Source organism: Benincasa hispida, chromosome 3, assembly GCF_009727055.1.
Source record: "Benincasa hispida cultivar B227 chromosome 3, ASM972705v1, whole genome shotgun sequence".
Taxonomy (NCBI): domain Eukaryota; kingdom Viridiplantae; phylum Streptophyta; class Magnoliopsida; order Cucurbitales; family Cucurbitaceae; genus Benincasa; species Benincasa hispida.
In genome coordinates this window covers 24,593,854-24,665,942 of record NC_052351.1, presented here as the reverse complement: position 1 = coordinate 24,665,942, position 72,089 = coordinate 24,593,854, and the positions used below count along the sequence as shown (strand labels likewise).

The following is a 72,089-nucleotide window of genomic DNA, read 5'->3' as shown; positions in this document are numbered from 1 at the left end:
TATTCTGACTTATAGTGGCCAAATCCTTCACATTCTCTACAACAAAACGTGTTATCTTTATTTGCACCATTCCTCCTTGGTTTGTTAGAGTCCTTAAAATGTTGAGATCTTTGAATGTTTTATCCATAATTGTTGCCATTATTAGCCACTCTTGAGAATCAAAACAAATTTCTTTTCAAATTTTTTCATCACACGGGAGAAATGTTTTGATAATAAAGAGATTGCACCAGCAAGATTTTCTCCAGGTTTCTCTCCTGATTCAAATGAATGTTTGTCGATTGAAGATTACAGAGCAATTCCTTTATTTCTCTTCTCAGGTCTGTCACTAAGAGAAATTTCAAAAGTGAGTAATGATCTAAGAAGATAACCAACTTTGACAATGGAGATATCTTAGGCTTCTTTTATAGTAGTGGTCTTCATATCAAATCTCTTTGGTAAAGATCTGAGAATTTTACATATAAGTTTTTCTTCAGAAATCTTGTCTCATAGAGCAAATAATTCATTCGCAATGTCAAGTAGTCTGACATTGAACTCTGTAATAGTCTCATCATCTTGCAGTTTTAGAGTTTCGAATTTTGTAGCCAACAATTACAATTTAGACATCTTAACTTTGGATGTTCCTTTATGAGGAACAACAAGAATGTTCCCGGGTTTTTCGGCAAACACACAAGTGTTGATCAAACGGAAGATGTTTTGGTCAACGCCTTTAAATATGGCATTTAAAGTCTTGGAGTTTCCAAGGGAAGTTTCATCTTCCTCCTTAGTCCACTCGACTTCAAGCTTGGCTTCAGTTCACCTTTCTCATAAAAAACTTGAGGATGTAACCAGCCGATGATAATAGACTTCCAGGATTTACTATCTAAAGACTTCAAGAAGGCAGCCATCCTTACTTTTCAATATGTTGGTTCCATCCAACACAGGTGGAAGTGAGGTAGAGCCTCCTTCTTTTACTGGATCATGAGAACAAGTCAAGATCACAACACCAGAGATAATAGTGACCCGTTCTGATACCAATTGAAAAAAAAAGAGTAAGGAGGTATCTTCTGCAAGTTATCAATGTTACAGACAAAGTTATAGCATTCCATAGGACAATTATCAAATATGAAAAATAAATAAAATAATGCTAAAAATTGGTAACTCAGTTCGATGTAAATCACCCATGTTTAGAAGGCAGTATGCCCAAGAAAGATAATTTCACTAATATCAATGATAAGCAATAACGACATAATACTTATTTGTAATGATGACATAATTACAACGACTCTTGGATAGCTTTATCACTCAACCGTATACCTAGGCTCCCCTTAGGTTTGAGACTTCCTCTCATGGAGACATAGTCCCCCCTCCCCCCAAGTAGTAGTATTTTCTTCATAGGCTCCCCTTAAAAATCAATACTCCCTCTCTGTAAGACTCAAGCTTCCCTCAAGTTATGAGACTCCTTTTCCCTTGAATTGTATCTTTCCTTCTAGGAGCAAAGTCCCCTTTGCTCAAATGGCTTAGGCTTCTCTTAAGCTTTGAGAATCCCCTCTCAAATGAATCATGCTACATAGAAAGTAAATAGATCGAAGTATATCAATAATGTAACTCTCTCATTCTTACACGACCAATATGTTTTTAATGTTGTTCTCGTAAAGACAGAACGACCAACTCGAACCAGAGTAGTTATCCCATAATTATGCACAGCGGAAACACATACGAGCAACCCTAACTTTCATAGCAGTCATACACTAAAAAATGAAAAGAATTGGCAAATAATGATGCAGAAGGAAAACCCCGATAAGGAAAGTATTTTGTAGAATTTGCATTTCTATAGAACATCCTTTTGCTAGAAAACCACAAATGCAGAGGTTACTCAGATAACATATGTAATTCTTAAACAAATATTACTAACCACATAATATCTGACCGTTTTTTGTTTTTGTTTTTGAAAATTAAGCCTATTGAAATTACTTCCACCTCCAAATTTCTTTCTTAGTAATTTACTTTTTATCAATGGTTTAAAAAATCAAGCCAAAATTTGAAAACTAAAAAAAGTAGTTTTTAAAATTTGTTTTTATTTTTAAAATTTGGCTAAGAATTCAATCATTGTACTTGATAAAGTGCAAATCATTGTAAGAAATAGGAAAGAAATAAACTTAATTTAAAAAAAAAAAACAAAAAAAACAAAAACAAAAAATGGTTACCAAACGAGGCTATAGTTAATGATATTAATGGTACATTCTAAATTTCTACTATTTATCTAATTTACCTCGCGGTAATGTCAATTGAGCTATGCTTGATTTTACTTGTTAAAAGAATTCTTATATGGTATCGATCATGTAGTTGCATCACTATTATATTAAACTGTTGGTTGAGGATACTGGTTTTTGGACAATTTTACCTAAAGTATTCAATTGATAATTTTAATAGTGACATTAATATAATTTTAAAAAGTTCTATTAATCAATTATATGGTATATTTATTTTTATTGTTTTAAAGGTGGTACGAATGAAAATTATTTCTTTTGTCAAAAAACAAAAGGTTAAAATTATTTGACAAAAATTACTATTTTAGTTCCTGGTTTTTGAATAATATGTGTTTGGTCCTTGAGTTTTCAAAACATAAATTTATAGTCTTTGAGTTTTCAAGAATAGGTGCATTTTAGTCTATGAGTTTTCAATATGTACTATTTTAGTCCCCAAGTTTTCAACAATAAGTTTGAAAGGTTCCTAAAGTATTTTTAAATTTCTATATAATTATATGACATTTTGAATTACAAAATTAAAGTTTAAAAAAATTGAGAGAGAAGAATTCATTTTTAATTTAAATAATAATAAATAATTATTGCATAAAACTCTTAAACATATTTTTAAAAATTTAGAGATAAAAAATTTACATTTTAAAAACTTAGGGACCAAATGCACATATTCTAAAAAACTCGAGGACTAGAAGGGTATGTTTTGAAAACTCAAGGACCGAACGCACATATTCTTCAAAACTTGGGGACTAAAAAAGTAATTTTTCCACATTAATTATATACACATTTATTTAATATAAGGTTAAAATTAGGATTGACAAAAATCCCCGCGGGGTCGGGGCGAGGAATCCTCAGTTTGATCGAGGATAAAAATGGGTCCTGGATCGGGGATGGGGTGGGAACGGGATGGTATCCCCGCCCCGTCCCCATCCTCGACCCCACCCCGAATATTTTTTTAATAATGTTTAATATTAATAATAATAGTGTGTGTATATATATATATATTGTTGGGTTTTATGTCCTAAAAACTCACAGTTTGTAAAATGATAAATATTTTCTATAATCAATATACTTATTATTGATTTCATAAATTGTATGAAAGTTTAAATCCAATAAATTAAGACCCATGACTATTGTATGAGTACTTGAACTTTATGTGGATATATAAGAGTGGATCAAGTTCGAGTAAATAGTCAAAATGATCTATGGTAAATGAATAAGATTGGGTACCTTATTATGGTAACACCATTGGATGTGGCCTACTCTGTAGTTGTTACAAAGAGTTGTAAAGTGCTACATACAATGTGATCCTAATTCGTACATGTTATGACATGAAGAGTGGGGGCGTCCTATGTAATGAGTTTGCATAAGATCATGACCAAGAAATAAGTCACTTTTACTTTATAACGTTGTTTACTGTTTAAGACTGACTATTTCACCTAGATGGCCTAGGTAACTCGATCTTAATCCTGAGCTAACTATGAACTCTTGTTTTAAATTCGGATTGCCCTTAGATTTTACATAGGTGAGGGTTGGCTCAACAGCGCCTGCTCAATAAGACTCCCATTTCAGGGGTAAGATCGGATAGATAGCTGGAGACATAGAGTGCAAGACGGAGTTCATTGCCTACCCAATTTAGGGATAGAAGAAAGGTTGTTCTCTCAAGTACTGAATCCAGGTCTTGAATAAGGGGGCCCCACCCTCTCACTGAGCTGAGGGAGTTTGGTTTAGTGATTGGATCACAAACCAGTTGTTCATTAGAGGATCAGTAGGGACTTGAGGAATAAGACGTAATCTCGGGGGTAAAACAGATATTTGACCTAGCCGTTATTACGAACAACCTATTAAATCATGTGGACATAATATATCTACAGTGAGGGAGTGCAACTATGGGCTTTAGTGGATTGACCCATTAGTTAACGAATGGGGATTAATCTTGGTCTAATGAGTTTTAGCCGATTAATCTCGGATCGTTAGAGCCTATGATCTGTAGGTCCGCGAGGTTCCCCTACTAGCTCATAACGGACTAGCTCTAGAATAGCGTGATAAGTTAATTTGAATTGTTCAAATTAGAATTAAGGAAATTAGTTAATTATATGAGATATAATTACATTTTTTAATTTGAGAATTAAAACGGAATAGGATAATTTATATATTTAAATATGATTTAAATATATAAAAGATGAATACATGTTAAAATTAATTTAATATTTGATATATAAACTAATTAATTTTTATTTAATAATTAATTTTTTCCATTTTTTAATTCAAAAATAGATTTTTATAAAATCAAAATTTGATTTTTGAGATTAAAGTTGAAAAGGAAAAAACAAAATACACAAAATAGAAAAACAAGATTTTCCATTATCTACATCTTCAAGTAGCTCACACAAAATGCATTCAACCTTGCTTTGTCTTCTCCAAGCATGAGCTGCAACTCATTGCAAGTCTCTCCTTTGCATGTTTGATCTGCAATATAGTGAAAGAAACGAGTGAATATCGGGCATGCAATCTATAGAGAATTTTAGAGAAAATTCAGTTTGAAGAAAGGTTTTTCAACAAGGTTGCTGCAGTGAGCTTTTCTCTTTCATCCCTTGATTCAAGCTTGTTTTGAGTCTCACAACTCAATCTAGAGCACCAAGAGAATTAGTGAAGAAGATTTTGAGGTAGTCTGCAATAAGATTTAAGAAGAAGATAGCAGTTGGAGAAGGAACTTTGAAGAATTTCTACAAGAGGTATATTTTGAAACTCACTTATTTTCTACAAGAACATGCTTTATATTTTGCTAAAATTTAGTGAATTTGAGTGCTTAAATGATCCTTGTGCTTCCGTTTGTTGCTGATACAATCCTATATATATATATATATTATAATATATATATATATATATATATATATATATATATATATATTATATATAATAACAGTAGCTTAGCTACTGTTTTATTCTTTAACTTTTTCTTTTTAACTTTTTTCTTAATTTATTTCATAATATAATTATCATAAACTTTTTATTAAATCTAAAATATTTTTAATTACTAATATATAATAATAAAATAGTAATAATACTACTCTGTTATATTAAATAATTAAAATTTTAATATATATACTAAAATTTAATTAATTTTAAATAAATAAATAATTAAAAATATAAATATAAATGAGAAAATTTTTTTACCACGGGGACCCGATCCTCGAACGGGGATTCCCGACCTCAACCCCAACCCCGACTCCCTAAAATGGGGAATGGGCAGGGACAGGGATTAAAAATCCTCACGGGGATGGGGACGGGGAGTGCATCCCCAACCTCGTCTCGTCCCGTTGCCAAACCCTAGTTAAAATCATAGATTTACACCTAGAGTATTAAATTTCTATCGACATGTTGACATTTCCATCTATATTTCCACATTCCATAGGTTTGATATATTGACATGAGGAGTGAATCGATATTTCCATAATATCGTAGAAAAATCCACAAAACACAAAAAATAAGCATCAAAATGCTACTATATAATTGTAATATAAATAATCAACATGCTTACTTATTTTAAAAATAAAAAAAATTATTTACTAATTTAAATTTATCTTTTTAAATTTTTTGTTTTTATAATTTTTCTAAAAAATCCATTTTATCGATATTTTCATCAAAATCTCCATAAAGTTAAGACTTCAATATTTTCGTCTACATCAATAATGTAAACCTTTACACCTAATAGCATCTTTATATATGAGTGCTTCCTCGTTTTATATTAAAACAAAAATCATATTTGTTCTATAAAATCTAAAACGAAATATACTAAATTTAATAGGTTCCTCAATCTTTAATCAAGAATTAAAAAATTTAGAAAATAATTTTAAAATGCTCATTTTGCAAAAGGTTACTTTTAAATATAACAAAATGAACCAAAATATTTAGAAATATAGTAAAATTATTGATAGACACTGATATACTACTATCTTCTATTATTGATAGACATTGATAGATGTCTATTAATATTTATCACTCATAGACTGTAACATTTTGCTATAATTAAAAATATTTTCAGTAATTTTACCATTTAAAATAATTATCTTTTTACAAATTGGTTAAGATTTTAAATAATAACTAAAGAAAGCATGAAAATGTTATCAAAATAGCACCTAAAAATTTTCAACATGGCTTTGAATAAAGAGTAAGGGCAATGGGCAAATGATGCTACAAAATTATTTCCCAAACTTTTTTCAACCTACGTTATTGGATGGAAAGCATTTTATGCACTCTCCTTAAATGTCTATTGTGTTTTAGAAAAAAAAAATTAATAGCCAGCAAAACTATTAGGGAGGAATGATTGAGAAATTTTGTTCAATCACAAATAAATTTGAGACAAATTACAAACTTACATGCTCCCTCAAATTAAATCATAAGACATGAAAGTTATCAAACTGTCACTCATCTAAGCATTAATCTATCTTATATAAATAAAACCTAATAAAAAAGATTAAATTAAGCTTAAAGCTCAAAAGTTAGGCGTAATGTCAAGTCCAAACCTATATAATGTCTCCAAAAACTAACTAAATAGATGAAGTCACCCTTTATTTAGGATGCAGTGAGATATCCATTGAGTCATTATCATTGAAATCAAAAGCCATAGTCTTCAAGAGGCAGAAGCAATCTAACAGAGAAGATTAAACTTACAAGTAGATCGAAGTTGATCCAAGCGGATCAACAGGTCAGAGGTCGATCCAAACTAATCAACAAGCTTATGGTCGATCATTGATCATAAAATCCAAAGACCAATCATCCAATAATTACACATCAATAAAATCAAATTTCATTTCCACAAATTAACTATTATTTTCCAAATCTCGTAGGAACGGAAACAATAATACTTGATTTTTTTTTCAATAGAAAGACACTTCAAATTGTTTATGGTATGTTAAAGAAAGAAACATATTTTCTAAAATCAGTTTAACTAATTTTTGAAATTGGACTAAAGTTCTAAAAAAACAAACTTTTCTCAAATATAAAAGATATGTATTAAAAAAAAAATAACAAATCTTCCAAGAAATATGGTCTCACAGATTTAGATTTTAATGAGAGAGAAATGATAGGTAATGGGGATTGTTATGTAAAGGGCTCTATTATGAAATAGCTCTGCCCTATCTTTTTCATTTTTAAGTAAAACAACCAATAATAGGCAATCTCTTCATTTACTGGTGCACATGGAGAGGTAACCCACCTTCAATCATATTTATGATCCACATTAAAGTGCCTCCCAAAAGTAACCCTCTTTTCCCTTTCCACCTTTTCCTCCCTTTCACATTCATATTACCTTTTGCTCCTCCAATCTAAAATGTAGCCATGAGTGAAATGGACTTATAACTAATTGGAAAAATGACCATCTTTTTATTCCTTAAGTTTTATGTAATAGAATGGGTTTAAATGGTCCCTTCCACTAAAAAAATTATTGCATGAAAATGAAAAGATGACCGAACATGTTTATTGCTTACATGACATGATAAATGTGCTACAAAAATTGATGCTGGCTGAGATTTTATTTTTGTTAAAAAAAATCAAGTTTCCCTCACATTTGAACTACCTACTTCCCTAAAATTTGCACCATCAGATTGATGGTTGGAGGAAAGCCACGAAACTGAGACCCAATCTATTTGCTTGCGGCAAGTGATACTATACCAAAGTTTCATGAGGAAAGAAAAAACACACACACTAATTGAAAGGTTGCAACAAAAATGAGAAATTCAAAAGGATAAGAATGCAATCAGAACAAAGCAAAAGAACAAAAAAGTTTTAAAAAAACCCACCAACATTTTGGTTGATTCCTTCAACGGTAGCCACCTATATACTCCAATCCCATCCAAAAATGTTAATTAGGTCAGAAAATTGCTAATTCAGCAAACTCAAAATCAAACTTTAGAAATCTGTTCAAAGTGAAGACCCTAGAGAAGGGGAAAAAGTGTAGAAAGAACCAACAAGGTGGTCCGATTACAGCTTCGATCTCACCCAAAATATAAAGTATGGAGAAAGGAACGTCTAATTTTTCCTAGTCGAATTATGTTTAAGATGAAAATAAATGAGTTATGATTATATAAATTAACTAGCAGCTAATTCTTCACCTATAAATGGTTGAGTTTATATTTGTTGTCATTTAATTGGTAATACACATTTCTGTAAATAAGTGGGAGATGTCAAAATAAGCGTAAGTACTCAATAATATTTGTTATGTACATAAGATCAGAGGTTCCAACCTTTATATCTCAACTTGTTGTATTATGAAATATTGGGGGGAGATGGGAAATGGAATACATAGAAAGAGAGTTTCCATGAATGTTTAATAGCAAAAATGATCAAATAGAGAGGTTTAGGTTTGTCACATGGAAAGAAAAACCAGAGGCCTAAATTTGAATGTGGTTGTTTGGTCCCTTCCTTTGTCGTTTTGGACATCTAATCAATGGAGTCATAAATATAATAATCACTCATCAGATCCCTTCTTTCTTTACCCAAAAAAAAATGGATCTCTTCACTGTAGATGGGTCCCAAGATGATCAGACGGTGAAAAGTTTCCATGGTTGTATTTAGTATTTCTTCTCACTTTCTCAAGGAACGAGCGTCCGCGGAGTACCCAGTCCCACGTGGGGCCCATAACCTAGGATTCTCGTTTGAATCCCCGATTTGCAGGCTATCCGTAAGTCTGGTGGGCCCGCCTCAAAAAAAAAAAAAAAAAAACAGTGGAAAACCCTAGTCGAAATCGACACAAATAACACATTTAATCCTTAATACGGTTTTTGAAAATTCATTAAAATAGTTTTTTTTTATCTATGGACAATGTCGTCCATCAAGAATTAGTTAATAATTAATTTTTCTAACCAATTGTTTTGGACCTTATCAGTACATCTGACCTAGTTAGAGGTTGAGATTTGTTAATTTTGTAGGTAACATTCTCAACTCTTATATAATTTTCAAATTTTCTCTAAATTCTATTATATTTACTAAATATTATATCAAATTATTACGTAATTTTTCAAATCTTTAGTATAATTTATGTTTTGATAATTATATGGATTTCCAAAATTCCAAATGGGTTTTCCAATTATCAAAATAGATTTAATATTTTTTAATTTTGGGAAGATCAAATTTTGCAAAAAAATAGGTATAGTTCAGGATATATATAGAATTTCGGTGTTAATCTTGTTAGAGATTTCATCAAGAAAGCTCAAATATATGAATTTCGGTATTAATTATGCCTCGAGTTTCACCGAAAAAGTTTAAATATATACAATCTCGATGTTATTTTGACCGAGATTAATATGGAGATGCACATAATCTAGGTGTATAATCCGACGAGATGTATCGAGAAAGTTCTAAACAATCGATAAGTTGGAAAAAAAAAATTGATTTTCTAACTAAAATCTCATGGTCGATCTTGCTCAAGATGGGCCGAAAAAAACTATTTTTATGAGTTTGAAAAAAAAATGCTAGTTTTGTAAGATAAAAACTTAAATGTGTTATTTCTGACAATTCTCCAAATACTTAAGGCATCTTAAAACTATATCCATGTTTTTGTAGCATTTAAATATTTAATCATAAGTTGTTACACGTGAAATTTACTTTTTAATAAAAGTATTTTAAAAGAAAACTCCCTCTTTTATGAAAGAAAATGCATGAAGATGAGTGCAGTTATGAAACCTTTTATTTTAATATCGTACTTTGACAAAATTATTAGGAAAATATAGTGGTTTTGAAAATATTGAGAAAAATGTGGTAATGTTGCAGAGATTTTCAGAAGGTCAAGAGTTGAAGACTTGATCAACTAATGAAAAAAAAAAACAAACGAAAATCAACTAAAATAGGTCGAGAGTTGACCACTCGACCAAGCTAGGTCGAGAGTTCAACACTCGATCAACTGCGTCATTAACTACACATTGATCAAAGTCGACTATATATTGATCGAAACCGTTGCCACACGCCACTTGCGTCGACACATCTAGTGTCTTGTTTCGTCAGCAGTAGGCCGAGATTTCAACTGTCGATCCTCACCTTCTTTTTAACAGCCCTCTCCCACTTCACTTTCTTTTTACTTACTTCTCTTTCGATTTTTCTCTCCTCCGAATGCTAACCTCTTCTCCCCACAAGTCTTCTCTTCCAGCATATTAGTCGATTTCTTCCCAAAATTGTTACTACTTTTCTCCTCTACTCCCCCATTCAATCATAATCTCTTTTAGTTGGGTCGCTCAAGTCGTAAGGTTTGTACATTTACTCTACTAAATTCATATTTTTGTAAAATATTATAAATTTTGTCCTTATTCTCGTACTATTCTATTTCTTTTAATAGTTTATGTTGCTATTTGGGAAAGAAATAACCAAAAAGGTGTACACTTTCACTCAATTAAATTCCTATTTTTTATTTAAAAAATAAGTTATAAATCCATATTCTCATGTTATTATTATTATTTTTTTTTTGTAGTTTTTGTTTCTGTTTGGATAACAAATAACAAAAAAGGAGGGATTGTTGTCACTTTGAGAAAAGAAAAGTAGGATCGTTGTTGAATTTCTGAGTTTACTTTTTATTTATTACTAGTTTTTTAATATCTTTTGATATTTATATTATGTTAGACATACTATTTTAATGTTCTTATTTATTTTTTCAATGGTTATTGAATTCAAGAATATTTATATATTGACGTTAGGAGTTTTTTTTTCTATAGTTTAATGTTTTTATTTATATTATGCTAGATCTATCATGTTAATGTTATCTTTTACATTTTAGATAATAATGGATTTTGTTAATATTAAAGTTTTTAATGTTTAGGCTTTTCTTAAAAAATGTTTACTATTAGAGTATTTTTTTAGTACAGTATTAGTTATTTGAATTATTTTTTTTATTGCATTTTAAATAATATTAGATTTTATTAATATTAGCGTTTTCAAGATGTAGGATTCTTTTGAAAAAAGTTTAGTATTAAAGTTTTCTTTGCATTAGAATTTGCTAATATAATATTTTTGTAATTTGAGTTTTCTTTGCATTTTTTCTTTATGGTTTTTATATACAAAAAGAAGTACCCTTGTTTGGTTTTTTTTTTTATAATATTCGACTTTTTTAGGATTATTTTTAATTTAAAAAGTTCAGGGTTTTTGTTTGCTTATAATAAAAAATTACTAATTTGAGTGAAGTTTTTATATTTTTTATACTATTCGATTTTTTTAGTATTTAATATTTTTATTATAATTTATTATTTATGTTCTAATCTATTTGTATATTTTACTCAAGAAATAAATATTTTTTTTTTCCTTTTAGATCATGACTTAAAACTTATGACTGATTGATCCTGATGTTTTATACGATCAAACTATTCATCGATCATCAATTGTATGACAAGATCATACTATAGGCAAGATGTACTTTAGACATTGAGAGACAGTTGCTCATCACACGCACTATCCCACTCCATCATAAAATATTACCACTATTTCATACATGGCCAGATTTGGATTCATTAAGTTAGATTGACATCTCATCACTGCACTGATTGAGGGATGGAGACCAGAAACACATACGTTTTATGTGTCTACTAGAGAGTACACTATCACATTATAGGACATAGAAGTTTTATTTGGATTACTTGTTGACAGTGAGTCTGTTACTAGAGTAATGCATGATGATTGGCTGAATACTTGTCAAATGCTAATATGTTTGAACCCACCTGCTAATAAAATCAGAGGATCAAGATTAAGTTTAACATGACTAGGGACACAATTTCAAGGGCTTGATGATGATGCAGACGAGGAAGCTATCATGAGATATACGCGAGCATACATACTACAGATGATGGGTGAAAGTCTATTTTTTGACAAATCAAGTCACTTCGTGCTCTTGATGTTCCTGCCATTGTTAGCCAATCTCCATGAAGTGGGACGATATTCTTGGGGTGGAGCGCATTTGATATGGTTGTATAGACAGCTATACAAAGCAATAAAACCTGACGTTTGTGAAATTGCTGGGCCTCTGATACTTCTGCAATTATGGGTTTGGGAACAATTTCCAACAATGGCTCCACATCTCCGACATGTCAATGATCATCAATTAGTTGGACGAGCCTACGGTTCTCAGTATGTTATTTTATTTTAATTTAACTAATATTTTTTTATATGACTGATATGGTTAATTTAAAATCTAAAATATTAATTTAATAATATAGGCGGAGATATCAATTTTGTGTAACTAGGTCAATTACACATGTAGTGAGTCAGTATAGATACATGTTTGATCTGCTTCAACCTCATCAGGTATGTGAATACTGAACTCAATTGAATTTATTATACATATTTTTTTATGTACTTGTCTTTAATATTTTTAACATAATATGTTATGTTTCAAATTATATGGGAAGCCTTACGGTCACATCCTTCCCCAGATTACCCTCTTAATCCGAGAAGAGATGTGAAGACAGTAATTCCAACCCTCTTATGATGACCATTATCCAACATACTCCTGAAAACCTGTATTCTTAACGCCTGTTAAATCTATTTAGCAATTTATAATTCTCTAGAACTTTAACATATAATTCCAGCAACAACTTTAAATACATAATTTACTGCTAACCAGAAATATCAACATTAATATACATAACAGATTCAGGAACCAAAATTAAATACAATATAAACTTTACTCTTTTCCCCCTTGACATGGACATAAAATCAATAACAAAACATTATGAGCCACCTAAACTGCAATCATCCTGAGGGTCTGAGAAGTGACTGACTGGCATAATTGCTAGGCCTCGGAATATCGGCTGCTACTTAGGGAGGAAAATATTTTTAAAGAGTGAGTTGGAAAACCCAATGAGTGACTATCTTAAGTAAAAGATACTTTAAATCATAGTTAACATAAACATGCTTATCAAAGAAACAATTATTAAATCATAATCAGGGTTTTTTTTTTAATGGAACTAAAATCATAAGAGTACATCATGTAAAAACCCTGAAATAATTTATTAACATCTTTCTGAAACTAATCTACTCTGTTGACTGAGCATGTGGGAGAATCCTTTTGCTCCATCCCTACTAACCTTAGTTAAGAGAGAGCCCTTTTACTCGATCTCATCAATGTCGATAACATAGTCATACGTGCACGTAGAGCTGGATTTGGTCCTGACCACCTTACCTTACCTTCGGTGCCAAGGATCCCTAACATCATTGTTGCACAAACATCTAAACATTTAAGAACATATACATAATATGCATATTTGAAATCTCATGGTTTCATATCAACGCATAGTGCCTTGTAAAAGATGGAATATACTTAATTAATTTCATAATGCAATAAGACATGACATTGGCTTAATGGTAAACACATGTTAAACTCTTACATAACTTCATCATTTAAAAATATGGATTATGCGATCAACATTCATTTTAAGGCATGCGTGGGAGACAATCATGATATAATAACTTCATATGAAATGCCTATGCGTTGGGAATCATTCACAAAACTTGCGTTAGAAAACATTTATTAAAACTTGTCAATCACTGTCTTAAGCTCCTTATCTAAGGGGTTGTACACGTCTTCTATTTATGTTTGCCCTAAAAAGGAAAGGTCCTTTGGTCAATATACTTAGCTCCCTTTTGAGCTTAATGCATACCTTATTTTTACTGCATACTAAAAGTCATCACATCATAACTAAGTTCGACACATCAAAACCATTCTTAATGTATCGACTATCCTTAGCCATCTTACCTTATAACTTGACTAACAATTGGGAATCCTTTCTCAAGGTGCTCGGGTAAACACTAAAACACTTTCCAGCTTATGCGATGAACACTTACTATGCGACGTACTTCAAATGTCTTTGTTATGAACTAGCTATGTTGTATGCATTAACGCATAACATCACTAGCTGCTTGTTCTTCGTATGTAGCTGCTTGCTTATTCATCTATAACATCATTCCAAATTCAAACTTCCAGATTTCATAAATTTAATTCTAGCATTCGTTTAACTAAACTCCTTTCAAAGAAAATGCTCACAAACATCTTAACTTTTGCTTACCTTAGAATTTAAGAATTATTTCCTCTAGAATCGATCGAAAATCACTCAACTTCTCCTTTAGTTGGCCGATAGTTCTTCAACTTTCAAAATCTTCAGATGGCAACAACACTCCCTCACTTAGGCGTTATTATTATTATTATTATTATTATTATTATTATTATTTTGGGCAAAACAGTCACCTTCTTGGTTAAGCCTATTTATACTTGGGTTTGTATGAAGAGTTTGCTTAATGAATTGCCACCTGGAAAGCTTATTTCTTTATTGAAGTCTGCAAGGCTGCTACCTGGCTTACTTACTCATTTATTAAGCTGAATTCCTCAGCTTAAGCTTAATCGCATGGCCTTGTAGTCATTTAAGACTTCTCCCTTTAACGCACGATTGTCTATCGTATCCTTCATCAGCTTAGCCCTCAACAATGGTATACAAAGTTGGTCGCATAAACCCTACATACCACTTGCTATACTTAGACACAATGCCCCCTCCTTAGGCCTCTGGCCGCATCATTTAATCAAGTTTGTTGCATGACGCCTACTAATTCCAACACATGGACCCTCTCCTCACTCTAGGTGTTAAATTGTACCTACTACACCTGAGAAACCAGTGCTCCATACTTAACATATTTTCTTGACCTTTTCTGGCTTACCATCAATAGATTTCTCCAACTCTCTACGCATCAACCGTGTTACTATTGGGGTTGATGCCCTAAATTTCATAGGGTTCTATAGTTTGTAAACCTTGTATGAAAAAACTTTTATGTGATTAATAATATTTGATATTTTATTCACTGTCTATGAAATATGTAATATTTTAGTTGCATTAATCACAAAATAATAAACTAACATCCAAGATTATCGTTGTAACTTAAACATGTATGTGGAGATGTACAGGTGGATCATGTTTAAGTGATAACTGATAACTGGTAGAAATACAAGTTATTACAACTCAAATAAGTAAAACAATGAGAGAATGTGATGGTAAAATAGATAATATCATGTCTGAAAGCGCCAACTAAAAGGAATTGCGATCACGAGTGCTCATCGCATAAAAGCAGTTAATTTATCTATTTTGTGCAGGTACAATGCGATGGCGCACATGAAATTATGATCCAAAGGCACAATGCGTCAGCACGCTTGAAGTTACAATCGCGAGAAGTTTCTTAAAAAGGTGATCGCATAAAGACATCGCATCAAGGTGACAGCATAATAATCACGATGGGACGTAAAGCTGATAACGGTTGATTTTGCATTCAGTTGACAAGCCGTTAAAAGCCACACTGTAGCAAGTATATTGAACTTTCGATGACTTTTAAACAGCGCAACGGGGTAGGGAAATTAATGCCGCCCATCATTGCAATCATTAGCAAGAAAAGCTGCTTCACCTTGAAATCTATAAATACCGAATGCCACCAGAGAGAAAAGAGGGCTGATCCGCACATGCACATACATATACATATACATAGAGGACGGAGAGAGCAAGAAGACAAGGCAAAGTTGAGAGAAATCGCTACCAGACAGATCGAGAGACTGTCGGAAAGCAATATAAAGAAGAGAGGGCCAACCCTTGCGAGAGAAAGAATCCACATTTATAATATAGTTGAAGTGATAAGGAGCAATGTAAAAGGCCACGGGAAGCAAGACATTGCTTACCAGGCTTCTTATCTCTCAAATTCATTTGTTATTTTGTATTCAGTACTTTAATTGCAGAAAATGGAAACTTCATTTCAGTTCATGTTCAATCTCTTCGCACCATGCATGAGTAGCTAAATTTCTGAATGAGTTGAGAAGTACTTAGCTAGCATAACATAAGATTTACATTTTATACGATCATCTTGTCTTATGTATGCATCATTCACCCTTTGGACATACTTGAGAGAGAGATCTAAAAATAGAATCTAGGCTTGAGAGAGTTAGATTAGAATCTAGGCTTGAGAGAGTCGGATTAGAATCGCATAAGCAAGAATAGAAACTTAGACATAAGTTCTATTGCTATTTACACATCGCATACGCCCTAGAAATAGGTATGATGGTATGCGGTCACCTTGTCTTATGTGTGCGTCATTCATCATTTGGACATACTTGAGAGAGTAGTCTAAAGATAGAATCTAGGTTTGAGAGAGTCGGATTAGATCGCATAAGCAAGAATAGATACTTAGACATAAGTTCTATCGACAGTTTTCGCATATACATCGCATGCGTCCTAGAAATAGGAATTATAGCATTCTGTATTGAGAGTACTGTTATTTGTGTATAGCTTGATCGCATAACTTCTGCACAATCTTGGGAAATGTTAGCTAAACCCCTTCTCAACCCCTTCATCGCATACTTATTGTAACTCTATACTTTCATCACTCCGCGCTCAACTTCGTCGCATAGGAAAATCTAAATCAAAATACTATCCACTTCTTTTTCACCACCGCAATAGAATCAAAGAGTCCGTCGCATATCTACTTAGTAGTCCCTGTGTTCGACCCTAGACTTACCAGGAAACCTAAGAAGGCTTATACTTAGGCTTTGTTAGGAAAACTTGCATGATCACCGCAGAACACACATCATCGCATACTCATACCATCGCATCATAATTTTACGCATCAATAACCTAAATGGTCTGTAGTATATGGATAAGGTTAGGTACCTTATCTTGGTAACACTACGAGTATGGCCTGCTTTGTAGATGTTACAAATATTGTAAAGTGCTATAAATGATCTGATCCTGATCATTCATGTATTAGACATGCAAGCGGGGATATTCTATACAAAGGAATTTGTATAAGACCGGACCACGAAATGCTTAGTCCTATTATATAACGCCGTTCACAATAGATACTTTCATTTCACTAGGATGACCATAGGTAACATGACCTTAATCCTAAGTGAGTTGTGAACTCATACATATGAGGGTGGTTCTTTGATTTGTATATGTGAGAGTGGCCAGATCGTTGTCTCAATAAGCCTACCATTTTGGGGATTCGTCTGATTGGGGAGCCGGAAACTTAGCTACACAAGATAGAATTCACTCCTTCCTCGAAGCAGGGGTAAGTAGATAAATTTCTTCCTTAAGGGCTAATTTTGGGTTTTGAACAATGTGGTGCCACACCTTTTCCTAGCCTGAGAGAGGTTTAGTCATAGTAGGACTATGATCTATTTCATTAGAGGGATCAAGTATACTTAAGGAGTTAGATGTAACTACAGGGGTAAAACGATAATTTGGCCTAGCTGTACTTACAAGCAATTTGTGAAGGTCATTGTACTGTTGATTGGTTATATCCAATGGACATAGAAATATATCTGTAGTGCGAAGAGTGTAGCTATCGGTCTTTAGTGGAGTGTCCAACAGTTAACAGGTGGTGGATAATGTAATTAAAGAGTTTAATTAATTATTCACATACTATTGGAACTTCAAGCTACAGGTCCATAAGGTCCCCTTAGTAGCTCAAAAAGATTTAGTTGAGAATAACTTTTTGGGTTAATTTGAATTGTTCAAATTAATAAGAGGAAACTTAATTATATATGATATAATTAAATCAATTCAATTATACATGATATAGTTGACATAATGTATTTGATACATTTTAGTTTAATTGGAAGAATAAATATTTGAATGTGATTCAGATATATTTTCTATGAATGAGGTTCATAGTTGCTAAATTTAATATAAATATGATTTATATTAAATTCCATAAAATAGTGAAAAAAAACTATAGTTTATATTGTGTATGATGCAATATTAAAACTATAGGTTATAAATATAATATGATATGTTGGTTATCATATTTATTTATATTATTTATTATTTTGGATCATTAATCCATTTTTTCTCTCAAACCACCTTAGTGGGTAGTTAAGTAGTTTTTTATGGCAAATGGAATAAATAAAATATGATTTTGTTTTTCCATTACTAAACTACACGAAAAAGAACAAAGCCTATACGATAGATTACATGATTAAGAAAACTTGTTATATGATAGTCATCTTCCTCAATCTTCTTCCTCCTTCAAACTCACAAAATCCCTCCTAACCAAAATAGTCAGAGCCCACAACTCCTAGGTTCTCACCCCGAGTATATCGAAGGTTCAAAGTGGTAGTGTCTGTGTTTTTGGTTCGTGATTTTCTTGAAGAGGGTCTTCAAGTTTGCTATTTGAAAAGTTCTTGATAGTTCGAGGGTTGTATGAGAAGAAGTGTTCTTCAAAGGTATAATAACTTGATCTCTATTTCTTGTTTAAAAAATATGCTGTTATTTTACTTAGAATGCAAAATCTGTTTGTTTACTGTAAATTTATGTTTTCAATATAAATGGAATTTGACGATTTGCTTCTGCTCATGGATCTCTTTAAAATCGAGTTCCTTCAATTGGTATCAGAGATAGGTTAGCATTCTGATTCCAAATTCTATTTTAGTATTTAAATCTTTTTATAATTTTTGGTGGGTTTTAAGTTCTGCATTGCGTTTAAATGTTAAATGTATGTGGATGATTGTTGATGGATGTTTGGAGGTAGTTGTCTTTGTTTATGGCTTTTTGTTTAAATTACAAAAGTTAATTTGTAAGGCCCCTATGTTTTTGGGCATTAAACTTGCAATTGAGTCTGTATTCATTTGATCTTAAGTTGTTCGTTAAGCTTTAGCAGAAAGGTTGTAGTGCGTTTTGATGGAGAAGACGAAGCGGTGGTCGCATCGTGTAGCTAGAGCTAAACGATCTTTTAGATTTTGCTATGCGTTCGTGTAGAATTTTCTATATGATCGTGTAGCATCTTCTAAATGATCGCATAGCTAATGCTACGTGATCGTGTAGAGTTATCTACACGTTCGTATTGCATTGGTTGCATGATCGCGTAGGCACTTGATGGATAGACGATCGCGCGGTATATGATACTCGACGCAATACATGCATTGCTATAAACAATCGTGTAGACTATCATGCTCATCGCATAGTCAATAGCTACACGATCGCATAGTATATGATACTTGACGCTCGCTATACTATCGGGTAGACTATCATGCTTATCACATAGTAATTAGCTACACAATCGCATGGTATGTGATACTTGATGCATGTTGCACGATCGTGTGGACTTTCATGCTCATTGCATAGTCTAAAGCTACGCGATCGCTTTTATATGATCGTCTATACTCGACGCACGTTACTCGACGATTAGGAGATTTGCTACATGATCAAGTTGCAAGGGTTCTTGGTGGAGCAGTTCGAGGCAAGCGGTTTAAGACTCGGTTCACTTGTTCCAAACCAGTGGGCTCAACTTTTGTAATAGTTTTGCCATTTTTTTCTGGTCTTGAGATTAACTATCCCGGTCCATCAACTTTAATTAAATATGCATGTGATGTATGTTTATTATACATGCCATAATGTATGTCATATAGTTTTAAAACCCACCATATGTTATGCATTTATTTTCATACATCATTTTATATTATGAGTGTTATAATATATCAGTATGTATTTTTAAATTACATAAAGCATGCTCATGCATCATATAATATAAATGTTATAGTATATGTATGCATGCATTATAGCATATCCATGCATCATTTATATTATAAATGTTATAATATGAGGTTGTATTGGAGGAACTCTTATTCAAGAGTACCTACGAGCGAAAACGGATCTTTCCAATTCATTCTGACAGAATTTCCACATATACATTCAAACATACTAAAATGCATTCATAATGCTAAAATGTTGACATGCTCAAAAGAACAGTAAATAAGAGATCGAGAGATCATACTAGTTGAAGATTTCTTCTTCACAGCAAATCTTGCTTTTGCTGAGACAGTAAGCTATTGCTTAGCAAAACCAAATCATCTACCTTGAACAGTTTCCACACAAATATAAGGAAACGGAGATGACACCACCACTTAGAGCCCTCAGTACTCTTGGAGTGAGAATCCAAAGAGTGGGCTTTGTTTAGATTTGGTAGAGGGAAGGAGGAAGAGAGATTGTATACAACAATCAAGCAAGTGGGAGATAGGCTCGCCTATCATATAGACAAAATGCTTGATCATTTAGGTGAAGTACACGATTGTGTAGGAAAAAAGTTAAGCGATCGTCTAAACGATCGTGTAGGAAAAGGTAAGCGATCATGTAGAAAAAACTAAGCGATCGTCTATACGATCGTTTAGTAAATATCGGACATTAAACAATCGCTTAGGAAAAGGTAAACGATCGTTTAGTAAATAGTACGTGCGGTGTAATCATTAAGCGATTGCTTAGCACTATCGTATAGGCACAAATTTTTTAAGCGATGACACACTTCAACACAATGTCCGCGCATACCATATTTAACACACTGAGCTATTTATGCGTCTCAAAGTGATCTTTCAACTTACTCATCCGTTATTAAAACAGAAGAGACGTCGTCCCATTACCCTTTTAACCATCCAATTAATAGACAATGAATATGATCACATTATATTCATAACTTATGAATTAATATCATATATTAATCATAGTATTTTTCCTCCATTAAATATAAATCATATTCATATCCAGTTTCCTCCAAATTAATGTATCTCATACATAAATTTAATTCTATCATATATAATAATCTGGTTCAATTATATCATATATAATCGAACTCCCTCTTGTCAATTTGAACATTTCAAATTGACCCAAAAACTGACTCTCAACTTGTATCCAAGCTACCAAAGGGACCTTGTGGACCTATGGCTTGAAGCTCCAACGATACGTGAATAGCTGACTAAACTCTTTAGTCATGATATCCACCATCTGTTAACTGCCAGACATTCCACTAAAGACCTACAGCTGAGTTCCTGATAACGAGCAGAAATGCACGTTATTACAGTACTAAGTTATTAAATAATGCAGGTTTGCATTGATAAAATATATAAGATTGCGTCTAAAAAGCATTAAGTTCACAATATTGCGGTCGCATGCATTCATCGCATTAAAACAGTTAACTTATGTATTTTTATGCAGAATATGCATTGACGCGAGGCGAAAAATGCGATCCAAAGAAATCAACGGCCGAGCGCATCAAAAGATTGCGTTACCGCAAGGATATATGGTGATTTGCGCTCGCAAACATCTGCTGAAAAGGATTACCGCATAGAGCCAGCGTAACTTGGTGGGTGCATCTGGGTGAAAAGTGTAATAAATCACGATGGGACAGAAAACTAATGACGGTTGATTCCGAATTAAGTTGACAAACCGTTAACGAACTACTGTAGCAATTACACTCAACTTTTTGGTGACAAATATTCGGCATATCAGACAGAGAATTAATGTCATCCCATCAGTGCAATCATAAGAGAGAAGAAGCCTTTCACCCCGAAGCTCTATAAATACCGAAGGCAACCTTCAGAGAAGAAGTTTGGATAGTTAGATAATTTTCCCTTAGATAGAAGTAGCTTTGTTCATAGTTTTCCTTTTACTTAGAAGGCGGAGTGAGAAAAGGGAAGAGATGCCGGAAGATCGCTCTGGTCAGCTCGAGAGAGAACCTTGAGGCGTGGAAAAGCAGAGAGAGGGCCGACTCTCGCGAGAGTGAGATTATCTTTTGAGCAGAGTAGAGAAGAACAGTGTAAAAGTCTTGGGAAGCAAGAGATTGCTACCAGGCTCTTTATTCTCATTTCGCATTGCTATTCTGTATTTCAATTCTATATATATAAAATGGAACTTGCTTATCTACATTTGTTCACTCTCTTAAAAGAACGCATGAGTAGCTAAATCTAGTGAATAGGTTGAGAAGAACTAAACTAACATGACCTAGGATCTTCATTGCATACGATCATTTTGTCTTATGTTGTGCCCAATACCTCTTTAGAGCTACTTGAGAAAGAGTCTAAAGAAAGAACCTAAGACTTGAGAGAGCTAGGTTAGAATCTAGACTCGAAAGAGCAAGATTAAATCTGCATAACCAAGAGATAGGGACTTAGAGATAAGCTCTGTTTGCCAACATGCATCGCATGCACCCTAGAGATAGGTTATGATATTATGCGGTCGCCTTGTATGTGTGTATGTCAGTTGTCATCGCATAAACAAGAATAGAGGCTTATGTGTAGGTCCTATAGACTTCATCGCATATATCGCGATATCGAGATAGGTTAACTTGTATAACTTGTAGAAACTGCAGCCAAAAGTTAGTAATTAGGCACCAATTATATGAAAATTAACTTAGTATGACAATAATTATAAATGTTTGCAATTACACCCACTAACGCCAAAAAGATGGAGGACAAGCCAAACTTTACTTTGTTTTGTAGGAGACCAAGTCACCGCTTGTGCTCAAGGCTCATGAGAAACTAATCAACGCATCTCTATCACATTGCGCCCGTCTATCAACATTGAAGAGACAATTACCAAAGTAATGACGCAATGTGATAGTCGATCCAGAGCTATGCTTCGACTCTATGCGGTAATAAAAATAAACACCGCATGCAAACCTATGATCGAAAGATGCAACTGAGCAATGCGAAGGCGGAGGATTGAGACACGTGTACAACTAACGGTTGTGCAGAATCAATGGTCTGATTTCATAACAAAAGAAATAATATCCCTCCATCTATGGAATTACCATAACCATCAAGTAGGAACCACATGGCCGGAGTTAAAGGATATTCTCCTATAAATACCCTAACGAATTCAGAGAAAAATATGCTATTTGATACTGAGCTAAGTGCTGTAAGATTTTAGGGAGAAAAAGGCTGAGCTGAGTGCTAAAAAGAAGAAATCCGAGAAGAGAAAGAGATAAGGCCGAGAGGTAAATCTTAGTTCCGACCAGTTGTATACCCGATCGAAGCTCTGTGCAGAGACCCCTGCTACGGTGGAGCAAGCCTGAGAGGGAAGCTCTTCCTGCCATTGAAACCATCCGATCCGGCAAGCAGATCTCCATCGAATCTGTGCCAAGACATTGGCACCGGGTTGTATCTGTTCTATCTCTCTTTCATTGTATTCCATATTTTCTTTATCTCTACATTCACACATCATGTATCAAACACTTATTAGAAATATTAAATATTTCGATAGATTTCGTTTACCATTTTTTGTCTATTTCCGTTCACCCATTAGTCACTTTCTTCATGATGTTTTCTTAATCCCTTGATGAGTAATATGAATCACTAAGAACTTAATATGTATTAAAGTTATAAAATACGTTTAGCTAAAGCATGCTAGACGACATCTTCACCTGTGAGAGAAGAAGTTATGATGTCATTCTAATCTATCGAGAGAAGGTCAGAAGAGTGCGTTAACTAAAGCAAGTAGTACTTCCAAATATGGAAGCAACCTTGCATTCATTACGTTAGACTCTGTTTCACCACAGACATGTGAGAAACGTGGCCAATCACTGAGAGGTGTACGCCAAGAGAAGAGCGGAACAGTATTTGTACCTTCAATTCGATTAAGAACTTACGTTGTTTGTAATACTTATCTTTCTCTTTCTAATCTGTTCACAAGACTTGTCGTCGCATTCCACGTCTTTGCACCACCTTCACAGCCAGCCTTAATCCTAGTATCTTGCACATGAACCCTGTATCTTGTAACATCTAGTTTAGGTTTATTGTATTTTCATGTTTTATCGCATCTTACTACTTTCCTTTATTTTACTGTAATTTACTTACTGTACACACTTTTATAAAGAATTGAAAAACCCGGTCGTATATACCATGAACATACCGCAATAACCGACACCACTTCCCCGTGTNCCGGTCGTATATACCATGAACATACCGCAATAACCGACACCACTTCCCCGTGTTCGACCTCGGATCACACCGAGAAACTTGCGGTGGAATTGCACTTGGTTCCATCGTAAGGAAACTTGTGACAACGCAGGGCATACTACTTGAGTATCTCTAATTAACGCATAAATAGTAGTAGTATCACATCATTATGAGCATTGAATATCATACATACAAATCGTGTATCGGCCAAGAAGCGCTTGTATAAAAGTAAGGGCAAAGAACTCGCTAAACGCGAGAAAGAGGAACAACGCAATGAGCGAGAAAAGAGACTAAGGCAAGCAGCCCACCTTGTGCAAGCAAAAGGCAAAGATGTAACAGATAGCAGTGAGCCTGCATCGGCCAAGAAGCGATCATCTAAGAGAAAGGAGAATGATGATAATCCTGTTGCACCAGGGAACAATATCATTGATGATCATTCAGAAGAACTAATGAGAGATGCGCTGAAGATACTAGCGCAACCAGGAACAAGATGGACAATCTCCCATAAAGGCATCCGTACTCTGGAATCTAAGTCTTTGCTACCGGAGGGAAGGCTCTAGGTTTATTTGGTCAAGAAGCGGCTGATCCCAACAACGCATGACAGAACGGTATCAAGGGATCGGTTTAGGGCCGTATATTGTATTGCGCGCAGCATTCCTATTGATGTGGGAAGGTTGATCATAGGGCAGATCAAAGCACTAGTGGGGCATAAACGGGGGCAATATTTCTTTCCGTGGATCGTCTCAAGATTATGCCTAAGTATGGGTGTAGGCATTGATGAGGAGCCCATGCCCGAAGTCCACGACCTCATCAACATCAAAATTCTGAGGATGCTCCTCAAGGATTCCCCACATTGCCCGGAACTGCCAACAAAAAGACCTGTGATTGATTTGAATACGCCGCAGGAACCCAGACCAAAAAGAAGAAAAAGAGAAGATAGGGGAAAAGAGAGGGTACATGAGTCACTGGTGCATGATCTAAAGCCCATAAACACTCTTCCCTTAGTCATCAGATCTCCGAGCCCTCCAAGCCAGCCAGCACAAACCTCCTCCCCTCTTCGTGAACCGATTACCAATCTTCCTCTTATCCCCAACTCTTCTNGCATTCCTATTGATGTGGGAAGGTTGATCATAGGGCAGATCAAAGCACTAGTGGGGCATAAACGGGGGCAATATTTCTTTCCGTGGATCGTCTCAGAGCCCTTAAACCCTCTTCCCTTAGTCATTAGATCTCCAAACCCTCCAAGCTCGCCAGCGCAAACCTCCTCCCCTCTTCGTGAACCGATTACCAATCTTCCTCTTATCCCCAACTCTTCTATTCAGCCAGCAGCCCCACCTTCACCAACAAATTCATCACTACATCCCACTACCCCATCACTGCAAGTTAATGACCCACACGCTTTGGGTGAAGGCACATCTGCCCAACCTCAAAATGGTGCTGGCGAGACTTCGTAGGCACAACCATCCTCCACCTCTTTGGCTGCTGAGTTAACTGAAATGAGAAGCTTCATCGCCCAACAGCAAGAACTTGTCTCTCAGCAGCATCACTTCTTCAACCATCGATTTGAGGTAGCAATGGAGCGCATTGATGAGATTCAACGCAGTGCTGCAGCTTCAAGGGAAGCACTCATCAATATCCAATGCAGTATGCATAGGATCTTCCAACACCAGCAGCAGATAGTGGAGCACAATCAAGAATACTTCAACTTTCTTACCGCCTATCTGCATGGTCTGATGGTGCCTCCACATCTAAGGCGGCCATTCTTTAATTGTATTCAATTCTTTTATTATTTTGTAACTTTACCAAATTCTTTGACTCTTGTACAGGCATGAGAAAAATTTGTTTGTAATGCGACCATTTGTAATCTATTCGCATACTTTGTTAATAGTCAATACAATAAAAGTACATAATTCACTCTACTCTTTGCCTGTGCCTCTGTCTTTATCTTCCTTTGTTAATCGTTGCTATATTTGTACTCTTGTATTTTTACGATCTTCATTGCGTTGCTATGATGTATTATATGTTACACTTAAAAACATTTCCCATACTTAGTAAATTTTGACTAACACATCGTTAACTCTTAGTTTAGCAATACTTTACCTTTTATCTTTCAAAGTCCTGCTCAAACCTTCTTTTTGAAATTTTCTTCTAAGTGTTTGTCTAGTCTATCCAAACAACGCATAGGACCTTGCTCATCTTTAAATTTGGGGGTGGGGAAGGTCTGAGCAGATGAACTCAGAAGTATGCAGTATTTCAGAAAATGCGTCCATTTTCATTTAAAAAAAAATTGTGCAAAACTCCAATGTCAGTGCAAGGGAAAATTTCAAAACTGTTCCTAACTTGATAAAAGTTTAGTTGTGAAAGGAGCCTGCTCGTAGTTGGATGTTCGTATGACACCCATATGAGCAAGCCAAAATGAAGGTGGGTTTCCAAGAACAACGTAGTATAAGCCGAAAAGGGAAAAAGAAGGCAAGGGACAACTCCTCTGATTATCATGAGTTAAAGTTAGAACTGGCACACTACCGTAGTTGGATGTTCGCATGACACCCGTGAGGACAAGCCAAAACGAAGAGTGTAACCATGACCAACTGTCTCTAAGTGAATAAATGATGCAAAGTTTTGCTCACAGCATATAGTTACATCAAGTTGTTTTGATAAAGAAGGGATAAGCATTCTATTTTGAAAACTCGAAAAGTGTCTTTGAGTAGAATTTTGTTACATAGAAGAATAAAGTAGGGCTTCCTAAGAATTAGCAAGGATAGAAGGAAAGTGTGATGTCAGGGAATATGCCTAAGTGTAACATTTGGAGCAACCAATTGTCAATATAGGATAGGAATGGAGCATGATTGCCTTAGTAGAAGATATGCTTGAGGACAAGCATATATCTAAATTTGGGGGTGTGATAACTTGTAGAAATACAAGTTATTTATGCCATCTTATCTCGATATTGCGGCCAAAAGTTAGTAATTATGCGCCAATTGTATGAAAATTAACTTAGTATGACAATAATTATAAATGTTTGCAATTACACCCACTAACGCCAAAAAGATTGAGGACAAGCCAAACTTTACTTTGTTTTGCAGGAGACCAAGTCACCGTTTGCGCTCAAGGCTCATGAGAAACTAATCAACACATCTCTATCACATTGCGCCCGTCGATCAACCTTGAAGTGTATCGGCCAAAAGCGCTTGTATAAAAAGTAAGGGCAAAGAACCGCAAAACGCCGAGAAGAGGAACAACGCAATGAGCAGAGAAAAGAGACTAAGGCAAGCCAGCCCACCTTGTGCAAGCAAAAGCAAAGATGTAACAGATAGCAGTGAGCCCTGGCACGGCCAAGAGCCGATCATCTAAGAGAAAGAGAAATGATGATAATCCTGTTGCAACCAAGGGGAACAATATCATTGATGATCATTTCAGAAAGAACTAATGAGAGATCCGCGCTGAAGATACTTAGCGCAACCAGGAACAAGATGGAGCAAGTCTCCATAAGAGGCAATCCGTATCTGGAAATCTAAGTCTTGCTACCAAGGAGGGAAGGCTCTAGTTTATTTTGGTCAAGAAGGCGGCTGATCCCTAACTAACGCTATGACAGAAACGGTATCAAGGACGGTTTAGGCGTATATGTATTGCGCGCAGGCATTCCTATGATGTGGGGGCAAGCAGATCTCCATCGAATCTGTGCCAAGACATTGGCACCGGATTGTATCTATTCTATCTCTCTTTCATTGTATTCCATATTTTCTTTATCTCTACATTCACACATCATATATCAAACACTTAGTAGAAATATTAAATGTTTCGATAGATTTCATTTACCATTTTTTTGTCTATTTTCATTCACCCATTAGTCACTTTCTTCATGATGTTTTTTAATCCCTTGATGAGTAATATGAATCACCAAGAATTAATATGTATTAAAGTTATAAAATACGTTTAGCTAAAACATGTTAGACAGCATCTTCACCTGTAGAGCAGAAGTGAAGATGTCATTCTGATCTATCGAGAAAAGGTCAGAAGAGTGCGTTAACTAAAGCAAGTAGTACTTCTAGACATGGAAGCAACCTTGCATTCATTACGTTAGACTCTGTTTCACCACAGACATGTGGGAAACGCGGCCAATCACTGAGAGGTGTATACCAAGAGAAGAGCGGAACAGTATTTGTACCTTCAATTCGATTAAGAACTTGCGTTGTTTGTAATACTTATCTTTCTCTTTCTAATCTGTTCATAAGTCTTGTCGTTGCATTCCACGTCTTTGCACCACCTTCACAGCCAGCCTTAATCCTAGTATCTTGCACATAAACCCTGTATCCTCTAACATCTAGTTTAGGTTTATTGTATTTTCATGTTTTATCGCATCTTACTACTTTCCTTTATTTTACTGTAATTTACATACTGTACACACTTTTATAAAGAATTGAAAAACCCGATCGCATATACCATGAACATACCGCAATAACCGGCACCACTTCCTCGTGTTCGACCTCAGATCACACTGAGAAACTTGTGGTGGAATTTCACTTGGTTCCATCGTAAGAAAACGTGTGACAACGCATGGCATACTACTTGAGCATCTCTAATTAACGCATAAATAGTAGTAGTATCACATCATTATGAGCATTGAATATCATACATACAAATCGCGTTACATACAAATCTTGGGAACAAGTGGTAGAGAAGTTTATGAAGAAATATTTCCCACCAACTGAGAATGCCAGGAGAAGGAAATTAATAACCAATTTTGAACAGGACATGGACGAATCGCTCAAGGATCTTTGGGTGAGGTTTAAGAGGCTAGTAAAAGACTACCCACACAACGGATTACCAGACTGCTTGCAAATGGAGATTATTTTATCACGGATTAAACCTTGCTTCGTAGACTGCTGCCAATGGGGCAGCCGCTGGAGGTCTGCTAGACAAAACGTATGATGAGTCCAAGAACATCCTTGATCGTATCTCTAAAAATCACGAGGATAGGAGAGAGAGAATTCAGGGATCGAAAATAAAGGATAATGACACAAACAATGGTGCTATCGCATCACTTCAGAGTCAGATGACTGCGATGATGAACTTGATATAGGGAATCACAATCAACAGCCCAACAACGCAAAGTGGGCAAGTGAACGCAATCAACCAGACCGCCGCATGGTGTGTTACTTGCGTTGAAGGACACGCAATGGAGGAATGCCCACAAAACCCATAGTTTATTTATTTTGTGAAGAATAATCCATTCTCTAACACGTAAAATCCTGGGTGGAGAAACCACCCCAACTTTACGTGGAAAAATCAGTAGGAAAATTTCCAATCAGTGGTGCAAAAAGAAGGGCCACTCAGATTTTTCTCGCGAAATAACGGTCAGATGAGTAATCAAGCCAGCAATTCGCAGGCGCCGTAATCTTCCTCTTTGGAAAGTTTGCTGAAGCAATATATTGAGAAGAACGAAACTATGCTTCAAAACCAGGCAACGTCTATCTGCAACCTGGAACTACAGATGAGCCAAATTACGAGCGAGCTCAAGAATAGACCGCAAGGGGCCCTGCTAAGTTCAACGAAACTCCCACGTAACCTAGGGGGTACGGGTAAAGAGAAATGTCAAGTCGTGACATTGCAGAGTGGCAAGACTGTGGTAGGGGAGAAGAAAAAGCCTAGCCGAACTGCTCCAATTGCGTTGGAACCTGAGATTGTGGTGACTTGAGAAGAAGAAGGAGAAAAAAAAGCGATAGAGCCAGAGAAAAGAGGCACTGGTAAGTTTTCCACGGTGGCTTTGACGTAGAGCTCCATATCTATAATCCCACCGAAGATGTGTGATCCTGGGAGTTTTACTTTACCTTGCTCCATTGGAGGATTGTACCGGGCAAGCGCTGTGCGATCTTGGAGCCAACATCAACTTGATGCCTCTTACAATTTCAAGGCAGCTGAATGTGGGTACTTGCGCCCACAACATGATTATCCCAACTAGCCGATAGATTCTCTGGTGCATCCAGAGGGGAAGGTGAAGGACTGCTTGGTCACAATCGATAAATTTATATTACTTAAGCCGACTTCATCATCTTGGACTACGAAGTCGAAAAAGATGTGCTCACATCCTGGGGGACCATTTTTATCAACCGTCGTGCCTAGATTTGATGTGACAAAGGAGAGATCACTTCGAGCGTGATGGACAGAGAGCTCAGTTTAGACATATACCGTGCCATGAAATATCCTAACGAAGAGACCTTAATGAAATCGACGAAGAAAAAGTTTAAAATAAAGAAAAAAGCCTGCAAGATGAAAACGAAGATGAGGATGCGATCACATCCATTTGTTGCATGCAATTGCGATTCATAGAAAAACAAACAAGAGAAGATGAAGAGAACAACACCAAGAAGAAAGCCACAGTAAATGGAAGAAAAAAAAACAACGCAACCGTCCTTAAAACACCACCAAATAATAGAGCTAAAAACCTTTACCTAACACACCTAAGTATGTGTTTCTGGGACAGAATGAAATGCTACCAGTAATTCCATTTTCCTCCGCATCTTAACGAAGACCAAGAGAATGCACTGCGAGCATTCTGAGAAAATATGTGAGATGTAATAGGCTTTGGAGCTCGCGAACATTCAAGGAATTAAGCCCCGTTATGTTGTATGGCATAAAATTCATCTTTGAAGAGAACCACAAAGGAATCGATCGCAGACATCAGCATTAAAACTCAACCCTGCGATGAAAGAGGTTGTAAAGAAGGAATAATCAAAGTGGTTAGATGCGGGCATCAATCTATCGATAGGCAGCCAACAGCATGTGGTCAGCCCCTATGCACGCGTGCCGAAAAAAGGAGGGATACAGTAGTCCCCTAACGGCAAATAACGAGCTGATACCACAAAGGATCGTCACCGGGTGGTGAATTTTTATGGACAATCGCAAACTCAATGCGACAGACTAAGAAGATCATTCCCTTTACCTTTTATTTGACACAAGTTGGATCGTTCAGGTTTGAAATAACTTCTTACTACTTTTTGATGGTTATGCTAGTTATAATCAGATCATGATTGTCCCAAGATCAAGAAAGATCACATTCACTGCCCGTACAAAACTTTTGATTTTTGCCACATTCCGTTTGACCCTCTGCAATGTGTTGAGCACATTTCCAAAGGTGCAATGGCCTATCTTTTTTCAGAATTATCTCAAAACTCCTATAGAAATATTCATGGACGACTTTCTTGTATAAGGTCATACATACGAGTGCTGCCCAACTGTAGAAAGAATATTGAAAACGATGTGAGGAACGAACCTTATGCTTAATTGGGAGAAATGCCATTTACGGTGAAGGGGGGCATTGTGTTGGGGCATAGAGTACATAGGACGGGTTGGAGGTGGGAAAGAGCAAAAATATGAAGCAATTGAAAGCTCCCACTTCCAATGAGTGAAGCGCTGTTAGGAGCTTCTTTGGGACAATGCCGGATTTTACGACGTTTGTCAAGGACTTTTAAAAATGCACGACCGCTGGTGCATTGATGCGAGCCGATAGAAACATTGACTTTTGATGACAATTGCTCAACACAGTCAGGATTTTGAAGAACCGCATTGACGACCACGCCCGTGTTGATCGCACCAAGATTGGACACTTCCCTTGAATTAATGTGCGATGCGAGCGAGTATGCGATGGGAGCAGTGCGGCACAGAAGAGAAAAACAATATTACATCCCACAGAAAAAGAGCTGCTTGCGGTAATTTTTGCGTTAGAGAAATTCATAGCATATTTGGTGGGAACAAAAGTACTCATCCACACTGACCACTCGATGATAAAATATTTGATGACAAAGAAGGCCGCGAAGCCGAGGTTGATTAGATGGGTTCTCCTCCTCCAAGAATTCGATATAGAAATAATTGATCTCAAGGGGACAGAGAACCAAGTTGCAGATCATTTATCCATATTGGAAAATCCAAAGGTTGACCGCAATCAGTTAGAGGTGAGTGCAGTGTTCCCAGACGAGCAATTTTCCGAAGATTATACCGACCAACAAAAGATGCGGCTCAGCATGAGTGCAGATGTTATTATTGGGATGAGCCAAATCTATATAAGAGGAAGGCAGACAAGATTTTATGACTGTGTGTACTGAATGCTGCTCAACAACGCATATTATCGCAATGTCATGATTCACCATATGGCAGGCAATTTGGAGGCCAGCACACCGCAACTAAAGTATTACAAATTGGATACTATTGGCCAACACTATTTAAAGATGCAGATGACTACGCGATGAAGTGTGACCGGTGCCAGCGTAAGGGTAATATTTCATGGAACATGCGATGCCTATGAACACCATTTTGGAACTTGAATTGTTCGATGTTTAGGGCATTGATTTCATGGGACCATTCCCACCATCAAATGGTCAAAATTATCTTTTGTTAGCTGTCGATTACGTGTCCAAGTGGGTAGAAGCAGTGGCATGTACCGCAAGCGATGCGGCGATATCTCTAAATTCCTGAAGAAAAACATTTTCACTCGTTTTGGCACTCCACGTGCCATAATACGTGACGAAGGGTCCCACTTTGTTAATCACACCATTAAAGAATTGCTGCGCAAATATAATATCCTCCATAAAGTGGCTACCGCATACCACCCGCAGACGAATGGTCAGGCCGAAGTGTCCAACCGGGAGATCAAGCTAATACTGGAGAAGGTGGTAAAGCCTTCGCGAAAGGATTGGGCAACAAAATTGGACGATGCGTTGTGGGCATACCCGACTGCCTATAAGACACCCATAGGCATGTCCTCGTATGCGTTTGTATTTGGTAAAGTATGTCATTTACCACTAGAGCTAGAGCACAAAGCGTGGTGGGCAGTGAAGAAGCTAAACTTTGACTTAAAAATAGCAGGAGAAGCGAGAAAACTTCAATTGGTCGAGCTGGAGGAATGGAGAATTAACGCATACGAGAATGCAAAGATCTACAAGGACCGCGCAAAGCCTGTCTCTTATACACATCTAGATGTGTATAAGAGACAGACTGAAAAGATCTACAAGGACCGCGCAAAGCACTGGCACGACAAACAAATATATAGAAAGAACCTCCAAGTCGGGCAAAAGGTCTTACTATTTAATTCACAATTACGACTTTTCCCTGGGAAATTAAAGTCATGTTGGTCTGGACCCTTCATAGTCAGAAAGGTATTCCCGCATGGCACGGTCGAGTTATCTAATGATGACGGAACCAACATATTCAAAGTTAATGGGCAATGAGTGAAAGTGTATCGCAGAGAAGATTGGGATCGCAAAGTCGACTCCGTGGACCTGAGAAACTCAGAATGAGAAAGAAGTGGGTGGTCCCTGCGCTATCAGGTGATTTAAATTCATCAGGGACGCAAGTTTTGTGAAGTATCCGTTGAAATCCTTAATTCATAAACCTATCTCTATTCCCTTTAGTATTATCATTTTGCTATTTGATTATCAAAAAAGAGAGAGAGAGAGAGAGAGAGAGAGAGAGAGAGAGAGAGAGAGAAATTTTGTTAACTTTGTTTTTTTGTAATCATTTGACCCTCTCAATATTTTTTTTGCAAACGATCGAGGTAAATGATTGTGGAGCCACTACACGAAGACGCAACTACTTTATTCCGTCATCACAATCCAAAGGAAGTAGATCGCCGTAAAGCAGGATGCGTCAACAAATAATGCGGTCGACACTATAAATTTGGGGGTTGTATCTTTCCTTGACTTTAGTTCAAATTTCGTTATCGCATCACATTTTAATTTTGAAAGTTTTATCACCGCATCCTCTTTGATTACCGCAATCATTTAACATTGATTAATTTAGTAAGTCACCGCATGATTTCTCTTTGCCAATTATGATTTCAATGATGAAACACATGCTTCTATTTTTTCGTACACACTAGAGTCAACTTAATTTTAGGATAATCACCTCATGAAATATTTCTAGAAGTTAGTGGTTTATGAAACTTCCTAAGAACATCGCATGACTTCTTTACAACAACAACAACAACAACAACAACGAGTTTAGTCTGAGAAAGAGCGTCTTGCTCGTAGTTGGATGTCCGCATGACACACATGGGGGCAAGCCAAAACGAAGGCAAGGCGTTTGGATCAGCATAAGGTCAGATAGAAAAAAAAATATAATGTCTAAAATAAGCAAGGATAAAAATCATTTAACACCCCAGTGAAAAAGTTTTTTTTGAAAATAATCATGCAATGTCTTGGAATCTAGTAAAGTCTTTTTGAAGGTTTATCTTGTGGTCCCTAAACTTTAGAAATATTTTAAGAAGATACCTGAATAAGAATTATGAAAATTTTGGTGTATAGGATTTGAATAAGGCATCCTTGAGAAATCTAGGAAAAGAAATTGCGGTCAACTTTCTAAAGGAAATCTTTAACTTATGCTTGAGGACAAGATTGTTTAAATTTGGGGGTGTGATAACGGGCAGAAATGCACGTTATTACAGTACTAAGTTATTAAACAATGCAGGTTTGCGTTGATAAAATATATAAGATTGCGTCCAAAAAGCATTAAGTTCACAATATTGCGGTCGCATGCGTTCATCGCATTAAAATAGTTAACTTATGTATTTTTGTGCAGAATATGCATTGACGCAAGGCGAAAAATACGATCCAAAGAAATCAACGGCCGAGCGCATCAAAAGATTGTGTTACCGCAAGGATATGCGGTGATTTGTGCTTGCCAACATCTGCTGAAAAAGATTGCAGCATAGAGCCAGCACAACTTGGTGGGCGCATCTGGATGAAAAGCGTAATAAATCACGATTGGACAGAAAGCTGAAGACGGCCGATTCCGAATTAAGTTGACAAGCCGTTAACGAACTACTGTAGCAAGTACACTCAACTTTTCGGTGACATATTCGGCGCATCAGACAGAGAATTAATGCCATCCCATCAATGCAATCATAAGAGAGAAGAAGCCTTTCACCTCGAAGCTCTATAAATACCGAAGGCAATCTTCAGTGAAGGAGTTTGGACAATTAGATAATTTTTCCTTAGATAGAAGTAGCTTTGTTCATAGTTTTCCTTTTACTTAGAAGGCAGAGCGAGAGAAAGGAAGAGACATCGGAAGATCGCTCTGGTCAGCTCGAGAAAGAACCAGAGGCGTGGAAAAGCAAAGAGAGGACTGACTCTCGTGAGAGCGAGATTATCTTTTGAGCAGAGTAGAGAAGAACAATGTAAAAGCCTTGGGAAGCAAGAGATTGCTACCAGGCTCTTTATTCTCATTTCGCATTGTTATTCTGTATTTCAATTCTATATCTATAAAATGGAACTTGCTTATCTACATCTGTTCACTCTCTTAAAAGAATGCATGAGTAGCTAAATCTAGCAAATGGGTTGAGAAGAACAAAGCTAACATGACCTAGGATCTTCATTGCAAACGATCATCTTGTCTTATGTTGCGCCCAACACCCCTTTAGAGCTACTCGAGAAAGAGTCTAAAGAAAGAACCTAAGACTTGAGAGAGTTAGGTTAGAATCTAGACTCGAGAGAGCAAGATTTGATCTGCATAAGCAAGAGATAGGGACTTAGAGATAAGCTCTGTTTGCCAACATACATCGCATGCACCCTAGAGATAGGTTATGATATTATGCGGTCGCCTTGTATGTGTGTATGTCAGTTGTCATTGCATAAACAAGAATAGAGGCTTATGTGTAGGTCCTATAGACTTCATCATATATATCGTATGCGTTCTAGACTTAGAAGCCGTAGCATTTGCGTTGAGAGATGATTTGCTATTGTAGGTGTGTTGCATGATCGCATAACATGAACGCAATCCTAGGAAGTGTTAGCTAAACCCCTTCTCAACCCGTTCCCCGCATATTCATCACATCTTTCATAACATTAACTCTTTTCTTAAACTCCACCACATACATTTTATACCGCAAACAACAAACCTACCAATTATTAATTTATTTGTTACCGCAAAGTCTTCTTAAAAATTATTACCGCATATTTTCCTTAGTCCCTGAGTTCGACCCTGGACTTACCAGGAAACTCAGTAGGATTTATACTTGGATTCTGCTGAGAAAACTTGTTGCACAACGCATTCCCATCACCACAATTTATTTGATTAATTTCACCGCATAAAATTACGCATCAGTTCTCAGCTCTCAACTCTCAAATCAAACAAATCCCCAAAGTAGTAGGTTTGAGTCGGCGCTTTGGCCACTCGCACCCATGCAAATCAAAGGATCGCCCTCAATGGCAGGAGTTCCCAACTCACTCAGGATTGAGGTCATGTTACTTATGGTCATCCTAGTGAAGTGAAGTCTCAGTCATGAACAGAGTTATATGAAGAGACGTTAACACTTCGAGGTCAGGTCTTATACAAACTCTTTGTATAAGATGCCCCCGTTTTCATGTCTGCTACACGAATGATCAGGATCAGATCATCTGTGACAAGTCACAACACTTGTAACAGTTCTACAAAATGGGCCGTATCCGTAGTGTTACCAGGATAAGATTTCCCTCCTATATCTATATACTACAGACTATTTTGGTTGTCACTTAAGACATGATCTACTTGTATATCACTACATACATGCTTAAGTTACATAAAGACAACCAGGGATATTAAGTTTATTGATTTATGGTAAAATAAAAACAATATGCAAACTCAAGAAGTGAAGTAAATATCATATATATTATCCATCACAAGCGTTCTTACAAAGTTGTTTACAAACTACAGGACATTAGACTTTAGGGCATAAACCCCAACATGTATGTATGTATGCTATAGCTTAGTTCATTACTTGTTTATATAAAAGTTATATATTAGTAATGAATGAACATTGCATGAAGCATGACACTACCTTATGTTAATTTATAATTGTTGTAAATAACTTATGTACGCCTAGCTTGCAATATCAGTTAGTTTTAATTGTTTCATTTCTTATAAGTGTTATAATTAATGAAATTAGAATTAAAATTAATAATAAAGAGTTGCATGCAGACCTTAGGCTTTAATCATATTTTAAAAGTGTTTTAAAATTTGATTGAGATAGATCTAAGATCACATTTCTAATAAGATTTGAAATCTAAGTTTAATCTTTTAAATCGGTTTAATATGATTAATTGATTCCTAATAAAAGATTAAATATGTAACAAATGTATCTAAAAGGGACCTTTTGTCTAAGGTTGATTCTGGCTAGGCTGGGTACTTAAGTCAATAGAAACGTCGCACCCCTACCTAAGAACCTACCTGGAAAGGTGAAATAGATAGATTTGTTACATGCATGTAAATTTGATGAAAGTCTTTCAAAATCTAGGGTTGCCCAACATATGTGCTTGAGGCTAATCCTAAGAAACTGGAACCACGTTCAAATTTATGCCTATTTGTAGGCTACCCTAAGGGAATGAGAGGTGGTTATTTCTATGGCCTAAAGAAAAAAAAATGTATCGACAAGAGTTATTGAAGTAGGTTCATCTAGTAGGTCAAATCTACCTCAAGTGTTGAGGGAACCTCGACGTAGTGGGGGGGTTACGAACCCACCTATTTGCTATGTGGATTTAACTGAAATCCTAGCTATGGTAGTTGATGGCGAGGTTGAGAATCCATTGTCTTACAAGAAGGCAATGGAGGAATTGGTATCAGAGCATCATTTAAGCATTCATTTTGGTTTAATTTTGGCTTGGTGGGTGTTTTTTCATGAGATATATGAAAATGGTGCACTGATATGGTTTTCTAAGATTTGGTATTTAAATTCTCTTTGATTCCTTTGTTAAATTTGTAATTGGCTCTTGATTGATGAGCTTATATGTGTGCTCAAGAGCCTTTAATTTATTTGGAGTCATTAGAGTTGAAATTAAGTCTTAATTGAAGAAAGAAGTGAAGAAGGTCGAGTTGTAGAAATTTGTTGCTGAGCTTCTTCCAGCCAGCGTTGCAATGCTGCTCTTGTGCATTGCAACGCTACTCATATTGCTAATTGAGCAGCGAGTTTCAACTGGTCAAGCGTAGAGCATCGAGTTCTGAACCGGTTTGACGAGTAAGGACGAGCGAGTTTGGCCAGTTCGACCGATTTTTTTCAATTCCTGTTCGGTTTGGCCTAAAATGGTTTTTGGTTGGTCTGGTTCAGGAAATTCTGGTCTGGTTTGGCGTCGTTCAAGTGGTCCAGAAGCATTTTGGAGCCAATTTTTGCTGATTTTTATAATAATTAGGCCTTTGTTTGCTTGAAAATGCCAAAACTAAAACCATATCTGTATGTGTTTAATTATTTATACATGTGATGTATGTCATAATTAAATAAATCTTGTATGTGCATAAAGTATGCCATGTAGATTTAAAACCCCACCATAGGAAGCATGTTACATGCATTGAAAATATGTTATAAAATGTTATAATATATAGTATGCATGTTTAGGGTTTCTTTTATTTAATATAAGTGTTATATTAAATATTTAATGCCTTTGATGTATGTTGTGGATGTTTAGCATGTCTAAAATCTTGTAAGTTGTTATGTTAGACATTTAAAATCCATAACAAAAAATAACTGCATGCTCACGTAGGTTAATCACCTATTTTAAATAGTTAAAATATGTCGTTAAAACATGCAAAACTAGGGTTACAAACTCAACGGCATATAATCCTATCTAAGGCTGGGGGTATTTAAGTTGACGGTCTACAGAACACCTCCTACTTGGGAATTATGGCCAAATAATTTAGCGTTGTTAACTAGTTTTATGAGCAATACGTGAGCGATGTGAGATTTTAAAACTGGTTTATCAGCTAGACATTGTAGGTTAAATCCAAATATAAACGTTTTGAATAAAAACCTAGACTTAGGTTGTTTAATTAGCCGGAACAAGCCTAAGGAAATGTATCCCCGTTTAAACGTTAGAACACTTCAGTGGGAGTTTAATAACATATATGATATGCTATTAGAACACTTCAGTGAAAATAAATAATGTATATGATATGTTAGAACGCTTCACTGGGAGATTAATAAACATATATGATATGATTATTTTTAGCTCTCACGTCCCTAAGAGTTCACAATCGAAATTTATGTTTCACTTCGTGTCACCGTGGGAGTGACCTTTATTCAGAAAGTGTTTATAAGAATCGAGATTTTAGTGAATAGAGAAGTTGCTCACCATAAATTAAATGTGATGTTTTGATTTTAATTTTCACGTTTCAAGATGTTCACACCTTGAGGTTCATGTGGCACTTCGTGTCACCCTGGGAGTGACCTCCATTCGAAAAGAGGTTGCGCGAATCAATATCAAGGTGAATGAGAGGAAGCTGTTCAATAGAAAATCAAATATACGATATATTGATTTCAATTCTCACGTCCCTAGAAAATTTCCATCGTGAGATCCGTGCAACACTTCGTGTCACCCTAGGAATGACCACCATTCAGAAAGTGTTCGTCATGAGGTCAAGATCAAAGTAAATGGGGGAAGTAGTTCATAGTAAGTGGGTAAAGAATATGTGTCAATGTATCTTGCGGTCTCTTCTGTTTGTTTGGACCATGAGATTCCTATGCTGCACCTGCTTTTCGTCTTTAAGTCAGCCTCGCTAGTTGTTTAATGACGGCTATCCCCTTGGAGGGTTTTAACATAGGATTAGGAACAACTCAAACTCCAGAAATGGATAGGATTTCTAAAGTCGTTTTCAACTTTCACTTTCCAATTTGGGAGCATCGTTGGGCCGACATCTGAGGTATAAAACCAGAGGGTTACACTTACAAAATTACTAGTTAGTAATTTCTGACAAAAAAACGGTAGCTAAATGACTATCGGAATATGAGTTATTCTGGGGATAGTATTTAGTCAATAATGTCGTGTTATAGTATCATTGCAAAAATAATCTTGGGTATATTATTACTTTACTAAAAACTTGATTGGGATTAAAAAGAAAATTCACTGATAAATTTTGTTTATATTTTTCAGAATGGCGAGTTCATTAGTACAATTGTTGGCATCTGATAAACTTATTGGGGATAATTATGTCACCTAAAAAACAAACCTAAATACTATACTGGTGATAGATGATCTACGGTTCATTTAATAGAGGAGTGTCCTCACATTCCTGGCTCAAATTCAAACCGGGATGTTTGGGATGCATACGACAAATGGATCAGGGCTAATGACAAAGTCCATGCCTATGATCTTGTCAGCATATTTGATGTCTTGGCGAAGAAACACGAGAGTATGGGTATTGCCAAAGAGATTATGGAATCTCTCCATGGGATGTTTGGACAACCATCCTTCTCCTTGAGACATAATACTATTAAATATGTTTACAACTATCATATGAAAGAATGGGGCTTTGTTAGAGAACATGTCTTGGACATGATGGTCCATTTCAATATGGCAAAAGTAAATGGGGTTGTCGTTGATGAGAAGAGTCAAGTTGGTTTTATTCTACAATCTCTTCCGAAGAGTTTTCTATAGTTCTGCACTAACGCACTTATGAATAAAATAGAATATAACTTGACTACTCTTCTAAATGAGCTACAGGCTTACTAGACTATGATGAGAGAAAAAGGTCTAGAACCAGAAGTAAATGTTACTACTGCTGAGAAGAGAGAGACGTCCTCCAAAAAGCTTGATATTGCTTCTTCTTCACAGACTAAGAGTATTCCAATTAAGAAGAACAAGGGGAAATAGAAGAAGAAACCCGTTGGTAGAAGAGGCAAGGCTAGTGTTGCAAATAAAGAAAAATGTTTCCACTGCAATGAAGAAAGGCATTGGAAGAGAAACTGATCTCAATACCTTGCAGTGAAGAGAGTAGAGAAAGCAAAACAGAGAAACTAGTTCCTAAAGATTGCTTGCTGTACTTCAGTTGACCAGTGGGAGATGTTGTTGTTGCTATCTGAAGATGATTTTATCTACTTTTGTTATTGTAATGAAATTTGTTTTGTCTTGTTGTAAAGAACAAATTATATAAATTTTTGTTGTAAATGAAATGTTCATTAACAAAAGTTATGTTTGTTCTACTACAAAGCAACTTCTGTTAGAACCAACTTAGTTAAAATCCATTTGTAAATATTTAGATATTTAAAATGGCTAGAAATCAATAAATGCAAGTAATTATTTAACCTAAAATGATAAGTTTAGAACACTTGAAAAGTTCAAAGTGTACAAAACTTGTTAGATAAAATAAAACCGAAATACGTCGATTGGATCAAAGTATAGAAAGTTTGAGATTTCTAGGACTATTTGATAGAACATGAAATCTAGTGAAAACTTTGTACACCTAGTTGCCTTAATTGTTTTTTAACATCATTTCAATTTTAAGGTATTTTTGAAATCTATATGAAATATAGAGAACTCATAAAAGTTGTTTATATAGTTCAGAAATCTGAAAAGACCAATATAAGTGCTAATATCAAACCCTTAAATGTTGGAATATTGTTCGAGATCACTATGTATTATTTGTTTCCATAAAATCTTGCATATATCAATAAAGAGTTATTGATTGAAATTGACATTGTAAACAAAAGTTGTTTCAGACAGGTCAAATGTATTTTACTCAAAGAGTTGAGAGTACCTCGATGTAGTGGGAGGAATGTATGACTTCCTAGCCATTATTGAGAAATAAGTGTTGTGAAAAAAAGATGCATTCCCAATATAGTTTAATAAGAAGTTCATTGTATACTAACATGTTTATAGTGATTCTCTCGGCTAAAGTGTTTGAGAATCTCCTAGTAAGACTAGGACTACCAGGTATATAACCTAGGGCAAGTGAGAGAAAAATCGAGTATGTGATACCGAATGGTAAACCATGGGTATGTGATGCCCTAGTTTATTCTATGTCTCTTTAAAACTAAAAAACTCAGTATTATATATTTAGATATATATGTTATCACTGGAGTTTTAGTCCAAGTGGGAGTCTGTTGGGTTTTATGTCCTAAAACTCATGGTTTGTAAATAATAAAACTTATTCTGAAAATTCAATAAGTTGTTATTAAATATAAGAAATTTCTTATTTTGTTTTAGAAATAAATCCAATAAACTAAAAGATCCATGACTGTTACATGAGTACTTGAACTTTATGTGGAGACATAAAAGTGGATCAGGTTCAAGTAAATAGTCAAAATGATCTATAGTATATGAATAAGGTTGGGTGCCTTATTTTGGTAACACTATCGGATGCGGCCCACTTTGTAGTTGTTACAAGGAGTTGTAAAGTGCTATAGACGAAGTGATCCTAATTCATACATGTCATGACATGAGAAGTGGGGGCGTCCTATGCAATGATTTTGTACAAGATCAGACCATGAAATTAGTCACTCTTACTTTATAACACGATTTACTGTTTAAGACTGACTATTTCAAAACGATGATCTAGGTACTTGACCTTAATCCTAAGCTAACTATGAACTCCTGTTTATTCGGGATTATCCTTAGATTTGCATAGGTAAGGGTTACCTCAACATCACTGGCTCATTAAACCTCCATTTCAGGGCTAAGATCGGTTAGATAACTGAAGACATAAGATGCAAGATGGAATTCACTCCTACCCGCTTTCACGGATAGTAGAGAGGTTGTTCCCTTAAGTGTTGACTCTGGGTCTTGAACAAGGGGCCCTACCCTCTCACTGGCCTGAAAGGGACTCAGTTTGTTAATCGGATCACAAACCAATTGTTCATTAGAGGATCAGTGGGACTTAAGGAACAAGAGGTAATCTCGAGGGTAAAACGGCCATTTGACCTAATCGTTATTACGAACAACCTGTGAAGGGTTAACTTAATAATCATGGTTATATCAAGTGGACATAATATATCTACAATGAGGGGAGTGCAACTCTAGGCTTTAGTGGAGTGACCCAGTAGTTAACAAATGAGGGCTAATTCGTCATAAAGAGTTTAGCCAATTAATCTCGGATTGTTGAAGTCCATGATCCGTAGATCCATGAGGTCTCCCTACTAGCTCACAAATGGATTAGCCTTAGAGTAGCGTGATAAGTTAATTTGAAACGTTCAAATTAGAATTAAGGGAATTAGTAATTATATGTGTTATAATTACACGTTTAATTTTGGGAAATTAAATGAAATGGGAGAATCAATTAATATTTAAATATGATTTAAATATTAAATTCATGAATAGGGATTCATGATGGTAGGAATATATTAAATTAATGTAATATTTGATCTTTAATTAATTAGAATTAATTAAATTGTTTAATTAGTTATTTATTATTAATTTTATTAGAAAATTAATTAATGAATTAATTTTATAAAATTAATAACGATTTCATTTTTGAAAATTGATTAAACCTAATGAATTAGAATGCTTAATGATCCCTTTACTTCCGTTGTGTATTTTTTAACTCTAACAAGAGGATGTTGACAGGGATGAATGGATTAAAACCATGGATCTCGAAATGGAGTCTATGTGCTTCAATTTAGTGGATCTAGTAGATCATCATGATGGGATTAAACCTATAGGTTGTAAATGGATCTACAAGAGGAAACAGGATGTTGATGAAAAGGTGCAAACTTTTAAGGCTAAACTAGTGGCAAACGGTTATACCCAGGTAGAGGGAGTCGACTATGAGGAAACTTTCTCGCCTGTTGCAATGCTAAAGTCTATCTAGATCCTCCTATCCATTGCCTCATATTATAACCATGAGATATGGCAAATGGATGTCAAGACTGCTTTTCTGAATGGCAATCTTGAGGAGACCATTTATATGGTGCAACCCGAGGGATTCATAGTCCAAGGTCAAGAGCAAATGGTTTGCAAGCTCAATCGGTCCATTTATGGACTGAAACAGGCATCTTGATCTTGGAATATAAGGTTTGATATTGCGATCAAATCTTATGGTTTTGATCAGAACGTTGATGAGTCTTGTGTCTATAAGAAGATCATCAACAGTTTAGTAGTTTTACTAGTGTTGTATGTAGATGTTATCCTACTCATTGAGAATGATGTAGTCTTACTGACTACAGTTAAGAATTAGTTAACGACCCAATTCCAAATGATAAATTTGGGAGAGGCTTGGTTTGTTCTGGGTATTCAGATCTTTCGAGATCGAAAGAACAAAATGCTAGCACTGTCTCAAGCATCGTATATTGACAAGATGCTTGTCAAGTATTCGATGCAGAACTCCAAGAGAGGTCTATTGCCTTTCAGGCACAAAATTACTTTGTCTAAGGAACAATGTCCTAAGACTCCTTAAGAGGTTGATGATATGAGACAAGTCCCTATGCATCTATCGTGGGCAGTTTGATACATGCGATGTTATGTATCAGACCTGACATTTGCTATGCAGTTGGGATAGTTAGTAGATATTAATCTAATCCAGGATATAATCACTGGATAGCAATTAAGAACATCCTCAAGCTGTAGAGAACGAGAGACTACATGCTTGTGTATGGTTCTAAGGATTTGATCCTTATAGGATACACAAACTCTGATTTTCAAATTGATAGGGATTCTCGAAAATCCACTTCAGGATCATTGTTCACTCTTAATGGAGAAGCAGTAGTATGGTGAAGCACCAAGCAAGGATGCATCGCGGACAGCACCATGGAGGCTGAGTATGTAGTGGCTTGTGAAGCTGCTAAGGAGGTCGTTTGACTCAGGAAATTCCTGACTGATCTGGAAGTTGTTCCAGACAAGTCAAAGCCCATCATACTTTGCTGTGATAATAGTGGTGCTCTGGTTGATTCCCATGAGCCTAGGAGACATAAGCGCGGCAAGCACATAGAGTGGAACTATCATCTCATCAGAGAGATTGTGCATCGAGGGGACGTGATTGTCACGAAGATAGCTTCGGAGCACAACGTTGCTTGTCCGTTTACGAAGGCCCTCACGGCTATAGTGTTTGAGGGTCACTTGCAGAGTATGGGTCTATGGGACAGACCACGGCTGGACTAGGGCAAGTGAGAGATCTTATACTGGGTGTGTTTTCCCTAGTTTATTGTTTTGTGTACTTGTATTTTATTATCTTGTACACCCCACTAGCTTTAGGACAAGTGGGAGATTGTTGGGGTTGATGCTCTAAATCTCATAGGGTTCTATAGTTTGTAAACCTTGTATGAACAAACTTGTATATGATTAATAGTATTTGATATTTTATTCACTTTGTCTATGAAATATGTGATATTTTAGTTGCATTAACCATAAACCAATAAACTAACATCCAATGTTATCATTGTAACTTAAACAAGTATGTGGAGACATACAAGTGGATCATGTTTAAGTGATAACCTAAATGGTCTGTAGTATATGGATATGACTGGGTACCTTATCTTGGTAACACTACGAGTATGGCCCACTTTGTAGATGTTACAAATGTTGTAAAGTGCTATAAATAATCTGATCTCGATTATTTATGTATTAGACATGCGAACGGGGATATTCTATACAAAGGAGTTTGTTTAAGACTGGACCACAAGATGCTTAGTCTTATTATATAACATAGTTCATAATAGAGACTTTCATTTCACTAGGATGACCATATGTAACATGACCTTACTCCTGAGTGAGTTGTGAACTCCGACGGTCTTTTAATTTGTATGGGTGAGAGTGGCTAGATTGCCGACTCAAAAAGCCTACCGTTTGGGGATTCGTCTAATTGGGGAGCTAAAAACTCAGCTACACAAGATGGAATTCACTTCTTCCCCGAAGCAGGGATAAGTAGATAAATTGCTCCCTTAAGGGCTGATTCTGGATCTTGAACAATATGGCACCACACCCTCTCCTAGCACGAGAGAAATTTAGTCATAGTAGGACTATGATCTATTGTTCATTAGAGGGATCAGTGGTACTTAAATGAATGAAAAACATTAAATTTTTGTATTGATATGGACATTATAATTTACATTTTATTATTTTTCAATTATGAACAATAGTGGTAATATGGAAGAAAGAAAGATCAAGAATTTTTTATTTAATATAATATCTCTTAAAGTTAGGACAGTTAAAGATAAACAACAGTAAACTTTTCTTATTACTAAGAAATAGAATTGTAATTTTTTATAAAGTACATTTTTCTATTAAAAAAGGAAAGAAAAAGGAAGAGTATAAAATAAAAAATGTTCTTTTAGTTTAAAGAAAAGAAAGGAAAAGTAAATTAAAAAAGGGGGAACACTCGACCATTGCATAAAAGGAAAAAAAAATAAAATATGTTGATTGAGTGTTGAACACTTGATCAGTTAAAAAAAATGGCAATCACATCACTAAAACTACCATACTTTCATAATTTTTTTTTTCCATAATTACAATATTTGAATAACTATTTTCAAAAGTTACTGTTTGCACGAGGTTTCCATAAGTACAACCTCTAATATATAATTCTTTGATGCATTTAAAGTAAACTTTAATCTTTAATTTCGTTTATCTTCTTGGATGACCAGTCTTTGGGCTTATTGATCTTCTTGGATGATCTTTGGGCTTGATGATCGACCTTTTGGCTTGTTGATCTTCTTGGATGATTGATCTTTGGGCTTGATGATCTTCTTGGAGGATTGGTGTCTGCACGAGGCTTCCAAAGAAACTTGTTTCTTGGAGTTGAACTTGTGTTGATGTTGATACGATGTGGTTCGATCTCTAGTACTTGATCCTCTTATTCTCTCTCAGTTGAATGCATACGCTTAAGAAGTAGAGCACGTAATTTTCTTGAAGTTGAAGTTTTGGAAGAGTTCTTGTATCTCCGTCTTCAAAGAGTGTAGAATCTAAGTCTTTTGATTGTTAGGAGAATTCTCTCTGGCCTCTCTGGATTGTAGAATTGTTGACCCCACAAATGGAGTTCTCAGGTGGGCTTCATGGACTTGGGCTTAGTTGGTCCATGGGCTTGATCCAATTAGTTGGACTTGGGCTTAGTGGGTCTGGCCCTTAGACTTGATTAGTTGGTTTTGGGCCTGATTTGATATTTGGGTCCAATTTAGCTTATTTTTGGGCTTAGTTGGACTTTAAACCGAAATAATAATATCAAATTGGGCCAAATTAATTAACGTTCGTCATTAAAATTTGTCTTTAACTCCAATTTGGACACATGTCAACTTCTAATTGATACCAATTTGATCATTTGAAATTTTGTTACTAATTTAGTAAATGACGTGAAAATTTGTGATTGGTCCAAAATTTATCCTTTAACAATTACAATATCTTCTCAATTTCCTCCAAATATGAATCAATACGGAACACTGTGCTATATATTCTTCCCATAAATATGTCCTACTTATTTAGGATGGCAAAGTGTTATTTTTTATTTATTTTTTTTATTTTTTTAACAATACAAAGAGTGTGTGTTAACCACCTAATACTCCCACCACTTATTGTACAATGAGTCATTAATCACTTTCTAAATTAAGAAAAAGAACTATATAATTTTTTAAAAATAACTACAGCAACTGTATATATTCATTTGTATTAAATTATAAATTTAATCTTGTATATATTCATCTCAAACTTTGCAAATTACAAATTTAATTTTCGATCTTTCAAGTTTTTTAAAACAATTTATGGATTTCCTAAAAACAATAAAAATGTAAGGTTTAATTAGATATAAAATTCAAATTTATATCTTAGAATAATAAAAAAAAATTTTGACCTATTAGACATTAACAATGAAAGTTTAAGATGTAATTAGATTAAAAATAAAAATTTGGCGATCTATTAATTATTGTTGGAAGTTATGGGACCAAATAAATATAAATTTTAAAGGTAAGAGATTAACCTTTACTTTAAAATTTAACCTACAAATTTATGTATAATAAAAAAAAATTTCAATACATTAATAATAGTCTCGTACCTAAATTAAGTCGAAGTTCATTATATAAAAATAGTTTACTAGAAAGATGAATAATGATCTAATAAAAATGAAATGAAATTAAATATTGTTAAAGGTTGCTCGAGACAAAGCATAAAGTCTATGGGAAGGTCCAAACCTAGGGAAAATTGGGAGAAGACATGGGGAAACACGCTTCCTAAAAGAAAAGTCAGACACTGGAGTTCTAAATTGACTAGCCTAGCCGTTGAATATATACAAATTGGAAAATAACTGCATCTTGCTTGGTTTGACACCTTGCAACATCAAGCACGACAAATTACTCTAATATTATCAGAGTTACATTAACCATACAAGAATATTAGAAGAAGAACATTGTAAATAATCTTATTCGATAACCCAAAGGAAAGTGAGTAACATCCTAAGGATAACTTTGACTTTAATTTTGCGTGCTTAGTTGAACTATACATTACAAATCTAGACATTGGAGTGTGGTAAATTCGACACCGTTTTGAGAAACTTTCGTGTATGTCAATTTAAAAAGTAGGACTAGATTAGAAGACTAACGATTAAGTCTCTGACAAATCTACAAAAATCGTAAATACATGCAAACTTTGTTCGCCGACCAATATTGTTACGAAAGTCAATCGATATTGAACTAATGAAAAATTTGATGTAGTAATTCGTTTAAGTATCGTTGATGATGAATGAAAAATATAGAAATAAAAAGATACACAATGGTTAATTGGGATTGTGAAAAGAGGAAGTTGGTGGGAGAATAGAGGTTGAAGAAAATGGTCACACCATAAATGGGTGGCAGCTCACGATTTCGATGCCTAACATTTTCGTCCTTATTCACTTAGTCAAAATCTCAGTCAAACGCCAAAGATATTCCTACTTATCTTCAACTCATTCAAAATATCTACACATCTACATATACCAATAAATATTTATGACCGTCATTGTTTCGTTTTAGGATTAAAGAAAACCCAAGTCACTTTTAATATCTGGATTAAATACAAGTTACACATAATACGCTACAATAGTCATCAATTTCAAATCATTAATGTATCAATTTTCACCCATTTTTTTTAATTTCATTAAGTCGAACCTTAAATTTAGACAATAGTTGCATCATTTAACTCCATTTCAATTTCTACTATTTACTCACTAATTATAACCAAACAAAAAATAGAATGTAAAAATTTTCTTAAACTCATAAAATTAATAAAATCATATTTTGGCACAAGTTTAGTTTGATTAATGTTTTCACTAACAATGTCAGAAGTTTATTTATTTATTTATTTTAAACTCAAAAGGTTGATATTGTTTTACGTTAAAAGGATAACAATATATAGCAACATCATAAAGTAAAGGTATTTATAATCTTTTCATTCTCACAAATAAAGAGTCCATTGAAGTTTGAAATGCAATTGGAAGAAATGGAAGTTTATAGTCAAGACTAATAAACTTGACTAAGCTTATAAGTATAAATAGATATTTTTGAAGAGTGAAAATTAATTATTTGATTTGTGGCGTCAACCATCATTTTCAATCTAATAAAATTCAGTAGTAAAAATGACAAAAATTGTAGCCCTAGATCAATGTAGGCCGTAATTCTTGTATATTATTTCTAAAAAGGAAATATTATGCTACAATGATGGAGAAAAGATGGAGAGGAAAGGGTATTTGATTTTGATTACTTAGCATGTTGATATTAGTAAGTTATCATGACCAATATTGTAATTGCAATGCTAAAAATGCAGGCTATTTATACACTCTTTTAAAAGAAGAGCAAGTATAAAATTATTAGTTTAATTTGTCAAAAAGAGACGAGCAAAGATGCTAATGTTTTCAAAATAATTGATCACGAAAAGAGATGGTAGCAGCCAGCCACAAGACAAGTGAAAACGCGTAGACTAAAAGTGCGTCTCGTAGTGTTTCTGTTTAGTGTAAAATGTAAATCCTGCTTTGCTTTTGCTTTGCTTGCGCCATTCCATCTCCATGTGACGCTGACCTATTTAAAATTCTAATTCCTCCTCCCCACTCTTCTGCATTGAAATCCTCCCTCTCTCCCCACTTCCTTCTACTTCACTCACTCTTCATATTCTCCATCTCAATTCAATGCAAATACTCTCTCAAATTAAAGTTTGAACCCCAATCTGAGAACCCAGATTTCAGAAATGGCTCGACTTGGGAATTTCAGACCCACAAAGGTATTCTTGCTGTTTCTTGTTTTCGTCCTTTTTGCAGCGGCTTTTCTCTTATGTGTGTCCGCCGAATCTGAATCTCCAAATGGAGAATTGTTTCGGAGAGGAAGAAGAATTTTGGAGTCGGTGGAAGAGGATGAGCCGAAGAAGAAGAAGTCCAGTGATGCCTTACCCACCAAAACTCAGAGCAAGCTCATTAAATCTCCCACCCAATCCTCAAAAAATCAAACCAAGCTCATTAAGAACAATTTGTCGACCAAGAACAAGACTATGCTTGGTAAGGCTACCAATTCCACTAAACTGACATCCGGCGGCATCCTTTCGAAGGTTGGGCTCAAGAAGCTCAATTCCACATCGAAATCCTCCAATTCCACCAAAACCACTTCGTTCTCTGCTAAGAAATCATCCGATCTACCCAAATTAAGCACACCCAAGAACAAAATGACGACACCCAATTCCTCAAAACAATCCCAAACAACCCATCTCGACAAACCAAACAAGGAGCAGAAATCAGAGAAGAAACAAGCACAGAATGAGGAAAAACCCAAGAAACAAGTAGAGGCCAAAGCAAAACCCAGTTGGGTCGACGATGATGAAGACGACGATTTGGTCTCGGAATTTAGAGATCTACCCACGAAATTTCAGAAAACTTTGATCCCAGACCTGGCGAGAATCTCGACCACTTCCAAGGCATACCTTAATAAAGCCAACAAACAAATGACAATGGGATTCAAACCCATCGTTGGTAACAAGTATGCCTCCACCATCGCTTCTCTAACCTCCTTCGCATTCATTTTGATTCCATTAATCTTGGTAAGTCTTTTATTCAATCGGATCAAGGCTTATTTCTCACTCCAAAAGCTCCTGATATTCATCCAAATCTATCTCGCAATCTATTTCGGCATCCTCTGCTTATCGTCGGTGGTCACCGGGCTGGAGCCACTCAAATTTTTCTACTCCACGTCGCAATCAACCTACATTTGCTTGCAGGTGATGCAAACCCTTGGATACATATTGTATCTCCTGTTTCTGGTGATGTACCTGGTGCTGGTGTTCTCCACCGATTGTGGGCTGGGCTCGAGGATGTTGGGCCTGGCCCAAACCTTCGTCGGGTATGCAGTGGGGTTGCATTACTATGTGTCGGTGTTCCACAGGATGGTTCTACACCAGCCACCCAGGACGAACTGGAAAATTCATGGGATTTACGCCACGTGTTTTCTGGTGATTTGCGGGTTCGCCGGGGCGGAGAGGAGGAAGAAATCTTACTTGGAAGAAGACGGAGCAGAGGGCAAGAAGAGTTGATTCAAATTCAATTCAATGTGGAATTTAGTTTTTTTTTGTTGGTTGTGACCAACAATAATTTTCTTCTTCTTCTTCTTCCGTTTTGAATCTATTACTGTTTAGTGTTGGGAATTGTAGCACCAAATGGCCAAAAACCAAAAGAAAAGAAGGGTGTCATGCCATTGGGGTAGGCTATATTTTATTATTCTACTACAAATTTACATCACATTATTGTTGCAAAGAAGATGAAAATGAAAATGAAAAATAGTTATTTTCTTTGGGTTTTGGTAGTGTAAGATTCGAAGCCATGGAATCCGTGATATGGTATATTAATTAAGTGGAGATAGAAATAAAAGGAAGTTAGTTTTGAGGGCCCATTGGGAATGGTAAATTATTGAGAATAGAGTGAGTGAATTGGTGAATTGGTGAATTGGAGATGTGGATTTTGTCAGTTATAGAAGATGGGAAAGCGTTGTGTCGGTGGCTACGAGGATACCATGCGATGGGTGTTGTATTTAAATTTTTATGCATCACCGACTTTTGAGTGTTGAAATGCGGGTTGTGACTTGAATGCAAAATCAGCACCTCCTTTGTTTTTTTCTCCAAACTGCCTCTCTCCCTCTCACACCATTTAATAATACCCACCACTTACCTTTTCATACAATTATTAACCTTACGCTCTTTTTTCAAACTTCCAATGTCAGACTCTCTTTGGTTCGTATTCCATTTTTCTTTTATGTTTTCGTATTTATTCAATTAAAATAAATCAACAACTCCTATTCTGTTTTTTAAAACCATTTTTTGGAATCCATCATTTACGTTGTGCAAATTTTGAAATCAATTTTTTATTTTTTATCCAAAATTTACTTAAAAATACATCGTGTCATTGTATAAACTTAATTTTTTAAAAAAATTAAAATATGTATTATAAATTATATAATATTAAAAAATAATAATTATACAATTTTTTTAAACATAAATCAAGTTCATAAATAAATTTTATCAACTAATATTTAGTAAGTAATTACAACTGATTTTATGGTTTATGAATATAGTATGAAATACATCTTTTAGATTAAAATCCTATATCTAACACATATTTGAAAACATAAAATACAACCTTGTTTTCAAATTTCTAATTTTTTTTAATCAATTAACTTCTAGAGATTCACTTTTAAAAGTTACTTAGATAATCCAATTGTTTTCTTAAAAAAAAGAAAACATTGATTATCATCCTTTTTTAAGATGAAGAGAGGAAGAAAGTTAATTAGCATTTTCGCACGATGTAATGAGAGCAATTTTGAAACGTCAATTTGTAACTATGGGCCATAAATGAAGGGACAATAACTCAGACAGTTACAAAATACCAAGAAAAAAAAGAAGTTGTTAAATTTGGTTGTTGCTTGTATTTTGTTGAGAAATAATAATTTCATACGGGTGGCATCATTTAAGAGAGAAGCTAGTTACTAGCATAGTTCGGGACTTGGCAGGTATAATTGAGTAGAGTTTAATTGGATGGAATTAAATAGAGAGTATTATGTTATCCTGATTACGACAACAACAATTTTTATCCACTTATGAACTAAAACCAATAGTTACTTCAAGTGTGTGTCAATTATTAACAAACCAACGTTGTCCATTCTCGTTCAAGCAATTAGTGAATTAAACTATCTAAAAAATAATAAAAACTTGCACTTTCGAAACTTTTATAGTAAAAAGTAAATATTTTTAAGATTTTTCTATTTATAAGAATTTCTTTAAAAACAATCAGACAAAATACAAATGTTATTTGGTGATATTCCATATGCCAAAGTCATCATATATTGAAAATTTTATTGTGGTTGGTTGCTCTCGATGGGTAGAAGTATACATTGTTCAAATGTTTCATGTCCTTGTTTGCACCAATCCATCAATTTCTCTAGGTTTAAAAACTATTTTGTTGTCTAGATTTGAATCTTGTTCTATTCTATTTTCTAAACTTTTAAACACTTCTTAAGTTTTCAAAGTGTTTATTTTGATCTATGTTGTCAAAATTCTGTTAACTTTTAAGGATAAAATATGTTAAAGAATGAAATTGCATCTAACATGAGTTGAGCAAGATGAAGATGAAATAAAATATTAATGACCGATGAGCCCAAATAATGAATAGTAAAATCTTGAATTCAGTGACTTTTGAGATCTCCTATAAAAATTGATTTACCACCTAATTCAAAATTGAAACCTTAGGTTTTTTAGCTTGATTAACTTGTTTAACAACCTAATCATCCAAAAATACAAGTTATCTCACCTTTTTGTGTAAGAGTTAATAAAATTTTAGGGAAATATATCTTTTTGGTCCTTAGGTTTTGGGTCTAGTTTCTATTCAATCCCTGGGTTTCAAATGTTACACATTTATTTGTTAAGTCTTGAATTTGGTTTCAGTTTAGTCTCTGAGTTTCAAAATGTTACAATCTTACCTTTGACATTTGAGTTTTATTTTAGTTTGGTCTCATGTTAAAAATATAAAATCTTGAAACTTAGAGACCAAATTTGCAACAAAACTCAAATCTCAAGAGTATAACTATAACATTTTGAAACTTAGGGACTAAATTAAAATAATACTCAAAACTTAAGGACTAGATATGTAACATTTGAAAACATAAGAACCAAACATAAACTAGATCCAAAACCTAGGAATCAAAAATATATTTTCCCTTTTAATAGCAAGGACCATAATAAGTAATTAAGTTTAAGGACTAGAATGAACATTTTTAAAAATATAAAGACCAAAATAGAATAAGAATCAAAATTCAAACATCAAAATAGGGTTTAAGCCATTCTCTTAATGTATAAAAGAAACAACAAATTATTGAAATGCAATATTCTCCATGTTGGAACAGTAAACCCTAATAATCAAATAAGTTCAATATCAGTCCAAGTTAAAGACATAAAATAATGATATAGTTCCCAAAAATTAGAGCTTTATATTTTTCATAGCCAAGTCAACATCATTTAGTGCCAATCTAAGTAATTGAGTATACGTTTAAGATAATTTTATTCTTCCAGCCCAGATATGATAAAAATAAATTTAAAAAAAAAATCTAGTAGGTGTAAGAGCGTCTTTTTTTTTTTTTTTTTTTAATTTTTTTTCAAAAGAATTTGGTTTTAGCCATTTTCTTTTAAAATTGCAATATCCAGGTCATTAAACCGTCTACTGTCTAATGTCTTTTTGTGAAAATGAAAGAAAGCAATAATAATAATAATAATAAAAGATAAAAAAACTAATTGAAGGTCAAAAAATGATGGCAATTTCAAACTGTGTTTGAAGTCAAAGAGTCAACTATAGAAACGCGTGGGCTCAGTATTGACAAATAATGTTTAATGGAGGATTAGGTGTTCATTAATCCCACTTATCTTTTGACAATACATTTTTTCTTTTTTAGTATAATTGTTACAAGTACCAGTTTATTCATTTGCACATTTCTCATGTCCTTATTCGGGAAATTTGGAATAAATTAAGAGGGTGAAAGAAAAAACATCTCTCGACTCGCAAGATCTATTAATATTCTCTCTATTATTTATTCGATCATTATTATTTTTAATGTCATGTTGATATTTTTTTATTTAACATATCTTACCCATTCAATTATCATTTTACTTTTTCCGTCATCTTTCTTTGCAGAATCATATTTGACAGCTACCACATGAAATTAGGATCTCATCTTATTGTAAATGAAATTTCTTGCAGCGAAAAAATAAATTAATATAAAAGATGGTCAAATTAATGCAAATGCTTCTAAGTTAAATTAAAAGATTATAGAGTTGACAAATGAAACAATGTCATGTGTGTTCAAGATATGATTATATATACTATATAGTAACAGACCATTGTAACATTGATTATTTTAAAGTGAGCTAGAGGTGTGTGTGTGTATATTTGAATGGTAAATATTTAGTACACATCAGAATATGCATAATAAAAATTGTATTCATTTCACGGTACAATTATTAAAATACACACAGGATTCACTCAATTGTAAAACAGTTCTAAGAATATTAATATTATCATGTGAAGAACATTTACCATGGCTTGAAAGATCACACCTGTAGTAAGGTGACACCTTTTAGTTGGTAATAATTGTTTATGGCTAATAATTATCCCTGTGATAATAATTAATGTCTGTGTTTGGGACGTAGAGTTATATTAAGTTGAGTTATGATATCTGATGCAGTATTTTGAAACATAAAAAAACATGTATTTTTGTGGATTTTGTTTTAGTTTATTCATTGTCTATTTTTTTTTTCTTAACTTTTTATTTCACCATTTAACTATATACCTACTTTTCCAAATTCTTAATATTCATTTGCGTTGGCTTTTTGACATTTAATCTCAAATTAATTAATTAATATTTTGATGATAATAAACTTGATTTTTTATTAAAAATTTTATTATTTTGAATAGTTCAAAGCATAGAGCTCGAAACTTCTTGAATTATCCAAATTGGAGTTAAAATGAAAAAGATATAGCAAAACCAATAGTAATGAAAAAATGTCTAAGGTGGTGACCGGATGAACCTATTAAGAGGGGCCTTAAATTTGATTTTAACTTTCTTTAAAATAATAATTAATAATATTGAAAAGGGATTGGTTTTGCTAAAAAAAAAAAAAAAAAACATTTGACCCAAGGGTCAAATTTTTTTAAAAAAAGTTTTTTTTAGTTTTCTTTTTACTTTTTCACTTTTAATCTACGCTTTTCATTTTACTTTTTGAATAATCCAATGGCCTAAATTGAAATCCATATTTTACCTCACCTCTCTCTCTTTTTATACTTCATATTCCCTAAATTTCAAGAACTTTTCACAACTTTACAATCATCAAAATTTGAAAAAATACTACCATTGTTATTCTCTCTACAAGTTTTCAATTTTTTTTTTCATCTTATTCTAGAGAGATATCCTTATTGTATCGTGAGGATTAAATATTGTGAGCTCAAACTTGTACATCCACTCTTTTTAAAGAATTTTGTTGTGTGATTTAAAGCTTCAAGTATATTGTAACGTTTGGATCCTAACGCGTGGAAATGATTGAGTGCTCTTTAACCTGTAAAAGAAGCAAGGTAGCGGTTTGGCTCCATCTATAAAAAAAAAGTCAAATGATATTGTTAATCAAAATCCCAAGAGGTGCCGGGAAAGTAGATATAAATCGGGTTTGATTGAACTACTATAAAAATTACGGTGTCTTCTTCCCTAATTTTTTTCTAATTATTTTTGCATTTAATTTTAATTGCATGCCTTTGTTGGTTGAGATTGATTGAGTCTATATTACATAATTTTATCAATATTTTTATTTAGCATCAATTAGAGTTTTTATTAATTTAATTTTAAAATACATAATTAAATTAAATTGAGCACATTTTTTCAAAAAGTTTAATTAAACTCTATTCAATATTCACTTCTCTCTAGGGTTGCCATACCGGACAAACAATTCGTATCAGAGCGATGTTGCTCATCTTGAATTTAATTTTCTTGATAAACTTTATTGTTAGAGTATTATGGCAAACCTAATAGCAATTGAAATTGTAGAAGGCCAATCTACCTCTAGCCTTTCTTATTTTGATAGTTCAAATTATGCATATTGGAAAGCTAGAATGAAAATTTATTTGCAATCTATTGACTATAACTTGTGGATAATTGTTGCTAAAGGTCCATATGTATCCATGAAAAATGTTGATAATGTTGATAAACTTAAATTAGAAGAAGAGTATGATGAGAATGAAAATGAAATGAAAACATGTTCTTTCAATGCCAAGGCTATTAATTATTTGTATTGTGCTTTGAGCAAAGATGAATTTAATAGAATATCTATGCGTTCTTCCGCTCAAGAAATTTAGAATACTTTTGAAATTACTCATAAATGAACAAATCAAGTTAAAGAGTCTAAAATTAGCATGCTTATTCATATTTATGAATTATTTAAGTTGGATGCTAATGAGTCTGTTAGGTCTTTAAAAGACGTGTATTTTCAGTGTTAATTACCTCAAAATCATGTTGATTATTTGTTTTTAATGCTCATTTTGTAGGTAAAACAATCCCCGAGGCGATTAGGAGTCATTCCGAGAAAATTGGGCCAAAAAGATAAAAAATGACCAACAAAGTAAACAAAATTGAAGAGAATAAAAAAATTACCAAAACGCCATTGAGCTTCAACGTCACGACCCTAGGAGAAGTGTTGAGCAATGCTTGAAGACAAAAGGCTCAATTTTTTTGCAAAATAGGGCAATGTTAGGGTTGCGATGCTCTGGAATTTGACGTGATTCATCTCGCACGCGCGCCTTGTGCAATGCAACGTCAAGGCCAGTGTCATGACTCAAGTGTAATGCTTCTTAGTTTTTTTGCGTTTAGCGTTGCAATGCTAGCCTTTGCGTCGCGACGCTACCCTACAAGTATAAATAGTTTTTCTTTCATTTTTGCTGAAAAGAGGAAGCACGATTTCATTGGAGGCTGGAATTTTTCTCTGTATCAATTAGTCTCTATGGTAATTTTGTTTTCTACTTAGGTTAGATTTGGATTTCTTTTTGTATTGTAATCAATAATCTCTAATTCTTCATGAATTTGTCTATGGATTTGTGAAGTATTCAATTTTTTTTCTATTACAAGAGTTCTTGCAAATTCTTTTAAGTTTTCTACTTGTCTTTATCAATTGCAATCTGATTTGAGCATTCTTGAATATGTTTTTAATTCTTGAAGCATGTTGAATGATCTATATCTTGAACATGTTTAGCCTAGATACTTGGTTTTGTCACACTCATGATTGAATGCGTTGCTTTTAATGTGTTCGATAGAATGTCTAGCCAAGATCTACAGGAGGCATTAGTAATTGTGTGTTTAATGGCTATCCTAGGATGTACTAATTACTAGATTTGAAGAAAATTCGGTTAATTGAGTAAGCTATCTTGACAATTAATCGGCACAATTGAATCCCAGAACTTAATGCACGTGTTTTCTCTTCTATATGGCCGCTATCGAACCCAATAGAGGTAGAAGCATGTAGATTGATTAGGATTAGGGCTATCCTACCTTAATTATTGATTAGGATGCTTTCTTGACTAGGTTAATGCTAGTTGTCCGCCTTTGTAAAGACTAGTTTAATCTAGTTAAGTAAGTAGTTGCGAGCTTAATTCAATTGTGAATTAAATTTATAGAATTCAATGATGAGAATTGCATTGAATGTCTAACTTGGATTAGAAGCAAGATTGTTCTAAATTTGGTTACAATTATCCTTTGTCTTTTGATTTTTAGCATGTTTCTTGTCTTAATAAACCCTCATTTTATAGCTTTCATAGTTAAGCTTGGTTAAGGAAAAGATTGAATAACCTTTCCCTGTGGACCGACCTCTTACTTCCACTTTAACTACGAGTTAGTTTAGGTTGTTGTTCGAGCTTTACAAATATTGTTTGTTTCAGGTTAGGTAGAACTAGCGACACCTACTTAGCTTCGAATATAATCGATATGTTTACTAGATTTATTAACATCATCAATGCTTTGAAGGAACTTGGTAAAGTCTATACAACCTCAAAAAATGTTAGGAAAATCCTTAAGTCTCTACCTAAAACTTAGGAAACAAATGTGACGGCAATCCAAGAAATAAAAGATCTCACTAAACTTCCATTAGAGGAACTCATTGGCTCACTCATGACCCATGAGATTACTATGAATGTATTTAGGTTGATGCCCTAAAGTTTCGTGTCTTGTAGTTTGTAAACAGTTTGTACGAACGCTTGTATTGTATAATATATGATATTTTACTTCACATCTTGTTTTTTGCTCAATTGCATGTTTTATTTGCTTTACCACAAACCAATAAATATAAAATCCTTGGTTATCTGTATGTAACTCAAGTATGTATGTAGTGACATATAAATGGATCATGTCTTGAATGATAACCAAAATGGTCTATAGTATATGGATATAGGAGGGAAACCTTATCCTGGTAATGCTACGGATGCGACCCGCTTTGTGGAATGGTCACAAGTGTTGTGACTTGTCACAGATGGTCTGATCCTGATCATTCGTGTTGGGGACATGCGATCGGGGGCGTCTTATACAAAGAGTTTGTATAAGACTTGACCACGAAGTGTTAACATCTCGTTATATTACACCATTCATGACAGAGACTTCACTTCACTAGGATGACCATAGGTAACATGACCTCAATCCTAAGTGAGTTGGGAACTCTTGCCATTGAGGGCGGTCATTTGATTTGTATGGGTGTGAGTGGCTAGGTCACCGTTTCAAACCTACCATTTTGGGGATTCGTCTGATTTAGGAGCTAGGAACTCAACTACATAAGATGGAATTCACTCCTTCCCCGAAGCAGAGGTAAGTAGATGGATAGCTCCCTTAAGGGCTGATTCCAGGGCTTGAACGATGTGGCGCCACACACCTTCTCTTGGCCCGAGAGGTGTTCACACATAGTTGGACTATGTTGTATTGCTCATTAAAGGAATCAGTGGTACTTAAGGAGTGAGATGTAACTACAGGGGCAAAATGGTAATTTGGCCTAGTTGTACTTACGAGCATATGTGAAGGGTCATCATACTCATGATTGGTTATATCCATGGATACAGAAATATATTTATGGTAAAAAGAGTTCAGTTGTTGTTCTTTAGTGGAATGTCTGATAGTTAACAAATGGTGGATCTTGTGGCTAAAGAGTTTAGTCAGCTATTCTCGGACCATTGGAGCTTCGAGCCACAGGTCCATTAGGTCCCCTGGGTAGCTTGAATAAAGTCGAGAATCAGTGTTTGAGTTAATTTGAAATGTTCAAATTGACAAGAGGAAGTTCGATTATATATGACATAATTGGATTGGTTAATTATATATGATATAATTGGCTAAATGTATGAGATATATTATTTTAGAGGAAATTAGATATAAATATGATTGATATCAAGTAGAGGAGAAATTACTATAGTAGATATGCGATATCAAACTAGGGTAATAAATATAATATGATTATATTTATTATTAATTTAATTGGTTAATTATATTATAATTAACCTAAAATATCTCTCGGACGTGTGTTAGTGGAGAACAACGTTGGTTATTGTAACCGATGAATAAAATTTAAATTTGTTTCATTTTGAAGGGTTCGGGGAAAATTTTGAAAGAAAAAAGATCGGAAGGTTGCGTTGGTGTTAAAACGTAAACGATCGTTTAAAGGCGAGAGCCTATACGATAGTCGTTCAGCGCCTAAACGATCGCATACCTCACGCCTAAATGATCGCATACCTCACGCCTAAACAATCGCCTACCTAGCGCCTAAACAATAGCACACTAAGTCCTAAACGATCATGTAGTGTGTCGTGTGTCGTGTTTGTTAAACGATCGCCTACCTTTTCCTAAGCGATCGTTCAGTAAATTTTACGCAATCGTGTAGTTTCTTCTAAGAAGCATCTAGCTATGCAATAGCTTCTCATTCTCTCCCACTTGCTTATCGCCTACATGATCTATTCTTCCTCTTACCTCTACCATACTCACCAAAGTCCACGCTTTGGGTTCTCACTCCAAGAATACCTGGGGCTCTTTTCTGGTGGTGTCGTCCCTGTTGCGTTCATGAGTTCGTGGGTAGAAGTGAATTCCTTCTTGCACTCTATGTCCCCAGCTATCTACCCTATCTTACCCCTAAAATGGAGGTTTATTGAGCCGACGATTTTGAGCCAACCCTCACCTATGAAAATTGAGGATAATCTCGAATAAACAAGAGTTCATATATAGGTAGCTCAGAATTAAGGTCAAGTTACTTAGGTCATCACTTTGAAATAGTCAGTCTTAAATAGTAAACAACGTTATAAAGTAAGTGTGACTGATTTTGTGGTCTGATATTGTACAAACCCATTTGCATGGGACACCCCCACTCCTCATGTCATAACATATATGAATTAGGATCACTTCGTTTGTAGCACTTTGCAACTCTTTGTAACAACTACAGAGTAGACCGCATCCAATAGTGTTACCAGAATAAAGCAACCAACCTTATTCATATACTATAGATCATTTTGACTATTTACTCGAACCTGATCTACTTTTATGTCTCCACATAAAGTTCAAGTACTCATGTAATAGTCATGGGTCTTTTAGGTTTATTGGATTTCTAATAAGCAATACATATATTCAATAACAACTTATTGAATTTTCAGAATAAGTTTTATTGTTTACAAACCACAAGTTTTAAGACATAAACCCCAACATGATATATGTATAAATCAATGGATGCATTTATATTACATAATGTATGTCATATAGATTTAAAATCCCACCTTAGGATAAATATTTTCATGCATCATATTTATTATAAGTGTTCTATTATATATAATTGCATGATTTTATTAGCATGCTCATGCATCATAATATAAGTGTTATATTATTTTGATGTATGATTAATTAAACATGCATCATATAATGTTATAAATGTTATAATGTATGGTGGAATGATGAATATGTATATTTAATTTTCATGTATGACAAATATAAATGTTATATTTTTCCAATGAAAACGAACCTTACATTGAGCATGACACTTCTTAGATAAATATAATTGTTATATTTGATTAAATACAAATTATAGGTTTTAATATGGCATTAAAATATAAGTGTTATATGTTTAATGGGATAGATTAAAATCTATAATCAAGAGTTGCATGCAAACATAGGTCCAAATTATTTTTAAATGGTTTAAAATTAGTATACCTATGTTGGAAGTATTTCTAATGAGATTAGAAATAGGTTAATCTTTTAATTTGTTTTAATAGGATTAAAATGAATTCCATTAAAAGATTAAATTTATAAAATAATTTCCCATAAGGGACCTTTTTCTTAGGAACATTATGTCCAAGTTAGGGCATTTAAACCGACGGAAATGGAACACCTCCACCTGAGAACCGATTTAGAAGGTGAATTGGGCAAATATTTTATAAGCATGCAATAAGTGATTGATTTTATTAAAGAGTTTAATCAATGAAATCAAGTATTATTAAAATATTCAATATAAATGTTATATTGAGCAAATTAAGAAGGACTTAGATAGATTCATAAGTCGGAGTTTAATTAAGTATAAAAACCCTAAAATAGCAGAATACTTTAGTGGGAGAAAATTGATATATAGAAATATCAATTTTTAGCTCTCACGCCCCTAAGAGTTTACACCATGAGATCCATGCTCGGTTTCATGTCGCCCTGGGTGCAGCCTCCCTTTGGAAAGTGTTTGCATGGGTCAATACCAAGGTGAATAGGGAAAGTGTTTATAGTAAGTGGGAAAAGGATGCGTGTCAACGTATCCTATGGTTTCCTCCATTAGGTTGCATCGTGAGATTTCTATGGTCTGCCTGCGTGTTGTCTTGGAGTGATCATCCTTTCAGAGGGCCTGATCATAGAATTCGGAACAACACAAACTCCAGTAATGGATAGGGTTTCTTAGGTTAATCTTCAACAATTGTCTTTCCTTACAATGGCATATTGAAGTGTATCTATGGGATCCAAAAATGGTAGGGTCGCACTTATGGGATGAATCAAGCTAGTTAATGAATCTTTGACCAAAAAATTGTAGCTAAGAACTATAGAGTAATTAATTGAGATTGTCTGAATTCAGGGAAGTGGTAGCTGATCACCCTTCGGTGGCTGTTGCTCTAAACCTCTGAAGTATCGTTGCAAAAACTAAATCAATAGTTTATTAGGGTTTTGTGATTGCTTGTTTTTGCTGAATTGATTGGATGCTTATTTTTTGTAATAGGTTAAGATGACTATAACTAATACGGTCAATTGTTCATTATTCGTTTCAGCATGTTTTCCATAATAATTTTCTTGCTTAAGAATGAAAAGCTAACCGATGAATACGATTCTAGTTATAGATGATCTATGGTTCCTTTCAACGGAGGAATGTCCTCCAATCATCACTTAGAATGCATCCCAAACGGTAAGGGATGCTTATGATTGTTAGATGAAGGTCAATGACAAGACTTGAGTCTATATCTTGGCAAGTCTGTTTGATGTTCTTACCAAGAAACACGAGGACATATCACTGCACGCCAGATCATGGAGTCCCTCTAGGAGATGTTTGGACATCCGTCCTCTCAGATTCGACACGAGGTCCTTAAGTACGTTTATAATGTGTGCATGAAGGAAGGCCAGTCAGTGAGAGAACATGTTCTTGACCTGATGGTCCAATTCAATGTCGTTAAGATGAATGATGCGGCCACCGAGAAGCAAAGTCAGGTTTCCTTTATTCTAGAATCTCTTCCGAAGAGTTTCCTTCAATTCTGCAACAATACAATTATGAATAAAATAAAGTACAGTATAACTACCTTTCTAAATGAGTTACAGACTTATTAGTCTCTTATGAAAAGTAAGAGATCGGTAGAAGAAGAGGCAAATGTTGCCCATTCCAAGAAGTTCCACAAGGGTTCATCTTTTGTAACTAAGTTTGTTCCCTCATCTTCTAGTTCTAAAAAGATCCAGAAAATGAAAGGAGGAAACGAAAAGGCTTCCGCTGCTGGGAAAGGCAAGGGCAAGGTCAAGATGGCCGATAAGGGCAAATGCTTCCACTAAAATGTGGATGGTCATTGGAAAACACAATTTCCCGAAGTACCTCATCGAGAAGAAGAAAGAGAATAAAGGTAAATATGATTTATTGGTCGTAGAAACTTGTTTAGTGGAAAATGACCATAAAGCCTAGATACTTGATTTAGGAGTCACTAATCATGTTTGTTTTTTTTTATAGGGAATTATTTCCTTCTAGCAACTCGATGAGGGTGAAATGACGCTCAAGGTCTAAACGGGAGATGCCATTTCAGCTCGTGCAGTGGGAGCTACTAAGTTATTTTCTAGAAATAGATATTTAATTTTGGAAAATTTGTATATAGTTCCAAAATTAAGAGGAACCTTGTATCTATTTCTTATTTAATTCAACAAACATATTCTGTTTCTTTTTCATTCAATGAAGCTTTCATTATGAAAAATGGTGTCACAATTTGTTCAGCTAAACTAGAAGACAACTTATATGTGTTAAGACCAACTGAATCAAAATCACTTTTAAATCATGAAATGTTTAAAACTATGAATACTCAAACAAAAAGGCAAGAATTTCTCCAACAATTATACATATCTTTAGCATTTGAGATTAGGTCACATAAATCTCGATAGGATTGGGAGACTGATAAAGAATGGACTTCTAATTGAGTTAGAAGATGATTCATTACCTCTATGTGAATTATGTCTTGAAGGAAAAATGACTAAAAGATCTCTTAGTGGAAAATGTTATAGAACCAAAGAGCCCTTAGAGCTCATATATTTAGATCTTTGTGATCCAGTGAATGTAAAAACTCAAGGAGGGTATGAATACTTTATCTCTTTCATAGATGATTATTCGAGGTATGGTTACTTATACTTAATGGGACATAAGTCTGAAGCCCTTTAAAAGTTCAAAAAGTATAAGGCTAAGGTTGAAAACCTGTTATGTAAAACGATTAAAACACTTTGATCAGATTGAGGTGGATAGTACATAGATTTAGTATTCTAAGACTATATAATAGAACATGGAATCCAATCCTAACATTAAGTACTTGGTACACTTTAACAAAATGGTGTATCATAAAGGAGAAATAGAATCTTGTTAAACATTGTTTGGTATATGATGAGCTATGTTCAATTACCTAGCTCGTTTTGGAGGTATGTAGTAGAGTCTGCGGTTCACATCTTGGATAATGTTCCCATGAAAAGTGTTTATGAAAAAACTTTCGAGCTATGGAAGGGTTGTAAACTGAGTTTATGTTACTTCAGAATCTAGGGTTGTCTTGCACATGTGCTAGTGATAAGTCATAAGAAGTTGCAACCTCGTTTAAGGTTATGCCAATTTATTGGTTACCTTAAGAAAATGGAAGGTGGTCTATTCTACAATCCTTAAGAAAACAAGGTGTATGTATCAACAAATGCTACATTCTTGGAGGAAGACCACATGAGATATCATACACCACGGAGAAAATTAGTATTAAATGAAGCTACTGAAGAATTAAAAAGGGTTGTTGAGACAATTGGTCCTTCATCAAGAGTTAATGAAAAGCCAACACTTGAGGCCAGTCTCATCCTTTTCAATCATTGAGAGTGCATTGACGAAGTGGGTGGGTTATGTCACAACTTGACCATTACTTGGGTTTAACTCAAATTTAGGTTGCTATACCATATGATGGCGTTGAAGATCCATTATCCTATAAACAGTCAATGAATGACGTAGAAAAGGACCAATAGGTCAAAGCCATAATCTTGAAATGGAGTCTATATACTTCAATTCAGTATGAGAGCTTGTAGATCTACCTGAAGGGGTTAAACCCATAAGGTGTAAATGGAAAGTTACAAACCTTCAAAACTGGACTTGTAGCAAAGGGTTATACCCAAAGGGAAAGGGTTGACTATGAGGAAACTTTTCCCCTGCTGCTATGCTTAAGTCTATAAGAATTCTCTTATCCATAGCCGCATATTATGATTATGAGATATGACAAATGAATGTCAAGACTACTTTTCTGAATGACAATCTTTTAGAGAACATCTTTATGTCTCAGCCCAAGGGGTTCGTAGCCCAAGGTCAGAAGTAAAAAGTTTGCAAACTGAATAAATCCATTTATGGGTTGAAGCAGGCGTCCAGATATTGGAACATTAGATATGATACTTTGATCAAATCTTTTGGTTTTGATCAAAATGTTGATGAACCTTATGTTTACAAGAAAATCATCAACGGTAAAGTAGCTTTCTTAGTACTTTATTTGGATGATATTCTACTAATTGGGAATATTTAGGGTACCTTACTGATATTAAGGGATGATTGGTAGCCTAATTCCAAATGAAGGATATGGGAGAGGCGCAATATGTACTTGGGATCCAAATTATTAGGGATCGCAAGAACGAAACATTGGCTTTGTCTCAAGCAACTTATATCGATAAAATATTGACTCAATATTCGATGTAGAACTCTAAGAAGGGTATATTACCTTCCAGACACAAGGTTCACTTGTCTAAGGAACAATGTCCTAAGATACCTCAAGAAGTTAAGGTATGAGACGTATTCCCTATGCCTCAGCTATGGACAACTTAACGTATGCTATGCTCTGCACTAGGCCAGACATTTGTTATAAAGTGCGTATAGTCAATAGGTATTATCCCAATCCAAGATTAGATCACTGGACTGTGGTTAAGAATATCCTCAAGTATCCTAGGAGAACGAGGACTACAAGCTGGTGTATGGGTTTAAGGATTTGATCTTTACGGGGTATACCGACTCTGATTTCCAAAATAATAAGGATTCTATGAAATCCACGTCAAGATCAGTGTTTACCCTAAATGGGGGAGCTGTAGTATGTCGTAGTATCAAACAAGAATGCATTGCAAACTCCACTATGGAGGCTGGATATGTAGCTATTTATGAAGCAACAAAGGAAACAGTATGGCCTAGGAAGTTCCCAAGTGATTTGGAAGTTGTTCTGAACATGGACTTGTTTATACCTTATACTGTGACAAAAATGGGGCAGTAACCTACTCTAAAGAACCTCGCAGCCATAAATGAGGATAACATATTAAGAGGAAGTATCACCTGATACGACAATGAGAAGTTGTGATCCAGGTCACAAAAATCGCTTCGGAGCAGAAGTTGTGATCCAGGTCACAAAAATCGCTTCGGAGCACAACATTACCGATCCATTTACGAAGGCTCTCTTAGCTAAAGTGTTCGTGAGTCATCTAGAGAATCTAGGTTTGCGAGACATGTATATTGTATAATCCAGGGTAAGTGGGAGATGTGTCATGGGTATAAGGATGCCCTAGTTTGTTGTATTTATTTACCATCCCCGTTGTTTTGGATTTTGATATTATGTACAACCCACTGACTAGAGTTTTAGTTAAAATGGGAGTTTGCTGGGTTTTATGATCTAAAACTCGTAAATAGTAAATGTAATTAATTGACCGTCATCAATAAAGAGTTATTGACATTATTTCAATAAATGTTATTGATTGTTTTGTATTCTATTTTGTCTTAATAACCTTAAATCCAATAAACTAACATCCTAGGCTATCTTATGAGTCTTGAATTTTATGTGAAGATATACAGGGATCGATGTTCAAGATACAACCTAAAAGGTCTATAGTATAGGGATGAAGTTGGGTACCTTATCCTGGTGATACTATGGATACAACTCACTTTGTATTTAGTATAAACGCAATGATCTAACACATTCATGTAGGTGACATGCTAGTGGGGGTATCCTATGCATTGATTTTGCATAAGATCGGACTGCGAAATAGTAACCACTATATGTAATACCGTTGACAATTAGGTTTCTATTTCAATAGGATGACCTAAGCAACTTAGTCTTAATTCTAATTGTATTATGAGCTTCTGTTCACGGGGGATTGTCCTTTAATTTGTATGGGTTGGAGTGGCCAGTTTTATCAACTCAATAAGCCTACCATTTTGGGGATAAGACTGAGTGGAGAGTTGGGAACATAATAATACAAGATGGAGTTCACTTATTCCTGACATTAGGGTAAGTAGATGAGTGTTCCCTTAGGTGGTGTCTTCGTGTTTGAGAGTCAGATTTAATAGAAACTTTCTCCCATACGATCACTGACTCAAACAAAGAAATATAATCACCGATTCTAAGACTTACACCAAAAATGCAGTAAAAGAAGTAAGAACGAGGTCGAATCCACAAGGAAACTATTGACTAGCAAGGTTGACTAAAGAATCCATGTGATAGGAGGGTTTTGGTTTGTTTTATAAAAAAGGAATTAAAAAGTAACATGCAAAGAAAAGAAGTTTGAATGATAGTGAGTACACAATTGAGTTGGAGTTAATCAATAAAAGGGGACTTGGGGATGGTATGTATGTAATATAAATCATTAGATACTAACTAATAACACCAAATTCATGAACTCCACAACCTATTAGAGATACTAATAGCCCAATTAGTCAAATTCGATATTAAACCAAATTGGCCCTAATTTAATTTAAAACTCTTCTTTCTTAGCGAAATCCAAGTTAAAATTAAATTGTATTACGAAAGGGTTCATGCATTGAGACATACTACAAGTTGGAAAGCCTAATCTTATAGTATGATTAATTAAGCAAGATTAAACCAGGGCAAACATGCATGAGATCAGAAATAGTCTTAGTCGACACATGCAATCCTAGTTTGTACAATTAAATCATCAGTTATGCATAGCAACACGGAGATTTTGCAAACAAGAATTTTATACAATCGATTTGTCAATTCAATTCAATAAAATTCCATTAAATATAATCCAAATCAAACCCAATGAGTTCAAAGAATTCAATACAGTTAACTAGAAATCTTTAAGAAATCGAACATACAACTAAACCCAAGAAAGAATTTACCTAGCCTTGCATAGGAATATAGAAAAGATCGATGAATGAAGAGGGAAGAATGATGAATTTGGTGAAAAGTAGCCCAAAAATCGTCCGAATTGTTGTCCAAAATCATTCTCCCTTTTTTATTTTTCTTCACACTCTCTGTTGTAACCAAAACTCTCTATTTGTAGAACGATCGTAGCGTCACACTACTACTAAGAGTGTTGCAATGCTATTGTCGAATTAAACCTCAAGTGTCGAAGGAGAGGTGTGAAGGATCTCTTACCGAAGAGTTCCATGAGCACGCTTGAATCACTCCGATCTCACAGTGACCGAAATACATATTATACATTCAAACCATACAGTTATGCAAACAGATCTTAATTAACAGCATGCTATGAACAACAAAATAACAAGGGAAAGAGTGCCATACTAGTTGAAGACGTTTTTCAAACTTTAGCACTCAAAGTAACAGAAAACCTCCACGTGATCTACCAACGCCCAGCGGAAGCGTCGACTGCAACAGCACGAACAACTGCAAACTCACAACTGCAATGGGGATAACACCACCAGAAAAGAGCCTCGGGTATTCTCGGAGTGAGAACCCAGAGCGTGGTCTTTGGTAAATTTGGTAGAGTAAGGAGGAAACACGGATCGTGTAGGCGATAAGCAAGTGGGAGAGAAAAAGACGCTATCGCATAGCAAAATGCTTATCGTTTAGGAGAAGCTACACAATCATGTAGGTTTTACTAAACGATCATTTAAGAAATGGTATACGATCGTTTAACAAAATCAGCACACTATACGATCGTTTAGAGAAGCTATGCGATCATGTAGGAAATAGTGTACGATCGTTTAAGCGCGATGAGGATGATCGTTTAGACAGAGAGGACTATCGTATAGGCTCTCAAAATTCTTAAGCGATCGTTTTCTTTTTCAACAATGCATTCTTGCGAATTCTTTTGGACGATTGATCAAAATGAAAACTATTTTCATTTTAATTCATCGGTTACAATAACCGACACTGCCCCACTAACCCACGTCCGAACGTGAGTTTTTTTATTAATGATCATATAATTAACCAATTAATTAATTAATTAATATAATCATATTATATTTTTATCCTATAGTTTGATATCACATATCTACTATAGTATTTTCTCCTCTACTTGATATAAATCATATTTATATCTAATTTTCTCCAAAATATTGTATCTTATACATTTAGGCAATTATATCATATATAATTAACCAGTCCAATTATATCATATATAATTGAACTTCCTTTTGTCAATTTGAACATTTCAAATTAACCCAAACACTGGTTCTTGACTTTATCCAAGCTACCCAGGGGACCTAATAGACCTATGGCTCGAAACTCCAACGGTCTGTGAATAGCTAACTAAACTCTTTAGCCACGAGATCCACCATCCATTAACTATCAGACATTCCACTAAAGACCAACAACTGAACTCTTCTTACCACAGATATATTTTTGTGTCCATCGAATATAACCAATCATGAGTACGATGACCCTTCATAGATGCTCGTAAGTACAGTTGGGCCAAATTACTATTTTGCCCTTGTAGTTACATCTCACTTCTTAAGTACCACTGATTCCTTTAATGAACAATACAACATAGTCCAACTATGTGTGAACACCTCTCGGACCAAGAGAAGGTGTGTGGCGCCACATCGTTCAAGCCCCGGAATCAGCCCTTAAGGGAGTTATCTATCTACTTATCCCTGCCTCGGGGAAGGATTGAATTCCATCTTGTGTGGCTTAGTTCCCAGCTCCCAAATCAAACGAATTCCCAAAATGGTAGGTTTGAATCGGAGACTTGGCCACTCGCACCCATACAAATCAAAAGACTGCCCTTAATGGCAAGAGTTCCTAACTCACTCAGGATTGAGGTCATGTTACCTATGGTCATCCTAGTGAAGTGAAGTCTCTGTCATGAATGGTGTTATATAACGAGACGTTAACAGTTCGTGGTCAGGTTTTATATAAACTCTTTGTATAGGACTCCCCCGCTCGCATGTTCCCAACACGAATGATCAGGATTAGATCATCTGTGACAAGTCACAACACTTGTGACCATTCCACAAAGTGAGCCGCATCCGTAGCATTACCAGGATAAGGTTTCCCTCCTATATCCATATACTATAGACCATTTTGGTTATCACTCAAGACATGATCCACTTGTATGTCACTACATACATGCTTGAGTCACATACAGATAACCAGGGATTTTATGTTTATTGGTTTGTGGTAAAGCAAATAAAACAAGCAAATGAGCAAAAATACAAGATGTGAAGAAAATATCATATATTAACAACACAAGCGTTCGTACAAACTGTTTACAAACTATAGGACATGAGACTTTAGGGCATCAACCCCAATAAGGTGCAATGCTGCTGTAATGGTGCATTGTGCGAGTGCGGAAGCGACTCCTCCGTTTGAATTCGTAGCATTGCAATGGTCTACTGAGCATTGCAACATTGCCCTGTTCGCACACTTCTGTCTAATACCATCAAGCTGGAGCATTCGCTGTGTGGTGCGATGCTGACTGCTTGTCCCGAAATTGATGCTCTCTTCCTTTCAGCATCACACGAGGGTCAATGAAGGGTTGCAATGCTGCCCTCAAGGGAAGTTTGGTCATTTTGACGTCTTTAGTCAATTTGATGCATCCAACTCCCTTTTTTTCTTCTTTTTGGCTTAGTTTTCATCCCAACAACACACTTACTCTTCGGGATCGATTTACCTACAAATAAAACAAATACAACATAAGAATTATTCAAATCAGTAAGATTAAGGACATAAAATTAGCTCTTTTTTAGAGATAACGAACACCCCCAACTTAGCACTTGATCCTCCTAAGCAAGGTTGCAACATTCAATCATGCAATCAATAAGGTACTGTTCACTCTATTTAATGGTCCCTAACTCAAGTCTTAATAATCTTTTGAGCTACACAATAAAACACATGACAACCTGAATTCAAACACTCATTTGAGGCTCATTGTAAAAGATATTTTTGCAATCAAACTCATGTATAAATGAACACTAAGGCCATGAAAACTTTTTCCATAAATCAAATAATATTCGGAAAAGTTTTATCTTACTCTCATTTCATCTTCTCTCTACTCTGGCTCCATTATCAGCTCAAGACATACTGTTCTTTCCAATCAAAGAGCAACACTTAGCCAATAGTGCCTAAAACTCACACACACGAAGCTACCTAGAGGGCTAGCTTTCACACTCAACCGCCGGGAATTTATTCACTATTTTCTCGCGGGGCCCTAACCAGACACATTAGAGGTAGCTCTTTTCTTCTCTATCCATGCACACATGTCACAATTTTTCTTTTACAAGCAAGCTAGCTTTTGCCTTATTTTTTTTTTACCTTTTTTTCTTATTCACAATAGGCCCCTTTTTCCCCTAATGTCTAATTTTGCTCTCAAGCACTAAAAGTGAGCCTTTCGAGGTGACAACGAAAATCTGAAAGGGATAATGCATTTCTAAGACTCTTTAGGATTTATAAAGAAAATTTTTTCGACTAGGTGCATTATG

General features: G+C 34.9%; 2 protein-coding genes across 2 annotated transcripts; both read left to right on the top strand.

The window, feature by feature from the left end:
• Nucleotides 1-24,725: 24,725 nt before the first annotated feature.
• LOC120073502 (sporozoite surface protein 2-like) lies at nt 24,726-25,418 on the top strand. The gene has a single exon (XM_039026344.1). It carries the CDS (start codon nt 24,726-24,728, stop codon nt 25,416-25,418), a length of 693 nt encoding a protein of 230 aa, XP_038882272.1.
• Nucleotides 25,419-49,512: 24,094 nt separating this feature from the next.
• Nucleotides 49,513-51,506, top strand: LOC120074049. The gene has a single exon (XM_039027027.1). It carries the CDS (start codon nt 49,824-49,826, stop codon nt 51,150-51,152), a length of 1,329 nt encoding a protein of 442 aa, XP_038882955.1. The 5' UTR covers nt 49,513-49,823; the 3' UTR covers nt 51,153-51,506.
• Nucleotides 51,507-72,089: the final 20,583 nt, after the last annotated feature.

What these genes read in the sequence shown, in the direction of transcription:
- LOC120074049 (XM_039027027.1), top strand. Translation starts at nt 49,824, where the DNA reads ATGGCTCGACTTGGGAATTTCAGACCCACAAAGGTATTCTTGCTGTTT.